Here is a 71,085-nt window from a genome sequence, read left to right as displayed (position 1 = left end):
CTCTCTGTATCCTTTTAACAGGGCTGCCTTTCTATTTTGTCTGCATCATAAGAAGTTTTGGCACCACCCAGTGGTCACCTAGAGAACTGTGTCTTGGTATTGCAGTATTGAGATCAACCTGGTGGCTCCTCTGTCCAGCCAAAGGGCTGCCAGACTTACAAATCCTAGTCCTAAAAGCTCATTCCTGCCTGGATAGTCACTGGAAAGGGAAATGAGCATCTTGAGAATGCTTCACAATGTACTTAATTCACGCTAGAACCTTCCATTGATGCCAAATCCCGTGCCCTGCAATGAGGAAGCAGAAAGACCACAAGGTGTGGCAGAGAATGATCTGTCTGCCAGAAATGGAGACAGGAAGCCCACAGGGCTTCCAAGTGAGGCCTGATGAACTGCGTGCTGATTTCTAAGTGCCAGGAGCTAAGCAAAGCCACGCAGGCAGAGGGCTGTGCCCTTGCCCTTACTAGCTCGGGTTGATCCAAATTCTGAATGTCAGGCTTGCAGTCTTTCCTGTCCAATGCTGTAATTATCAACAACAGCAACATTTGATGTGGCATTGGGGATTGAACTCTGGGTCTTGCCGATGCTAAGCAAGCACTTTGCCACTGAGCTATGCCCCAGCCCTTAAAAGTTCTCTGCAGTGATTGATAACCCTGTCTATGAATTCTTGTCTTCATGCAAGGCCCAAGCACCAGGGGTTGTCATAGAGTGGGCATACCACATGCCACCCAGATTCTATCTCTCCTAGTCTGTCCACCCTTTCCTCCCAAGCCTCAGGTGAACCACACAGCCCTTAGGCTTCCATGGAAATTGCAGGCTTGGAATTCAAAGCCGCTTTCTCCCCTGAAGGCTCTTCGTGCCTGTCCAGATTTGCCATGGCTTCTAGTTGCCTTTGTTTGGTAAGGATGCAGGACAGGCAGGCATTTCCACACCAAAGACAACAGCTTCTCCCTACACCCTTTCTCAAAACAGCAGGGCTGAGGACGCCCTCATTTATACAACTTAAGGGGACTCCAGCGATAATAAGGCGAATCTGTTCCAAGGTGACTTCGGGTCTCTTTTCATAGACAGGGGAGCAGCTGGCATCATTCTAAGTTTCCGCTTGAGTAGGCGCTTCCATTACCCTCCGCACCCCGACGGCTGGTTTCTGGAAGGATTGTCTCCATCAGGGAAGGAAGGGCAGGGGGGCTCCTCCTCCCCTGGAGAGCCTCAGTCTGAACCCACTATGATTTCCATTCATCACAGCCAGAGGGCGTCTCCTCCTGCAGTGCTCTGCTCCGGTGGGTGATGAACCCGATTTACTCTGCAGGCATCTGTTAGCTCAGGGGAGCCTCGCTGGAACCACCCAAAGGACTCTGTGCACGTGGAACACAGTGACATAACAGCATCAAATGGTTTGTGTGTTCCTAAGTCCTGCGGGGAGGGAAGAACAGAGCTCTCGTGTAGGATGAGGGAGGGAGACTTTGTACTATCTTAAAAAGAAGGAAATGAAGAAAGAATCATCTTTGCCCATGGCAAAATGAGGGCAAAAGTGAACTATGTTTTTGCTGCCCTTCCTGTATCTATGCCCTTAGCATTGTGACCGTGCAGCAACTCCTAGAACATTCCACGTGGATCCGAGTCAGCCTTGGGACTTAGTGTGGTCAACAGAATGGAGCAGAAGTAAAACAGTGCAGGCCTCGAAAGACTGCATGCTGTCTTTTTCTTGGGTCTCTGGACTGGACTAGTAGGGTAAGAGGACACCTGGCACCAAGAGAGTCAGCCCAGTTGTCCTAGCTGAGCCTTCAGATATCCGAGAACCTACTCAGCCATCCCACGTGACTGCCAGACACTGCACACCGTTGATACCTGAGACTTAACAGAGCCCAGCTAAACATAATCACCTGACACTCAGAAGAGACGCTACATGGTGGATACTAACTGCTTGGTGGCTAACCAGCATAACCCCCTCCTCCATGGTTACCAAAGACTGAACTTGTTCGAGTTCATCCATCTGGAGAGTGGTGTCTCTGGCTGTCTGCTTGCTGTCTTCTAGAGCCAGGCATTAGAAAGTTCTCTGCTGCCGAGGAGTCTCTGTGGACCTGGAGAGTTAACACAGGATGTATTCAGCTCCGGGGATGCACCAAACCAGGGAGGGGCTGCTGGGAAAATGGTCAGAAGTTGGGGTTCTGTTTCTGTGACTTCTACTTGGCTGTTATCTAAGGACCTCCGTTCACAGTCCCAGGTCATACCCTCGGTGTCCCTCAGTTTCTTCCCTCCTCCAGGAAAAGCTTGTCATTTTGCTGATGAACAGCTTCAACAGACTTCCTGGGTCAAGTTGAGTCCTGTATCTGAGGATATGTTGCTCCTCACATTGGCTTGTTCTGTGTGTTTATGTTTAGGATGGTTGTCTCAGGAATTTGAGGGCAATGCTCTGATTTCATCTAGCTCTCAGAAGAGAGCTACGTATGTGATGTGGGGTGCAGGTCTCTGGCTCTCACATGCTTTGGAAGGTTTTAGGAGGGTTCCACACTCCCTGATAGGCTGAAATGGCAGAGTCATCCTTGTTCCTTGGGGTATGTGCTCCACATGTATGCCTGGTGCCGTCAGAGGCCTGAAGAGGACATGGGATCCTCTGTGACTAGAGTTACAGATAGTTGTAAGCCACCATGTGGGTGCTGGAACCAAACCTGGGTGTTCTGCAAGAGAGGTGCACTTAACCATGAAACCATCTCTCCAGAGCCAATGGATTTCCTTAGACAAAGACCTATGTATATATACAATAAAAGCATACACTTACTACTTTCCCAAATATTACAGTATTTACAAATGCATACAAATGAATTTTTATAGCATTACTTCAAATATGAGTCTTTCTTGAGTTTTATTAATCACTTATTTTTTGCACCCTATTCTTGTTTTGTTCTTTATTATTTTCTAAAGATTGAAGATATAATTCATGTATCTCATAGCTCATGGCCTTACAGTGTACAATTAAGTAGATTTCTGTATATTCACTGAGTTTTGCACCTCAGGAAAACCAATTCTCAAGTACCTTTATTACACATTTAAAAAAAAACAAACAAACCACGCAACTCAAAGCTATTGTGTGAATCTCCAGTTCCCCCCATCCTGTGACTCCCCTTTCTGCTGGCCTCAGGCAACCCCCATCTGCATGTGCATAGAGTATTCTTGGCTCTATGGTCTGATTTTAATATATTTCTTTTCAACTAATTAAGAATTTACAAGGGATAAGAGGGGATTAATTAGGCCATATCCATCCTAAGAGGCATATACAGAAGGAAAGGACACGTAAGTAGGAAGGGAAAAGAATGGTGTTACAGTTTGGAGCTTAAGTGTGCCTCAAAGGCCAGTGCTTGGAAGCTTGTTACTCAGCCTATACACTAATAAGAGGTGGAGGAGCCTTTAGGAGGTAGGGCGTGGTGGGAAGAAGTTAAGTCATTGGAAGCATCTCTATGGAAAGGGTATCAGGACCCTTAACACTTACATTTGGGGAAAATGTTGCATTATTTGCTTTTTGCATAGCTGTGGTCATGTGCCTAACAAAAGCAACTTAAGGAAAGGCTTCCTTAGACTCCAGTTTGAGGGTGTAATTGCCATGGTTGGGAGGCACCACGGCAGGAGTGGGAAGCGGCAGGGCACATTGCGTCCACACTCAGGAAGCAGAAGGCATAAGCGCTGGTGCTCAGCTCACTTTCTCTTTTCTGTTCAGTCCAGGACCCCAGCCCTCAAATGGCAATGCCCACAGTTGAGGTGGGTCTGCCCACCTCAGCCTAACCTAGAAGATCCCTCATAGAGATGCCCAGAGGGTAGTCTCCAAGTTGACTCTAGGTCCCATCAGGCTGAGAACATTCGCCATCACAGTTATAGCCCTGCATCTCCTACAGCTTAAAGGCTTGTAAGGATACCTGGAACAAAGCTTGTCACGTGGACAATGGTTTTTGTTTGTCCAGAGCTGGGATGACCGTTGTCTCACAGTGGCATTTGTCCTTGACAATTTCATGCACTGTATGAGACTGCTGAGAAAAAAACTGGTGAACACACGTGCTATTGTCAAGCGGGTAGGTATTCGTGTTATAAACGGGAACAAGCTATGAATGAATTAAATGCAACTTGAGAAATAGGGAAAAATACGAAATGATTATGAGGAACAAAGAAACTAGAAAGTCAAAGAAGAAACTCATGGTTTTGAAAGAAAGTCACGTGGATTTCATCGGTGAAGGGGAAACTGACAAGCAGAGAACTCTGGTAGAAATAGCTCAGCAGGTAGTATTGGTTCTGGTGACTGTAACTGTGACGAAATACTTGAAGCTATCGGCTTAAAGGAGGAAATGTTTATTTTGGCTCAGTTTCTGAGGCTTGGGTCTGGTTGCTTGGCCCTTGTGCTGAGGACCTGTGGTGAAGCAGAACCACAGGAGGGAAATGCAAGATAGAGCAAAGATGCTCGCCTTACGGCAGCCAGGAAGAAACTGGTGTGTGTGTGTGTGTGGGGGGTGGCGGCTGGAAGAGGTGAGGAGAGAGGAAGGGAGGGTAAAGGAGTCTGGGGACCAGATACACCTTTAAAAGGCACATCCTCAGTGACCCAACCCCTCCATCCAGGTCCCACTTCTTAAGACCTCATTCATCTACGAACTCATGAATGAATTGAGTCACTGAAAAGGTTGGTATCCTTGTATTCCAGTCACCTCCCACCCATCATCACCAGCCCCTGGGGGACAAGCCTTTAATCCATGAGCAATCTGAGGAGATGCTTTATATACAAACTACAACAGAGAGTAGAGACAAGGCAGAAGTAACAAGAAGAGTGGGGCCATCCCTTTCGTTCTGGCACCTTCCTTCCTCACTTTCCCTAAACTCTAACCCCATCCAGCCCACAGGGCCACTGTCTTTTCGATGCCTTACTGCTTTGCTTTAGGTTCCAGGTTGCTTCTTGGAGAATGTACAACAGGTCACAGGCCTCTGCCTTCTGGCCCCGCCTACTCCCTCAGTGCCGCCCAGTTTTGGATCTCCCAGTGTGCCCAGCTACTCTGCCTCTGCTTGACTTGTGTGATGGCATCTTGGAATTCAGGGCCATCCTTCAGTGTGGCAGCACAGCTCCCACACACCCTCTCTGTGAAGCTGCCTCTCCAGCCATGCCCCTCGGCTTGAACCTCTCTCTGTAGGACTCCAGAAAGCAGGTGCTCTCCACTAAGCCTGTGCCCTAATATGACCCTAGCTGGTCAGCATTGTCTGTGAAGCAAAGACATGACATGGGTCACACAGGCCCCGGACAGGGGTGAGGGTGTGGAGCAGCTCCTAAACATCTGCTCTGTGTGCCACATGCCTGATTTGTTCTAGATAAGCAAAATAAAGACGGAAAAGGATTTGAGATCCTACCTGTCATATGAGGAGGGGAGAGTAGCATGAACCACAGGGCCGATGGCATGGGCCCTTTGCTGCTTGACAAAATTCCAGCATTTCAACTTCGCGGATCACAATTCTCCAGCACCCTTTATCTTCATTTTTAATGATTCTCACTAGCTGGGAGTTCCTTTATACCTTTTCCTTTGGGAAATTTTGTGCAGGCTTTGAAGAATGAAGCCATCCCAATTCATCCTCAGATCATGGCAGTCTCCTCCTTCCCTTCACCAACTCCACACCTTCTCTTTGGGTCCAGAGCCCCCGTCCCCACGGGAGTTGGACTCCAGCAGGAGCAGAAGTGAAATCACTCGGCTTCAGAACTATACACTGCTGATTTACGACCCCGGTAAACCACTCAATAAACTTCACAGCTCCCCCTCCCCTATGAGCCAGGCACTGTGCTAGACTCTAGGGCTAGAGCTGGGAGCTCAAAGGTGATGAAGCCCCTCCCTCATGGAGCTCATATGGTAAAGGGGATGGGGCAGACAGTGAAGAGTAACCACTGAGCCAACATGGTGGAGCACGGATGTAGTCCAGTGCTTGGGAGGTGGAGACAGGAGGATCTGGCGGTCAAGCTCATTTTTGGCTACCTAGTAATTTCAAGTCCAGCCTAGGCTGCTGTATTAGTCACGATTCTCTGAAGGAACAGAACTTCCAGAATGAAGATAGTCAGACAGATTAGTGATATATTGGATGGGGATGCATTGAAGTGGCTATCTGGCTTTGGTCTGAGTAGCTGTCAACAGTGGCTATCTCCTGACACAAAGGCCAATAATCCGTTACTTGTTCAGCCCATGATGCTGGATGTCTCAGTGGTCCCAATCTGGTGTGGAGTCCTAGAAGATTCCTAGAGAGGTGGTTATCTTTAGTCTGCCTGTGAATTTCAAAGAAGTGAGTTCTAAAAGCGGCAAAGGAATGCCTCAGCAGCGGGACAGATGGGCTCACCTGCCAGCGTGAGGGCAAGCAGGTAAAAAGCAAGCAGTCTTTCTTCTGTGTTCTTTCATCTGGGCTGCCACCGGAAGGTGTGGCCCAGATTTAGAGTGGATCTTCTTCTTCAAATACTCTGACGAAAATCCCTCGCAGAGTGCCCAGCAGCTTGGGTGGTAGTTGATCCCAGATGTAGTTAAGCTGACAGCGAATATTTACCATGACGGCTGGGTAAGAGCTCATCTCAAAACCAAGAACAACAACCAAACAAAACAAAACAACCCAAGACAGTAATAGGAGCATTACCATCAACTACCTGGGTGTCTAACATTCTCTCCAGACAGACAGCATAAATAGGCAAGGAGAAGCTCTCTCTACGCGGTGTTGCAGAACATGGTTAGGCAGTGGGAGCGGCAATAGGTGGAGCCCTTGGTGTTCCATTCCTCCTGCAGGCCACCAAACAGGGACACTTAGCATTGCAAGCACCCAGAGCTTGTGTGGCCTGGGGTGCTGGTGCCAGGATTCCTCAGCCTTTGGCAGAGGCCTCTGTTACAGCTTTGGTGATGGTCTGGAGGGCAGTTGAGCCTCTCTGATCTTCAACACTGGCCACTGTTAGAGCTCAGTTAGGAGCCCTATGGGTGACTAGGGCTGAAGGTTATGGTCTGGATCCTTGCTGCCTTCTATCCTTCAGTCTCAGCAATCTGCCTTCTTTTGTTGCCTCTCTTCTTCCCTCACTGTCGTGGTTTGGATGTGAAATGTCCCCAGAGGCTTGTGTATTTGAACATCTGGTCCCCAGCTCTTGGCACAGTCTAGAGACATGTTGCATAGCTGGCTGACACAGGGTTGTGGGGGGCTACAGCTTGTGGCTATAAGCTGACCTGAGTTCCATCTGGAGTCTCTCTGTGTCCTGGTTGACCTAGATGTGAGCAAGCCGCGTGGTAAAAGCCACCTACCTCTCCTGCTTTGAGCCTGTGCGCTAAAATAAAGTCTTCTTTGCTAAATTGCTGTTAGGCTTTTTGTTCCAGTGAAAAGGAAAGTAATGAATGCAACCACCCTCTGGCTTCCCTAGCCCCTCCCAGCTGCTTCCTTAGCCCCCTTCCCAGCTGCCCTCTCACCTCCCTAGGCTCCTCCCAGCTGCCCTCTTGCTTCCCTAGCCCCATCCTAGATCAGTCTGCAGACCACTCAACCCTTGCTGTCATAGCCCCTTCTGCTGTGCCACCTGCTGCTTTTTTCTACGTGTCACCTCTCAGTCCAAACTACCAAATGGGCAAAGAAAGGCCACTCTGGAGGAGCCTGGTTCTGCAATACCAGGGGAGGCAGCACAGGAAAGCATCCCCCAGGCAGCTCACCAAGTGAGCCTGAGCAGCCTGCTTATATCATGCAAGAAGGGGCATTTGGATCAATCACAGCCATTGGTTTGTGTGTGTACCAGCCTTGCCACTTAACCACAGTCCCTTGGCCCACTCCATGAGATGGAACCCATATCTGATACTGCCGAAGGGTCCAAGAACCTGAGACCATGTAGATCATGGGCCTGAGGAGAAAACCTACTACTACTATTCTGCTAAAGGAACATAGCAATAAAGTGACTCCTGATGACATGGTTACGACTGTACACATAGATCAGTGCATCTCTCGATCCTCAGCAGAGAAGCTTCTTCTTGAAGTAGATGGTAAAGAACAAGCGGTCCACGACTGGAGGATGTGCAGAGAGTGAGTTCTGAATGGGATGTCAGCATCAAACCCCTCCTTTCAGGGCTCTATGCAGAAGAGAAGGCAGAAAGCTTGTAAAAGCCACAGATGATGGATGACTCCAAGGAAACAGCATCTTCCAGGTACAACAACACCGATACATACATGAACTCAGAGACGTACAGAACACACAAGGCCCGCAACAAACTCAAACCAAACAGATACCAGGTTCTTGAGCTGTGGGTCGTGACCCCAAATGGGGCTGAATAAAAAGTGTGGGGTTTTGAAAAATTTGACAAAGTAAAAGGTTTCTGAAGGGGACTGGAAAGAAGAGGGCTCAGCAGGTAAGAGCACTTACTGTTTTTGCAGAGGACCTGGGTTTGGGTACCAGCATGCCACCTAACTGCAACTCTAGTTCCAGGGGATCTGACACCACTTCTGACCTCTGTGGGCTTTTGTATGCATGTGGTGCACATACATGCACTCTACACACACGTTTGTGCACACGTACGTACATACACATACACACACACACACACACACACACACACACTCCAAATATTAGTAAAAGTTTTTTGAAAGCCCAACAACTAATTTAAAACTGCAATATAATGATCCAAGGTGATTCTGCTAGGCAGGGCTTGCCAGGGTCATATTACCTGACTTCAGTGGGGCAGCCTTGGTTCTGAACACACAACACACACATGTATGCTGCCCTGTGCATCACCTCAAACCTACACATGGCCCAACAGTGCCAGAAACACTGCCTCGGAATAGGACTATGGAATGTTGTGAATTGCAGTGTTTTTAAATCTACAAGAAATTTTTCTGCTGCTATAAAAACTAATTATTTAATTAAAAAAACAAAGACTTTTAATATTTTCCTTCAAGCATTCCTCAGCATGTGAGGAACAAATTAGTATATATTTAGATTTGTATTGTGTTTGAATGTCTGATTTCAAAAATTGCTATTTGAGCAGCATACTTGAGTTTCATAAAAAATTGTTAAACGAATGTTGGCTTGGGATTAGGATTTCCAACCATTTCTGAGATAGCTCTAAACATTCTTTGTATTTATGCAAAGCAATATTCTTAGCATTGACAATTATAAAATTAAAATATTGATCAATTATGAAAAACACTGACGATGTTCTACCTTCTTTGGTATCAATTTTTCAGCCAAGATTTGTTTTATATAAAACTAAACAAGCCCATCCATCTCATTAGAATGCAAATTTGCTTTCATCTTTAATAAATGGAGAAATTGTATGGATATCAAAAAAATAAAATTTATTGTGACATTACCAGTAAACATTTGATTTGTGTATCTGTTTAATGTGCATCCACATTTGTGATCGTGTGAAATTATCCCAGTTAAAAGGGGTTTCAGGTGAAAATTTTTGAGCTTTGAAAGGGTCTTCCAGGATTCAGAGGCTGGTGCCAGCAAGGCTGGTACAAGTGCTTGCCACAGGCCTGGTTTGCCTGCACCTTCAGATGGGGCAAGTAGCTCTGTTTGCTGTGCAGTTTTCTCAAGTCCTCTGTGGAGTGAGTATTCCATACTACAGATGCTAAGGGTAGTCTAGCTAACTGTCTGACTAACAATGGCCAGTAATTAAAGTTAATGTGTTTGCTTATTTACATTTACAGGAAGATGGACTTCAGAAGGGATGCTTACAGTATGGGAGAGGGCTCAGTTGATAAGATCTTTGCACTGTGTTCTTATTTGACTGAAGCAAGCCAGTTAGCCTTCTGGCCTTCTTTCCAAATAGCGCCCACAGGATTTGTCTGGACAAGGGCGGTGTAGGGGTTCATTTGTTGGGGGTGGCTCCAGAATACTATGTATTACTTTCTGTTGCTGTGATAAAACAGTGACCAAAACCAACTTAGTGGAGGAAAGGGTTGATTTGGGTTCCAGTCCCTGGTCACACTGGCGAAAGCTGAAAAACTCAAGGAGGAGCAGAAGCTGAACAATGGAGGGATGCTGCTTACTGGCTTGCTCTTGATGCCTTGCTCAACCTACTTTCTTACAGCGCAGAACCACCTGCCCAAGGGTGGTGCCCCTCCACCGTGGGCTGGGTGCTGCCACCTTAATCATTAAAATGTTTCACAGTCTTGCCCACAGACTAATCTGAAGGAGTGTTTTCTCAATTGAGTTTCTGTCTTTGCAGGTAATCCTAGTTTGTGCCAAGTTGACAAAAACTAACCAGCACATTGTGTCACAGGGAATGGGCATGAGGATCAGGGGGTGGTAGTGGCCTAGAAACCTCTTATTAAAAATAAACTGCAATGGGAAAGTGATGTTTTATTCCGTTTTGGCAATGTAAACTTAAAAAAAAGGAAAGTGATGTTTTATTTCGTTTTGGCAATATAAACTTAAAAAAAAATCTGTATTTCCTAGATACGGTTTTTTTTCATGATTCCCAAAATAAAACATAGACGTCCATCCTTCCTGAAAAGCACCTATCTTGAGACTGGTGGAGAATCAGGAGAGGAAGGTACTCCAGAGAGACCTCTGGGCGGCAGAAGCTGTAGTAAAATAATAATGAAAACAGTAATTTCAAGAATAGTAGAGCATACAAGCTTGACACCGCACCTTTGAAAAGGGCAAGTGACTGCTGCTACTCGGCTGTGCTCCTGAGCAGTAGGTCGCCTAGCTCACCTAGTTCTGGGCTGTGCTTAGGGGGCGTAGCTTAGCCCTGTAAAGGCCTTGGAGGTGGGGCGAAACTGCCCCGGGGGCGTGGCCAGACAATAAGCGGGCCCTCTCCGTGGGTGCGGTCGCGAGGGCGGGGAGCGTGGCCCGCAGCTGTCCGGTGCACAGCGTTCTCAAGTTCTCAGTGGCGTTGCCGGCATCGTCCCCTAAGCAGCCGCCCGCGTCCCGGTTCCTGAGCAGGCCCGGCCTGGCCGGGAGCGACAACGAAGTCCTGGAGCACCCACCGTCCCCGCCGCCGCCTCCGCGGGCGCAGAAGTCGCCCGTGCTGGGGAAGGCGGCAGTCGTTCCCAACCGTCGCCTGGGCACGGTCCGCGGCGGGCCAATGTCGTCGCCACCCGGCCGCCGCGTCCGCGTGTCGTCCCCAGGGACTAGCCGCCAGGGCTCCGATGCCCGCGAGGAGGTGCGGCGCCGCCTGAAGGACCTCATCGAGGCCAACCGGGTGATGATCTTCAGCAAGAGCTACTGTCCACTCAGCACGAGGGTAGGCGGGGCCGGCCGGAGCGGAGCTATGGGGCGGGGCCTGATGGGTAGGGGCTAGGCAATTCCTGGTGGGAGGAGCGAAGTGGAAGTAGACGATTGGACGTGGTGGGAGGGCGAGAGGTGCGTGGGCGAAGGAGATCGGCAAGTTACGTGAGCAGATCAAGGGGGTCTGTGCACAAGCCCAGAGGGCGGGGCGAAGGCGGAGTTCCCTGGTTGACGCCCGGTGGGAGGGTCTGGCAGGGCCTGAGCACGCTCAGTGGGCGGGGCCAAGCCGATGGGGGTCTGGGTGGAGCTTAGTGGGCGGGCGGTCTCGAGTTGACCAAGGGTGGGCGGGGCCTAGAGTGGGCGGAGTAGACCTGTGGCGCTCTCTGAGGTGTGTTGCAGGTAGCTGGTTGAATTCTGGCTTCAGAGCATAGGGGCTTGTTCCCACCGGACACTGGGTCATAAGCGTTAGACACCCAGTGAAACGCTTGTCTTCAAGCCTGATATAGGCTTAAGTTTATCAAAACTTTTTTTTTAAAAGCATTCAACGTTTAAATTGTCTTACTAAAAGGGGAGAGTGAGGGATGGTGAGGTTCGCGGAAGCTGAATCCAGATCACGCTTGTTAATTAGCGTGTTTGGCTCCTTGACCAGGCGACCAGGCTTCAGAACAAGGTGGGGCCTTGACTTCCACTTTTAAGATGAAGGTAGAGGAGGTTTCAAGTCATGGCTAGTTTAAGCTCTGTTGCACACACTGTAGTGTGGGGCTAGGTGGACATTCAGCATTGTTACCATGAGTTTAAAAAACTTATTGTCTTAGAAACAAACCTTTGGAAGGAAGATGCAAGATGGACATGTTCAATATTTTGATGTTTACTTAACATTATCAGAAAGTTAAGGACCTTGCCTGTGACTTAGTGGGAGAAAGGCCCTGGGATCCATTTCCAGCACTATTTAAAAGAAAAAAAAAAGATGTTGAGGCAGGAGGATCATGCATTCTAGGCCAGCCTGGGCTACTCTGAGAGCTCCTATTACAAAAAACAGAACAAATATTGCCAGCTCTAGGACCCACATTCGATCCCCAGAACACGTAAAAATGACAAGCATAGTGGGGCACACTTTGCCCCAGTGCCTGGAAGGCAGAGCCTGGTAAATCAGATTACCTAACCTGTATGCTTCAGGCCAGTAAGAGACTTTATTTAAAAGAAAGTGGACAGACCATCTTCCTAGGAATGACACCTGAGGTTGTCCTCTGCCACCACAGATGTAAGCGCACCTGCGCGCACACACACACACACACACACACACACACACACACACAAACACGCACAGGCACATGCATACGCACGTGCGTGCTCACATACAAAGATGTATTCATTTGAAAAACTAATAAAATGGCACCAGCAGCATGGAGACTCCTGAATGCTCCCTCCCTCCCCACGGGGCAACCACATCCTTGTTTTTCTCTGAGTCATTGGATGCCCTACACATCACTAATAGTAGACTGTTCCTTTGGGCCTGCATGGGCCTTTCTGTAAGTAGAATCACATATTGTTTTACAGTTCTTCCCTCAGCAGTTTGGCTTAGACTCACACGTGTTAGTACCTGTAGCTCTTCTTTATTGCTTCTCACTGCTGTGATGTTCCCTAGGCTAGTATTGAGCTTGTGGTAATCCTCCTGCCTCAGCCTCTCAAGTGCTGGGATTACAAACATGAGCCAAACTGGCTCAATATTTTAATTTTAAAAACGATGTGGCTAGATGTCTGTCCTTGGATACATCTGGAAGCACACCCCTGGCCAACTTACCTAGGTAGTTGCGTTTGAGCCACGTTTGATCTTAGCCAAAAAGCCTAGAAGGGATAGGTGTCATTCGGCTGATTGATTCATAGAATCAATCACAGTGTTAGGGCGTTTCCAAGTCCTTACACTAATTTGGCCTGTGCTAGTGAGTGTGTCACAGTTCTTGCTCTACAGCCTTGCTGACAGCTACTGTTTTTCTTTCTTTCTTTTCTTTTTTACTTTTATAGTTCTGATAGATAATATTCTTTCTTTGTGGCTTGAATTTTTCATTTCCCTAATGAAGTTCATGTGTTTATGGCTCCCTTGAGTTTTCTCCTGTGAACCATTAAGACTATTTTATTCTTGTCTTTCTTTTGTTGTTCTGATTTGTAGGTTTTCTTTATATATTATAAATACTAATCCTTTCGCTGCATCTGGGGAAATCTCCCAGGCTCTCTTTGTTGAGTCTTTTGTTAATTGAGGTTTGTCAGTTTCACACAGTGAGACCTGTTCCTCCTCCCTTTCATTGTATTTAGGACTTATAAACACATTCTTCTGATTTGGCTCCTGCCACTTTTGTAGTATGAATTCCATGCTTGTTCTCTTTAACCCTTCTTGGTGAAGTCCAGTTTTGCTTTGTTTTGTTTGCACTTCTCAGCTTCTCCTTCTTCATATGTGCTTCTCTCTCTCTCTCTCTCTCTCTCTCTCTCTCTCTCTCTCTCTCTCTCTCTCTGTGTGTGTGTGTGTGTGTGTGTGTGATTTTTTTGTGGGGAGCAAGACACATCTTGAGGCAGGGGTCTCTTAACAGTCCAAACTGGCCTTGAACTCTCCAACCTTCCCTGCTTCTGTTTGGATAGTAGGCCTTCCAGCGAGTTCATGGGTGTTTTTTCTAGGACATACACATCCTGGAAGCCTATCTTTTGGTGACCATTCACTGGCTGATTTTGTGGTGGTGTTTTCATGGTCTTTTCATGACCCACAATCCATTGTCATTTTTGCATGTGGTCCCTGCAGCAATCAAGAAGAAGGATTTGTCCCTTTATTGAAGTGGTAATGCCATTTAACAAGTATTAGTTATTGGGTACTTAACATTGTAGAGATATGAACATGGGTCTGGTCCTCCAGGAACTCAGCATAGCTGAGCAGTCACCAACCAGCTCTCAAGTACGGAAAGAAGAGCTTATGACAAACAAGGGCTGTGGCAATGGGGCAGACAGTAGCTACTTCAGATGATCTGGACAGGCTAAGAAAAGGTGGGCTTGTCCTCCAGGGTAAGGAGGAGGTCTGCCTGTAAGGGAAGGCGTTTGACATAGGCATTTATGTAAGCAAAGACAGGAGAGGACAAAAGGAAGGAAGTGTGGCTGAATATAAGGAGTAAGAAAGGAAACCGGGGTGGGGGCTCCCTGGACGTGGCTGGGATTTAATTTCAAAGGTTTAAGTGTCTCAAGACATTTTACTGAGAAGTGTTGGTTTAGGTTTATTAAGATTATAATAAAGAAATGTTAACCCAGAGCTGAAAGTACTGACCTGGCTGTCACATAGTACCTAGCAAACTATGGAGATAGACAGACAGACTCACAGGCAAGATAACCTGGACTAAACCCAAGCAAGATACCTTGATTTTTTTAAAACACATTCGCCATATCAATAGAGTAGAGGCCAATGACATTGGGTCTGGGGACTGGAGGAAGCCCTGAGTGGCTGAAGTCCTGAGTGAATGTTTGCTGTTGACATGGGCAACAGCCATGGCAAGAACTCCAAAGTCTCAAACCTCTAGGAAAACAACAGAACCTTTCCCATGATATGCTCAGGGAAATGACAAAGCCTTTCCTACGGGTCTGAGTGCTAAAATAAGTTGTGTGTGTGTGTGTGTGTGTGTGTGTGTGTGTGTGTGTGTGTGTAAAGTGCCCATCATAGCTTCCCTTTCCTCTCTCCATGGATATTTACAGCCTTGAAGACTGAGCCTCTCCAGAGACTGTTCCTACTATCGTTAGTTAAACTTGCTTGCTTGGTTTCCCTGTCTACCAGAATCCCTGCCTCCTTGGTTCAGCCGTGTACAGTAACCCTGGCCTCCATCCCCACTTCAACTCTGTAGGATAAAATGCCTGCATAGGTGAGGGGATACTGAGGTTTCGCCTTCTGAGGACTCAGACCACTGTCTTTGTGTATCTGTGTGTTTGTCTTTTCTTCATTCCCTTGCCGCCCTGAGTCAGGTTTACGTACCTGGAGCCACGTGCGAGGACTCAGCAATTAGGCGAGTCACATTACTGGCTGTCGTCACCACGGTCCCTCTCCAGAACTTTTTAGTCCGAAATTCTAAACCCTCAACACAGTAACTAGTGTTTCCACCATCCCAGCCCTCACCAATTGTCCCACCCAAAAGTGAGTTTGACCACTCCAGGTGCCACTTATGAATGACATCATCATTCATTGGCCTTTAACATCTGGCTTGTTTTGCTTATGTAATGTCCCCAAGGTTAGCCCATCTTGCAGTGTGAGCTGGAATTTTCCTTATTCTTAGGGTGAATAATAAGCCACTGTGTGTACGTGTGCCTTTCCCATCAATCCAGGCACCAGCTGGTACTTGCCTTGCTTCTGGCTGCCGTGACTGAAGCTGCAGTGAAGACGGGTGAACCCACGAGGGTCACATGTATCTTTAACTGTCGTGTCCTGTGGAATTGTTGTCCTTTTCTATGGTGGCTACCCTCATTCACTGGCAGATTAGCCTGTCCCCCTAATGGCTGTCGCCTCCTCTTAGTTCTTGCCTGCTAGTCCATCTCCACTCTCTTTAAGGTGGAAGTTCACCACAGCCTGTTTCAAAAGGAGTCACCCAGAAGCCCTCTGCTGTTGTGGCCTGCTCCTCCCCTTGCAAAACCCTTATGTGATGTTCCTGAGCTGAAGGTGGGGATAGTGACCTAATTTTCAACGAGCGACACCCTGGCTTCATGAGCAGGGTTCCTAATGGGCCTGCAGCATCTGCTCTTCCTGGCTTTTACTTGTTCTCCTGAGACTTGACCTTACACAGGGAGTATGATCAGGACCCTAGGATTTTCTATCAGCCACCTGTATAGAGGGTTTGACTTCAGATAGGGTTGAGTGGAGGAAGGGGGGCCCTGTTTTGAAACTTCTGTGACTCAAAGTCGAGAGATGCTGGTGACCTGCCATTTGAGGACATACTGTTTTGGAGCCACCCTCACTTGAAATAGAGTTCCTCCTGCCAGGAGAGGAGAAAGGGACAGGGCCAAGCTACAGGGCCACAGACTCTGCTTTTCCTTAGGAAATTTTCTGGAATAAATGCTCATTTGCCGAATGTTCTTAGGGGATTTCCAAGACGTGAAAGCGTTACTCTTAGATAATTATCATGATTATAGATGTGTCATCAAATCCGCTTAGGCCTTGGAGCCTCCAGGGTTTGTCTCAAGGGTGGAGGTGTTGAAGGGTGGTGTCACCAAACGGCTATGGAAAGATCAGTGGTTGCCAGTGGGTTGATCTGGAGGAGACAAGGCTGGCAGCGGCAGGAACCCTTGAGGACGAGTTACTGTTGGGAACTAGAGAGTGGAGCAGTTCCACACAGAGAGCCATGACCTAGCCATTGCTGTCACTGAATGGGTGGTGGGGAGGTTAGTGTGATCTGGAAGATGGCTGGAAGGCAGGCATTCAGGAAAAGCCTAGCCAGAGCTTTGCAGTGGTTACAGTGCAGATTCAGTGCTGTGTGGCTTGTGAGCACGGGGTGATCCTGCACTGTGGTCTCCCAGGCAGACTCTGGGGCATTTGGATGTGCAGCTAGCTGGTGAATGGGCCATAGTTAAAGTGTCATCGTGCTCCTGATTTCTGTCCTAGAAGACAGAGAGTGTGTCTGGTTCATCATTGCCTCTTGTGAACTTGGAATCATGGTTGACTGGTCTTAGATGCTTGATGGATGATTTAGTTGGAGGAACTTAATGGCTGTTGAGAGGAAGCACAGAAAAAAGAAGCGATATGGTTGAAGAAGATTTGCACCGAGGCATGGCACCCGTGGAGGAGTGCCAGGAACCTGTCCTGAGCCAGAAAAGAGATTTGGGCAGAAGAGTTCATTAGGAGTCACAAGGAGACAGAGTAAAAGAATGGAGGTGGCTGACTGGGTTATTGTGGGAGTATAGAGAGGAAAGTGTGAGACTCCGTGAGCAAGAACCCATGTGTCTAAAGATTATCTGTGGTGGACATCTCTTGTCATCATATGCCACATGGACACCTCTCATAGCTCCTGAGCCTTTTGAGAGCACGAAGCTCACCAGGGTTTCTCTTGCAGGTGAAGGAGCTCTTTTCATCCTTAGGCGTGGAGTATAACATCCTGGAACTTGATCAAGTTGGTGAGTAGCTGTCGGTAATGCTGCTATTTGTAGTAAATGGCAACATGACTGTTCCACTTACTTTGTTCAACTCAGCGTGTTTTCATGTCTTTCCGTAAAATGAGCACTTGTTTGTGTTCAGCCGCACAGAAGATGAACCTTCATATGACAATCAATTTTATAAAGATTTTCCATATTTGAGGGCAGGGCATGGGAAGCTGTGGCTGCTAACTTTAAAGTGTTGGCGACATTGGCTACTTGCCTGTCAGCATTCCGTAGAATAGATGAAATGGTCACAACGAGAGGAATCCACCCTGTTTCCTGGGGAAGAGCGTGCTAAGGTTTCAGCCTGGTTTTGAATCTTTGTCCTCTATGGCCACGACAGTCACTGAACACATCACACCTGCTGTTCTTCGCAGGAATTTGGGGTGTGACAGTGACCAGAGAAAAGCCCTCAACTTTGCCTTCATGGGACCAGCTTTTCACCAAATTGTTTTAAGAAACAAGGTGCTCTTGTTTCTTACCAATGAGTGTCAAGTCTTAAGTGTCATGGCCCTGCCGTGTCTTCCAAGAAGGGGGGAGGGTGAAAAACTTTTTTTTGTTTTTGATTTTCAAGACAGGATTTCTCTGTGTAGCTTTGGAACTTGTCCTGGAACTTGCTCTGTAGACTAGGCTAGTCTCAAACTCATAGAGATCCACCTGCCTCAGCCTCCTGAGTACTGGGATCAAAGGCATGTGCCACCACCGCCTGGCCACAAAAATTTTTAAATGTAATCATAGGAAGCACTTTCTCATTAGTTATGGTAACAGGTTTCACTTGGGTTTTGCTTTCTTAAAGGATACCTGTCCCTTGCTCATGGCAGAGCAACTATATATGCAAAAGCTAACCCAGATGCTTTGTCCTAGAAGGAACCCGTAGGTAGGCTGTTGGGTTGAAGGTGTCCTCTGAAGGTGCAGAGCTTTCCCATCTTGGTCATTATTTCAGAAAGTCATGGAGCACACTGGCCTGTCATGGACGTGACCTTGTAAGCAATGAGCAGTGAGCACCATAAGACTTGAGCTCTGCGAGGGAACCCTTTATTGTGTCTTCATATGCTGTTTTATTCTTTAGAGGATGGGGCCCATGTTCATGAAGTGTTGACAGAAATCAGTAACCAGAAAACAGTGCCCAATATTTTTGTGAATAAAGTACACGTCGGCGGATGTGACCGGACTTTCCAGGTAACGATCGCCATCACTCATGGTCCTTGTCACTGTTTGTTCATATTGTAATTTAATTAACATTAAAGGGGAGTACCAGTGGAAAAGCCAGAGGTTGGTTACCAGATACCCCTGAAGACTCAAGGGAAAGGAACTTTCCACCAACTAAACCTGAGAAGTTATACAGTGCTGGCCGCCAGGCACGGGAGGGCCGTTCCTAGCCTGAAGTCAGAGCAGCTGTGACCCTCATAGCATTGTGGCCATCACCACTCCCTTGTGTGCGTCTGTGAGGAGGGAAGGAGCATCATGAGGCCCATGAGGGGCTTACAGAGGCTCGGGGAGCAGGTCATGAGGCCCCACCCCTTCCTAGAGCCAGATAAGCTGTTAACTTCCATGAAGACAGACCCTTCTTCAGTAGTGTGGCCGGCAGAAAGCCCACACTCCCAGAAGCAGCCCACTGAGCTGTACCTGGAGTCATATCTTTGTTGTGCCCTATCTGAGGTAGACAGGGATTTGTTCACATGTCCCCAGGAAGAGCAGCAGGTGGGTCCCTGGGGCTAGGACGAGTCTCTTCCTTCTGTTGGGGTAAACAAGCTGTTCTCTAACAAGAGTTGGTCAACATGTACACCGTTGTCCAGGGAGTTAGAATTCTTGTCAGGGCTGCCGATACTGGGTGCAAAGCATGGGGCTTTTAACGTCTTATTTCTCAGAGGGCAGGAAATGCATGGGGCCATTCTGGTAGTAACAGATTAAAACTGGGTGTGATGGAATGTGGCTCAGGAGTAAAGTGGCTGCCTGGCATGCGTGAAGCCCTGGGCTTGGTCTTTCCTCGCTGTTTATCAAATAAGATTCTTATCCTATAATTAATTATTTTATCTTGATTCAGTTCTGTTTTAATCCCTTGTGTAGGTATGTAAGCACTAGTAACCAGTGATTAAATACATATCTGAAATTGTAATTAAGAATAATTTTTGGCTGGGAGGATTGTCAGATTGAATGTTAATTTCTGATTCACATGATCATGCAGTAATAGCTCTGCTGTCCTGGAAGCATCCTGCCACTGTGCAGGTGGTAAGTGCTGTACTCCTCAGCACTGTCTAGACCATCCATCCTAACCTTGACGATGATGCCAGAGAACCATCTGGAGTCTGAGGAGGTAGATTTTTCTGAGTCACATAAAATAAGGAGGCCAGGGTATTTTTTCTAGAATGTTTTAGAAACTATCTCCAGCACCATTCCCCAGTGGTCACATAGCCAGCACCATTCCCCAGTGGTCACATAGCCAGCGCCATTCCCCAGTGGTCACATAGCTGGTGCCATTTCCCAGTGGTCACATAGCCAGCGCCATTCCCCAGTGGCCACATAGCCAGCGCCATTCCCCAGTGGTCACATAACCAGCGCCATTCCCCAGTGGTCACATAACCAGCGCCATTCCCCAGTGGTCGCATAGCCAGCGCCATTTCCCAGTGGTCACATAGCTGGCGCCATTCCCCAAAGATCTCATAGCTGGTGCCATCCCCCAGTGGTCACAGAGGACCTTTGAGTCCTAATGGTTTTGTACTGGGCACCTGAGCTGCTTTACAGACAGGGCTAGCCCAAGTTTGCTGCTTCCAAACAACAGGCTTTGCATGAAGACAGTTGCTGAGTCACTTAATCACTTACTGCCTCGCCCATGAACACCTTCTCACCAAGGGGTCAAAGGAGCAAGAGACCCCAGAGCCTGTTTTATGGCTGTTGGGAAAGAAACACTGAGATGTGTGTGATAAAGGAAGTCACCCAGCGCTGTGGAATGAAGTCTGAGAGATCATGAAGACAGCCGCTGGTGCAGAAAAACCAGGTTTCAAATGAAGACTAGTCCAGAGAAACAAGACCTTGAAAAGTGACACTTGACCATTTCTCCATGGAAAGTGGCCTTGTTTGACACTGATAACTATCAGAATGTTTATTCACATTGGATATATACTTAGATCTAGGTAGATTTACAATCCCAACACAAACGTTTGACCCATCATTCCTCAGAGTTTTCTTTGCTTTTCTTCTTCATTTTTGGTGCCAGGAACTAAACGTGGGACCTTGTGCTCCACCACTAAGCTAAATCCCGAGCATTGAGTATTTTTTAAATACATTTTTTTGTTTTTGAGTGTGAGTGTGTGTGTGTGTGTGTGTGTATGTGCAGGTGTGTGAGAGCACGCTCACAGATAGATGCCTGCAGGTGCCAAAGATGTCAGATCCCCGGAGCTTCAGTTTCCAGTTGTGAGCCAGCCATCCTGGTTCTTGGAACTGAACTCAGTTTCTCTGCTGGATAATATGTGCTCTTGACTGATGAATTTATTCAGCTCCAGATTTGTTAGTCAAAGAGTCCATGCTGGTCGAAAATGGAGTCATGTGCTGTTCTGTCTGCTTTGGTAATCTGTAGGCACATCACAACGGTTTACTGCAGAAGCTCCTTCAGGAAGACTTGGCTCATGATTTCGATCTCATTATCATCGGCGGGGGTTCTGGCGGTCTCTCTTGTGCAAAGGTATGGACATGAGTGAACCATCCATGACTTTTTGAAGTTAACACAATCTTGCAATCTAGGCTTTTATAGTAACTGACTCTGTTGGGATGGAGTAGTATCCAGTGAATTGAGACTGTTCACTTAAGGGAGATAAAATGGGGGTGAGAAGGTGACAAGACACCATGTGGTTGTTTTTGTAGGAAGCTGCCAACTTGGGAAAGAAGGTCATGGTGCTAGACTTTGTGGTCCCATCACCTCAGGGCTCATCCTGGGGTAAGCTGTACTTCCTGTTTATCCTCTTTAATTAATGAATTTGTTTATTTAATGTGTATTGGTGTTTTGCCTGCATATATGTCTGTGTGAGGGTGCCAGATTTCCTGGAACTGTAGGTACAGACGGTTGTGAGCTGCCATGTAGGTGCTGGGAATTGAACCTGGGTCCTTTGGAAGAACAGCCAAAGCTCCTAACTGTTGAGCCATCTCTTCAGCTCTTACCCTATGCTTTTACAGGCAGCTTCTTTCCTGTAATTTCCTATAACCCTTCCTGGTCTCAGGAGGGTGAGTCATCCAATGATGCAGACTCTGCTCATGAACGTGCAAACAGTACAGCTTTACAAAAAGAAAGACAGTTTCAGGACCAGCACCTGCACTTCTGCTGCAGATTTTGCATGCATGCACCAGTCCTTTCACATTGTTGCAGACACAGTGCAGATGCTGATTCTTATTCACTTTCTGTTTTTGCTTAGTCTCACAGCTGGGCTCGATGGCTGGAGAGTGCCTGAAGTGCACTTTGAGTTGGTCTTACAATAAAAACCAGAACCAGGTGTCAGGGTGAAAACTGAAAGATCAGAGAAGCAAAGGATCAGCCACAGTCACCTCTTACCTCTCCGAATCATGAAAAGTCCTCAGATGAAAAGGACTACTTTCCTGACTACACCCCCCCCCCCTTATTGCTTCCTTCTGTCTGTATAGATCTCTAGACCCCTATGGTTAACTAGTGGCTAGCTCCACCCTCTGATCTCCAGGCAAGCTTTATTTGTCAGAACACAAACAAAATATTACAATTAGTGACTGCTGTTGTCAGTGTCCACCATCGTTATCCTTTGATTGCATGAGAAGCACACATGGTCCTGGCCATGTACCTCTGCTGTGTGCTGCAGGGCCGCGTGCTCACCTTGCCATGTGGGGCCTTCCCCTTCTTCTCAGCAACATAGAACACACACAGATTTTGTGCAGAATGTTCATTTATGCTTCAAGTGCATTCTTTTGTCTCTGGTTTGCTCCAGTCTGGAAGCCTGACAACTGGTTGTCTCTGTTTTATTGGTTTTATTAGTTTTGGGTTGGGCTTTATTAGTTTGGAGCAGGGAACAGCGAAGGGAAGCTCGGGTCCTGACACGTTAGGCCTCATCATCTGGAAGGTTGATGCTACTGTCTGTGGATCCTGGCGCTCGCTCTGGCCCCTTCTCGTGGTCACTGCTATTGCTAGCTTTGGCTGCTGCTCTGACCTTTTCTACTCTTCTGTCCCAACCTTGTTCGCTCTCTGGATTCTTTTTGGACCCAGCCCGACTGTGCTTTCTTGTTCTTCCCAGAACCAGGATAGGTAAAGTAAGTATGGAAAAAGCAACACCCCACAAACAAAACAAAACAAAACAAAACACTGTTTGAGATTCAAGCTAATTCAAAGGCCTTAGCCTAGACCTCCCAGGGTATAGCAGCACACCTTGCTTGTTCTTTGACTTGTCTGAGTGTATACCCTTGATATTTTTCCTCCCCCTACCTCTTCCCTGTTTTCTTCCTCTCCTATCCAAAAAGATCCCGCTAATCCATGCACTGGAAGAGACTGCCCTGGAGAGAATTCCTTACATAGGTCCTGCAAAGGGGTCCACAGGCCTGGCCTGTTTTGTGTAGGTCACATTCAGAATAGGTACCACCAGGCAACTTTTGCAGGCTGACAGTTGGCTCAGGGGAGTGAGAGTTAAGGAGAGGCTAGAAGCTCCAAGGTGCAACACTTATCTCATTAGCTAAGGTGTCTCTTGTCCTTTGAGCCTCGGATACAAGTGCAGTCTTGTCTCCAGAGCTCTTCATATAGATCCACATTTCCACTCATTATTGGGTCTTCTCTGAAGATTGCAGATTGCAGAGTTGACTTTGTCATTTGTGCCTCATTTGGAAGATAAAAGTTGTCCCTGTCACTGCCAACACATCATTTTTACATGTTTTAATGACCCCACATTGATGTGAGAAGCCTCATGCAAGCACGTGGGGAATGTTGACTGTTGCTTTCTTTTCAGGCCTTGGTGGCACCTGTGTAAACGTGGGCTGTATTCCTAAGAAGCTGATGCACCAGGCAGCCCTCCTGGGGCAGGCCTTGCAGGACTCGAGGAAGTTTGGCTGGGAATATAACCAGCAGGGTGAGTGGGGGCTGGAAAACCCAGACAGGCTGAGTCCACGGCTCTGCAGCTGCTTCTGACAGTCACTCATTCCTAAGGCATGACCACTCTGCCCACCAGCTGCAGAGGCCACAACGCCGGCCACTGTCCTGGGACTTCGGCCTAGAGACAAAACTTGAGCAAGTCCAGCAGAAGGTGAAAGGCAGAGATGGCCATTTCCATTTTTTTCCCCGTATTAAAAAAATAGAATGAAAGTTTATTGTAGTGGTCGTTGGTGGTGTCGAATCTGTGTTAAGCATCTTTACTGAGTCCCATTCCCGTTTGCTGTTGGGGCTCTTCCATGCAAGGTAAGGACAGCAGATCCCACCCAGAAGCAGCAGAATCTCTGCAGATCACTTGAGGGGTACCTGCAGCATCAAAGGAGAAAATCTTTAAGGATGCAGTAACCCCTTGACCTCTGCTATGTTAACCATCCCTCCCCCCTTTTCTTTTGAGACAAGGTCTTGCTCACTATGTTCCCCAGGTGGGATTTGAACTCCTAGGCTCCAGTGATCCTCTTACCTCTACCTCCTGAGCAATTGGAATGACAAACATGCACAACTGGGTATTCAAGCTGCATCTTGAAAGTCACAGAGGAGGAGGACATTAGGACCAGAAGCAGGTTGACCAGAACTGCAGATGTGAGAAAATACAATCTGTTGGGGGGTGGGTAAGGTGAAGATGGTGGAAGGGGTGACCCTAGAGAGCTAAGCAGTTAGACTTTATCCCAGAGGTAACGAGGGTTAAGCTCAGGCAGGAGAAGCCAAGGCTGCAGTTTAGAGATCTTTCTGGAAGCACTAAGGAATTTGGGAAGAGGAGGGAGAGATGAGGCAAGAAATGCAAAGATCTGAGCAAAGATACTGGGCTAAGAGTGGGCGGTGGGTTTAGGAGGCTGGTGATACAGATGTGATGGGCTGTGGTGACCAGAAGAACACAGAGGTGGAGAGTCTTCATGGTGGCGATGTCAGGAGACCTTGTGGAGAGTTTATCTCTCTCCAGAGACCTTGATCCAGATGTGGGTAGTCCCTGTCTAGAGTATTGCAAGTGACCGACAGCCATAGACACAGCAGATTCCCTAAGATGGAGGAGAGAGGCAGGCATTAGGTTGCACACTGGGTGAGGACTGTGGCTCTCTGAGACGGACAACACGGGCAGGCTCAGTTAGTAGTGGGTTCAGTTGAGTAGTAGCAGTTAGTAGCTGGGTGTGGTAGCTGAGACTAGTCCCATCTCACCAGGCCACTCGCTGAGGGTATTATTGTAGGAGCTGGTGGTTGAGGATGGAGTCAAGTTTTTCTACTTGTGGGTTGGTGTCTGGGTGGGATTTCTGTATTTAAGAATACTCCTCCGTGAATCCTTATGTTGTTTCACATTCTACTGAAAGCATCTGCAGAACGTCCTAGAAGGTTAGCTCTCTGGGGAAGGGTTGTCTGGAGAGAGAGCTGAGCAAGAGCTGTGAAGCAGAGTCACAGCATATGGTGACAAAGTAGGGACTGGGGATGTAGATTGACAAGACTAGGAAATGGGAGGCTGGGGTATTTTAAGACTCAAGAAAAGTTGAGACTGAAGTAACTATCATGCTAAGTGAATCTAGAAACAAAAAAGTGCATCCTATGGAGGTCACCCAAGTGACAAAGAAATATGTGTCACTTCTGACGGCTCACAGTAGGTAGCAAGAGGAATCTGGGTCAGGGAAGTACAATGGCAACCCCTAGGGTTTACATGGTGACCTAAAGACATTTAATAAAATCTCACACCAACTGCGCTTTAAAAGACTCTGTCAGTAAGGCTAACATATGAAACTTCTTTTCAGGGTGAAGAGTGGAAAGCAAAGATTTATTGGAGAGCGTGATTCTGTGTTAAGTATGAGCACTGTAGTCGTACTTATACTTAACAGTGCTCTAGAGTCATGTAGTGCATGTGCACAGTGCCCTGAGCCACCTTGTGCACAGCTCTAGTGCCCGAGCCCCACCGTGCACAGCGCTTGTGCCCCAGAGTCACCCCGTGCACAGCTCTAGTGCCCCAGAGTCACCCCGTGCATGGCTGTAGTGCCCCAGAGTCACCCTGTGCACAGTGCCCTGAGCCACCTTGTGCACAGCTCTAGTGCCCGAGCCACACCGTGCACAGCGCTAGTGCCCTGAGCCACCCCGTGCACAGCGCTAGTGCCCCAGAGTCACCCCGTGCACAGCGCTAGTGCCCCAGAGTCACCCCGTGCACAGCGCTAGTGCCCTGAGCCACCCCGTGCACAGCGCTAGTGCCCCAGAGTCACCCCGTGCACAGCTCTAGTGCCCCAGAGTCACCCCGTGCACAGCTCTAGTGCCCCAGAGTCACCCCGTGCACAGCTCTAGTGCCCCAGAGTCACCCCGTGCACAGCTCTAGTGCCCCAGAGTCACCCCGTGCATGGCTCTAGTGCCCCAGAGTCACCCCGTGCACAGCTCTAGTGCCCCAGAGTCACCCCGTGCACAGCTCTAGTGCCCCAGAGTCACCCCGTGCACAGCTCTAGTGCCCCAGAGTCACCCCGTGCACAGCGCTAGTGCCCCAGAGTCACCCCGTGCACAGCGCTAGTGTCCCAGAGTCACCCCGTGCACAGCTCTAGTGCCCCAGAGTCACCCCGTGCACAGCTCTAGTGTCCCAGAGTCACCCTGTGCACGGCTCTAGTGCCCCAGAGTCACCCCGTGCACAACACTAGTGTCCCAGAGTCACCCCGTGCACAGCTCTAGTGTCCCAGAGTCACCCCGTGCATGGCTGTAGTGCCCCAGAGTCACCCCGTGCACAGCACTGGTGTCCCAGAGTCACCCCGTGCATGGCTGTAGTGCCCCTGGCCACCGCACAGGGAGGAAAGGACATACGCTTGAAAAGGGTTAATGGGGAAAAGGCCTAACTTCACGATGTGATATATCTAGGACATATAAAAGATTGAGCTTAGCAATATTAGAATTAATTAGTTCAGTTAGTGTGAAAATCACATCTCTCACTTGCCAGCCATAACAAGCTAAAAATATAGTGAAAAATGACAAAAATGATGAGATGCCTTGGAGCAAAGCTAACGGTGTACATGGGAAGACTGTTAGTGCACACCAAAAGGAACTGCGAATTAGAGGGGTTGTCTCAATATTGTGAAGAGGCCGTATCTCGAGATTAGCTCATAACTATGCAGACCCAGCACAATCTGAGAATTTATTTTCCCCCTTCAAAGCTCAAAAGTGATCATTTTAAAGTTTATATTGGAAAATAAACCTGCGAGACTATCTGAGCTTTCTCTGAACAGAGGGCGACTTTTCTCATCCAATTTAACAGTGAAAGAATAGACGCGAGGTGGAACACAGCCAGGCCCTAGATTTGGCCAGTTGGTCTTCTGAGGAGCTCGGGGGATCTGGGACTTGGCTATTCGCAGGACGTGCACAGCCATGTTTGGGGCTCCAGCTTTTTACAGTAAAGGTTGTTTGGACAGGACCACTGCAGTCAAAGTTCCTCAGAGGGCTGGAAGGAAAGGTCCTCTAGGCTGCAGTTTGCAGACACGTGCCGCCGTGGAGAACACTGCATCGTGAGGGCAGGCAGTAACGGAAGTGACCTCTCCAGGCTGCCAAACCCTAGAGGTCTTTTTACCCTGGTGTCATTGGCTGTGCTTGGGGCTAGAGAGGGGCTTTCTTAGAGAAAGAGATGGGACCACACCCCTCAGTTGCTGGTTTGTTTTCTAGACTCACCCAGTTATGACCAGATTCCCCAGACAGGCTCTTGTGTCTTGTGAATGTGGAGCCCCACAGGGGTGCGTGTGAGCCTCCAGTCCAGCACCCGTAGGCAGGAAGGAGTCCCACCTAGAAGAGGCGGGTGGAGGAATGCATCAGCTGTTGAATCCTAGTCTCATGCCAGAAAGAACTGGTCAATAGCGTGAGAGGAAAGGCAAGGCTGAGTTTCCGTCATTTATTGTAAGGAGATGTAAGGAAGGACCTGGCAGAGGACTTGCCTGGTTCCATCCCCAACCCTGAGAAAACAAACAAGACTTACTATCACAAAAGCATCTCACAGGGAGCCAACTGGGAGTGGAAGTGAGCAAGGCTGGCCAGGCGAGTGGACTGTGGTCAATGACTGCCACTGTCCCCTGGCTGGACTGCCCTGGCACCACCTAGATAGAAGTGCTGGTGTTCAGCAGGGCATGGATTCAGACAGGAGGGAGTGGCAGCAGATGGCGCCCTCTAGTGTTACAATTCTTGGGTGGTGCCAGGAACAGGGTAGGACTAGGAGGTGGGGATTCCTCAGCCCTAGGCAGGATGGGTACCCTTTGCAGCTTGCTGTGATAGCTACAGCTCACAGTTCCACAGGCAGCTCGGACTTTTCAGGAGTCATTGCTACCTCTGCCCCTTGTGAAGATCGCTGGTGGTTTTCATGGCCTTAATCTTGGCCTCTAGTTGTATGTCCCATGTAGAACTGGCTGCCAAGGCCTTGCTAGGAGCATGGCTCCCCTTTCCTGTTGGCTGGCCTTCTGACTGCTTTCCACAGCTCCACCTCTGCTGCAGCTGTTATGGCAGTGGCTGCCTCACAGTCTGTTGTCCCTGCTGCTGTTTTTGGCTCAGCCTGCTCTACTAAAAATAAGCAAAGATGACACTTGGGGATAAGTGTTTTACTTGGCCTGATATTACAACGCAGGGGATGCAGCGCAGGAGGTTTTTGCTGATAATCCTGTGTGGGGGATGTCTTCGTTGGGGTTTCTATTGCCATGAAGAGACGGCATGACTATGGCAACTCTTATAAAGGAGAACATTGGGGTGACTCACATACAGCTCAGAGGTTCAGTCCATTATCATCATGGTGGGAAGCAAGGCAGCATACAGGTAGACATGGTGCTGGAGAAGGAACCAAGAGTTCTTACATCTTGATCTGCAGGCAACAGGGAGTGGGCTGAGAAACTGGGCATAGCTTGGACATACATGAGACCTTAAAGCCCACCTCCACGGTGACACACTTCCTCCAGCAAGGCTGCATCTACTCCAACAAAACCACACCTCCTAATAGTGCCCCTCTCTATGGGGGCCATTGTCTTCCAAACAGGGGGCAGTCTTTATGTCCAAAGGAAGGGCAGTGCCTCCACAACCCTTCCTGCAAAGGAAGGTTTCTGTTTGCATTGGCCATATTCACATTATTGTTCCTTTTAATGCTATGCACAACAGTCTCTCTGCTGGGTCACCAGAGGGATTGCTCCCACCCGGGCCTGGGAAAGTGTTTGCCAAGGCTATGACAACAGAAAATCCAGTGCAAACTGAGTCAGCCTTGGACGGAAAATGGACAGAGAAGCAAAGCTTGTATTGTGAATGTCTTACACTGATTTTTAACAGTGTTGTGCAGTGCTCAACACATGCCCGTGCCATAGGGGAAGGTGGGTTTCTTTGTCCCTCTCAACCCAAGGACTTCTTCCCACCAGGTGGGATGCGGGAAGCAGGCCCCCTGGTGTAAGAAGGGTTTCTGAGAGGATCTTCCTGACAGAGGGACCCTCCCCTTGCATGGTGGCCATTGCCCTGTGGGGTATGCACCTCTCTGTGGCTTTTTCCGTTTTTTCTTCTCAGAATTCCATCTTCTCCCATACTTTGTAATGTTAAAGAGGAAGAAAAAAATCATAGCAGGCACAGGAAAGATTTAAGCTACATCATGTTCTTGTTTTTAAGCCGGTGGTGTGGCTCATGTGTGGTCACATGCAATCTGCTTGTGCATGATGATACCACATATGATTTCAGGAGACAGGAACATCACGAGTTCAAGGCCAGCCTGGGCAGCAGGGAAATACCCTGTTTCAAAAATGAAAGAAACATCAGCAACAAAATTTCACTGTGTGCCTTCCTCTTGGTTGTTTTCCAGTAAAACACAACTGGGAAGTCATGACAGAAGCGATTCAGAACCACATTAGCTCCTTGAACTGGGGCTACCGGCTGACCCTTCGGGAGAAAGGCGTGGCCTACGTCAACGCCTATGGGGAGTTTGTGGAACTGCACAAAATCAAGGTACTACCTGGATTCTCCTGGTTCCTTGTCTCCCATTCTGTATACTTGGCCTTGGGCATTCCATGTTGCACAGTAAAGATGGCAGCTGGCGTGTCACACAGCACATGGCCTCACATATGTGCTTTTCATACCACTGCATGCTGATTGCACGCACATTTTAAAGACCTCTTAATCTAAAGGTATTGTTTGCCTTTCATTTCAATGTTATTCAAAATATTTAAATAGCTTGAAGTGCACAAGACTAAAGTATTTCAGCAGTGGGGAGCTTTTGGAAATTGAAAATGTAGCCTTCAATCTGCAGTGTCCAGTAGGGGCTGCTTTACGAGGTTATGTATGTGATGTTTATATACCATGATTCTCTGTAAGGAAATGAGGTCATTTGAATGACCACCATTTAAAATTGTAATTAGGAAGGACATCAAACATTGCCCTCCGTGGATCCCTGTGCAATTAGTATCACCATTGACATCTGGATAGTTTTGTACTTTTTGCAAACACAGCATGAGATAATCTTGACAGGATCAGTTGTTAGACCAGCTGAGACAGGTGAGGGCTGGTCAGCTTGAGGTTGCTTCTTCAATCCCTCCAGATTCTGTAGCAACATGAGTTAGTTCGTTTCTCAACCTGTCCAGGGCCTGGCAGATGGTTGACTTGCCCTGCCCACCCGGCCTCCCCTGGGGCCCTCTTCTCCCGCAAGGCCAGCACAGAGCTTCTTCAGTCCCACCTACCCTCACTTGTCTGCTTCACAACTGCCCTAAGAAGCCACTGGCTTGGTGCCACCTTCCAGCTGGTCGTGACATTCACTGTTTAAACAGCATCGTCGGCATTGCAATTTCTTACCTAAAAATGCATTTTGAATTATTCGTCCAATCACAAATAACTGATAGCTCTTGCAGGCTCTCCTTAGCTGCAGATCTGTGGCGTGGTATGTAAGAGCCTTCATTTTTAGCTCCAGCCTCCCTTCCAGGCTCACACTCCCAGGTCATTCAGGGCAGGAGTGCAAGCAGGAGCAGAGGCAGGAACCACAGAAGAGAGCTGCTTACTGGCTTGCTCCCGGGCTCGTGTTCAGCTAGCTGTCATATACAGGCTGCCCACGGTGGTACTGCCTTCCCACTCAGTCATCAAATAAGCGAATGCAGCGTGGACTTAGCCACACTAATCTGACAGAGGCAGTCTTCGTGTCTCCAGGCCTTCTGTGAAGCCATCCTAAACTCTGCCACCCCAGCCCCAGAGTGGGGCTGTGATCCCTGCGCTGTGCTGACTTGAGCTGTCTGTGTGGTGCCAGTCACCCGGCACCGCTGACTTTTGCACACCTGTCACTCCTGTGGAATGAGCCTGTGCGGGTGTTTATGAGACTGCTGAAATTTATTTTCCTTCTTTTCAAGGCAACCAATAAAAAAGGACAGGAGACTTTTTACACTGCTTCGAAGTTTGTCATAGCAACAGGTGAAAGGCCACGGTACCTGGGAATCCAAGGAGATAAGGAATACTGTATTACGAGGTAAGAGTAGATAGACCCTTTCAACTTGGCTGCGTTGTGTGTGCCGATGTTCCCGTTTTACATGCTGCTTGTCTTATTTCACGGAGGATTTGAATTCATGGTAGAAGTACACATGGCACAAGAAGCCCCTGTTAACATATTAAAGCAAAGAGATGGAAGGTCAGGCAGAACCCACGCAGAAGCCATGCTGTTTCTCGGTAATTGCCGGAAGAGGCTGAAGCAAAGATGCAAAGCTGACTAGCTGTGAGGTCGCATGGCCAAGGGTAGAGATGAGTTAGCTGGTCCAGGGCAGCGCTGCTCTTCCTACACTGCAAATTCACGCCAGTGTTTCCCAGGTGTCCTTAGAGCCCGTGACCCTGCAGGGACTTCAGACTGTAAAGTAGATGTGTGTTGAGGAAATATGTTTTCATCAGGTCCACACACACCGCACATAACCATATACTCTATGCATACCTCACACACTGTACGCATCCATGCAGGCTGCACACACTGACACCATACAAATCACATATAACTCATGCACCATACATCTGCATCCATGCAGGCTGCACACACTGACACCATACAAATCACATATAACTCATGCACCATACATCTGCACACAGCACACATACCATACTTAATGCACATATCTTATACACAGTATGTACTACATATACCACGTACTATCTATATCTCATATACCTTACACATCATATACCACATGCGTGTAGTATGTGTGGTGTGTGGTACGCGTGGATGTGTACAGTGTGTGAGGTATATATATGTGTGTGTGTGGTATATGATGTGGATTTTTGAGACGGTGTTTCTCTGTATAACAGTCTTAGCTGTCCTGGAACTTGCTTTGTAGATCAGGCTGGCTTTGAACTTACAGAGAACGACCTGCCTCTGCCTTCTGAGTGCTGGGATTAAAGGCATGCACCACCACCCTAGCTCTATTTTAATTTTTTAAATTAATTTATTTTTATTTTATGTACTGAAGTTTTCCTGCATGTGTTTCTGGGCACCACATGTGTGCAGTACCCACAGAAGCCATAAGAGGGCATCAGATCTTCTGGAATGAGAGTTAGAGTTGACTGTTTGCTACCATATGGGTGCTCTGAACTGAACCCTAGTCCTTTGCAAGAATAGACAGTGCACTTAACCACTGAGCCGTCTCTTCAGGCCCTCTGTTTTGTTTTTTAAATAATTTGCTTGTGATCTTACTTGATTTTGAATGCACTGACTCATATCTTTTCCACGTCCTCTCAAGTAGACCTGACTCGAAGCTTCTAGAAGCTGTTGTGTTTTTCTAGTGTCTCCACTCAGGCACTGAATTGCCTTTCCAACCAAAGATCAACACACACTGAAACCCGTCTTGTGATTACAGCCTGCCTTGTTCGTCTTGTCTCTTTCAGTGATGACCTCTTCTCTCTGCCGTACTGCCCTGGGCGCACGCTAGTCATAGGCTCCTCCTATGTTGGTCTGGAGTGCGCGGGGTTCCTGGCTGGCTTGGGGTTAGACGTGACAGTTATGGTACGCTCTGTCCTTCTTCGTGGCTTTGATCAAGAAATGGCAGAGAAGGTGGGATCTTACATGGAACAACAAGGTGTCAAGTTCCAGAGGAAATTCACTCCTGTTTTGGCAAGTCTGAGCAGCGTGGATGCTTTTGCTGTCTTTTTAAAATCTTTTTTAAAGTTTTAGCCTCTTTCATTTCATCTAATAAACTAGTCTGCACACACTCACACAGGGCTGAAGGTGACGTGTCTACCTCAGGTCTGCACACACTCACACAGGGCTGAAGGTGACGTGTCTACCCCAGGTCTGCACACACTCACACAGGGCTGAAGGTGACGTGTCTACCCCAGGTCTGCACACACACTCACAGAGGGCTGAAGGTGACGTGTCTACCTCAGGTCTGCACACACTCACACAGGGCTGAAGGTGACGTGTCTACCTCAGGTCTGCACACACTCACACAGGGCTGAAGGTGACGTGTCTACCCCAGGTCTGCACACACACTCACAGAGGGCTGAAGGTGACGTGTCTACCCCAGGTCTGCACACACTCACACAGGGCTGAAGGTGACCTGTCCACCCCAGGTCTGCACACACTCACACAGGGCTGAAGGTGACGTGTCTACCCCAGGTCTGCAAACACTCACACAGGGCTGAAGGTGACGTGTCTACCCCAGGTCTGCACACACTCACACAGGGCTGAAGGTGACGTGTCTACCCCAGGTCTGCACACACTCACACAGGGCTGAAGGTGACCTGTCCACCCCAGGTCTGCACACACTCACACAGGGCTGAAGGTGACGTGTCTACCCCAGGTCTGCAAACACTCACACAGGGCTGAAGGTGACGTGTCTACCCCAGGTCTGCACACACTCACACAGGGCTGAAGGTGACATGTCTACCCCAGGTCTGCACACACTCACACAGGGCTGAAGGTGACGTGTCTACCCCAGGTCTGCAAACACTCACACAGGGCTGAAGGTGACATGTCTACCCCAGGTCTGCTAACACTCACACAGGGCTGAAGGTGTCGTGTCTACTCCAGGTCGGCACACACTCACACAGGGCTGAAGGTGACGTGTCTACCCCAGGTCTGCACACACTCACACAGTGCTGAAGGTAACATGTCTACCCCAGGTCTGCACACACTCACACAGGGCTGAAGGTAACATGTCTACCCCAGGTCTGCAAACATACCCACCCCAGCTCTCCCTTCTTTCCCTGTGATCTTCTCAAGGCTGTGACATCATCAGTCTTCTGTCCTCTCAGTCAGCTTTCGTCCTTAAAGTGGCTCTGCGTGCCTCCTGACTGAGTCCCCATCGTTCCTTTCCTTTACAAACATCCTCTGCGCAACAACTGATTTGTTGCCTGTTTCACACCCATTTTTTGCTCCTTTTAAAGCTGCTTTTCAGGAATCCCAGTGGTCATATCTGTGCCCACACATGACAGGCCTCTCTGCTGCACACAGCGTCATGTCTCCTCTGCCAAGTGCTCGCTGTTCTGGCTGATGAGGCCCCAGCCTGTGCCTCCCCATCCAGTCTGCTCAGCCAGCAGATTCTGGTGCCCATTTGTTTTTGTCTGCATCTTTCTTCACCGCCCTGTACGTTTCATGAATGATTTCTGTGGCCGGTAGCTGTAAGTTTTGTGTGAGTGCACAGGGCACTCATATTAACAGCTTCCGTTAGGTGTCGCTCCTGAGCCCCACGCTCATTCAGAAAGGCCATAGGCAGCACTGCACTTCAGATGTGACAAGTGACATCCAAGTACTGTGCTTCCCACTTAGACCCCTGCTAATCTTCCTGACTCACCCAGTGGAACCACTTAGTAAGTCAACACCTGGAAGCCTCCCTCTCTCTGTTCCTTTTTTTTTTTTTTTTTGGTGAGGGCTCCAGTCTCAGTGAATTCTCGATTTTGTTCTAACTGCAAAATGTAGAACATGGATATTTTCTTTCCCTGCTTAGTCCAGAGATCTCTGTTGTGCTCAAACACACATGTGATCATCACCCTGTAAGCACACCCATACATGCGTATCCTTTGGTTAGTGTGTTCTCTGTCATGTTAGAGCCAGTACCTCGTGTGTTCTTACTAGGTTCAACAAATGGAAAAAGGCTCACCTGGAGTATTGAAAGTCGTGGCTAAGTCTACAGAAGGACCGGAAACAGTTGAAGGGACATACAACACGGTGAGTGTGTGTGGTGAGTGCTCTTGCAAAGGGTGGAGGAAGGTGCTGGGAAATGACACTGGGTTTATTGTTTCCAGTTCTTTGTAAGAGGAGACAGCTATCATCAGGGGGCTGCCATGACACTCATGTTCAGTGACGTGTAAAGAATTCTCTGGTGAAATGTACACATGCGTGACTGTCCACAGAGCTCTGGAAGTCAACATCCAAACTTCACTTGTCTCTTATTCTGGAAAATAAGATATTTCATATATAAATTTACTTGGAAATTTTTCTGGTAAAGATCAAGTGTATTTTATAAACAAATAAAGCAAGCTTTCTCTTTCAAAGACAAAGAGTTCCCAATTCTTGAACCAGTGTGAATGACCCGAGAGACTGAGGTGCCAGAAGGTCTCTCAGTTACAGTCTTAATAGAAACTGTACAACTGCTATGTAATCTTTCCTTGTGTGAATTATATAAATATTGAAAAATTAAACATGAGTGTAGGGAGGAACAAGCAAATTAAGAGTGCATGCCCAAGCCAGAAGACACTCACCAACTAAGGCTTTGCTTAGTGTCACATGGTGTGTACAGATGGTGGCTATTGATGTGTTTAGTGGTCCAGGAACATGGTACGTCAGTCTTGGAGCTGAGATCTTAGTGTCTCCAGCAGAGGTCGCCTAGGCTTCTAGAAAATGTCTTTGTTCCTAGGTGTTGTGTATTATATGGTCACAAGTAGTTTCTTTGTGTTGTGTGTGTTTGTGTGTGTTTGTGTGTATGTATGTGTGTGTGTAAAATTGTCATTGTATACATTTTTCCAGTTTGTAATTGATTAGTATTTTCCCAGCCTGATGACATTTTCTGCTCCCTCCCTCCTCTCCTCCCAGTCCCTCCCCCAACCTTTTTTTTTTTCTCCTTCTATTACTCCGTCTTTCTCTTCAGAAAAGGGCAGGCCTCCTTTGGATATCAACCAGTCATGATATATCAAGTTGCAGTAAGACTAGGCACCTCCTCTCCTATTGAGGCTGGATGAGGCAACCAGTAGGAAGAAAGGGTCCCCAAAGCAGGTAACAGAGTCAGAGACAGCCCCTGCTCCCTCTGTTAGGAGTTTCATGAGACCAAGGTACACAACCTAACATGAGCAGAGAGCCTGCCCTGGAACTAGCTCTTGTAGGCCAAGCTGGCCCTAAACTCACAGAGATCTGCCTCCTAAGTGCTGGGATTAAAGGTGTGCGCCACCAGTGCCCAGCTGAGGTGCATTTCTTATATGCAGCAGAAGGATGGATCCTGTTTTTCTATCCATTCTGTTAGCCTGTGTCTTTTTATTAGGGAATTGAGTCTATTGATATTGAGAGATATTAGTGACTGATGATGTTCCTGTTATGCTGTTGTTGTTGGTTGTGGTATGTGTGTTTCTCCCTCTTTGGCATTTGCCTATGTTTGACTTATTATTGCCTTATGTTTTTGTAGGTGTAGTTAACCCCTTGGGTTGGAGTTTTCCCTCTAATTCCTTCTGTAGGGCTAGATTTGTGGATAGATATTGTTTAAATTTATCTTTGTCACGAAATATCTTGTTTTCTCTATGTATGGTGTTTAAAAGTTTTGCTTGGTGTAGTAGTCTGGGCTGACATTCATGGTCTCTTAAAGACATCTCTCCAGGCCCTTCTAGATTTTAGAGTCTCCACTGAGAAGTCAGGAGTAATTCTAGTAGGTCTGCCTTTATATGTGATTTGGTCTTTTCTGCTTGCAACTCTTAATATTCTTTCTTTGTTCTGTGTGTTTAGTGTTCTGATTTTTATGTGGTACGGGGACTTTCTTTTCTAATCCAACCTAATTGGTGTTCTGTTAGCTTCTTGTATGTTTATAGACATGTCCTTCCTTAGGTTGGGAAATTTTTATCCTTTAATTTTGTTGAATATATTTTTCTGGGCCTTGCGCTGGAATTCTTCCCTTCTTCTATTCCTATTGTCTGAGATTTGGTCTTTTCACAGTGTCCCAGATTTCTTGGATGTTTTGTGTTAGGATTTTTTTTAGACTTACCATTTTCTTTTTTTTTTTAATTTTTTAAGACTTATTTATTAATTATGTTTACAGGGTTCTTCCTGTATGTATGCCTTCAGACCAGAAGAGGGCACCAGATCTCATTACTGATGGTTGTGAGCCACCCTGTGGTTGCTGGGAATCGAACTCAGGACCTCTGGAAGAGCAGTCAGTACTCCTAACCTCTGAGCCATCTCTCCAGCCCGACTTCTCATTTTCTTTGACTGATGAATCTCTCTCTTTATTTTCCTTCAGTGCCTGAGAGTCTCTCTTCCATCTCCTACTTTCTTTTGGTGATGCATCTGTAGTTTCTGTTCACTTACCCAGATTTTCCATTTCTAGAATATCCTCAATTTGTGTTTTCTTTATTGCTTCTATTTTATTTTCAGATCTTGAACAGTTTCCTTTGCCTGTTTATTTATTTTTCTTGATTTTCTTGGCATTCTTTAAGGGATTTATTGATTTCCTCCATTCTTTGTCTTTTCCTCGATTTCTTTAATGAATTGTCTTCATTTTCTCTCTAAGGACCTCTGTCATCTTTATAAAGTTGTTATAAGGTTGTTTTCTTCAGTTGTGTACTTCATCTGTGCTGGAATGTTCAGGTCTTGCTGTCATAGGACAGCTGGACGCTGGTGGTGCCATATTGCCCTTTCTGTTGTCGACTGCACTGGCATTTAGGCTCTGGGTTTGGGGTGATTATATGTCCAGATGTTGATCCCTGAGTTTCTCTTTATTAGATGGGTATTTCTTTCCTTAGTTTCTGTATCCTGTCTGGTTTTCTGGTCTAATTGTTCAAGAGTTCTGGTGGCTGGCAAGTTTTCAGGTTCAATAGTGTCTCCGCTGATGTTTTTACACTCTGGAAAACCCCTGGGTTTTTGGTGCCAACTTTGCCTCTGTGGTTCCAAGTAGCTATGTGGCCTCTGGAGTTACGGGTACCTGCCTAGTCTCTGGGCTCCCTAGTAGGGCATGGCCTTTAGTACAGCAGAAGCTTTCTGCTGAGGTAGTGGGCCGGAATATGGAGTCCAGAGAAGGGGGAACAGTCTGGGGTTGTGGGCCAGTTTTAGGGAGTGTGAGCTGGTTGTACATAGTGTCTTGCCTGGGGTCTCTAGGACCAGCCTGGCCTCTGGTAAGGAAGCTGGAGTTGTGAGCTATAGATTTCTTTTTGTCTTTTTTACTGTGCCTGCTATATAAAAATGCTAATTTTGTGAGGTTTTTAAATTATTTGTGTAATTCTTTCCTGAACCCTTTCCTTACATTGCTTTGGATTTTCTGTGTGTACAGTCATATTCTCTGGCAAGAAGAGCAGTTTTGTCTCCTATCAGCTGTAAGCGATGGTTAGTTTTGTCAACTTGACTCAGACTAGAGACATCCAGGAAGAAGGGACCTCAACAGAGGAATGGAGGACTCTTCTCTATTAGGCTGGTGTGTGGTCCTGTCCTTGGTTGTTTTCCTGATTGAAGTGGAAGGGCCACCTTCCACACACACTGTGCTGCCCCAGACAGGAAGAAACATGAAAGCAGACTGAACAGGGACCAGGGAGCAGCTTCCTCTGGTTTCTGCCTCTGCTCCTGTTTGAATTCCTGCCCCGACTTCCCAGAATGGTGAACTATGACCTGGAAGTGTAAGTAGGAATTAACGCTTTCCTCCCAAGTTGGTTGGCAAGTGTTTATCAAAGCCACAGAAGGCCGCCTAGAACAACATACTAGCCAGGACCCCAGTGCAAGATTTATGTGCAGGGTGCCAGCTTGTGGCTTGCCTTGTTCTCTGTAGCAAAAGGTGGGTTTGAAAGAGTGAAACTCCCCACGATGCGCTGTGGGCAATCAAGGCCATTCTGTTTTTTGTTTGCTAAGTGTTTCTTCCTTTCGCTCACCTTGTTTTGTTTCTTTATTTTAAAATTAAGCACAGATGTTCGATTGTAACTATTTCTGCAGCTATTGGGAAGCACTGGTTTCTTTTAAACCTGTCAAGGTGTTGAGTGACTTCCTAATCATCAGCTAACTTTGGATTCTATTGACTCAGTTCAATGATTTCAAATTAATTGTTTAGAATTTAAATATCTATAGTTATAAGTCATGTTGGTGTATAGCACACGTGTGGTATATGAGGGTGTGTGTACACGTGGGTGTTTGTGTGTATATGCATTTGTGTGTCTGTTTGGGTCAGTCTCTCACTAAACAGACAAGGCTGTCTTTAAACTCATTATGTAGTTCAGGTTGGCCTTAAACTCAGTGGTCATCCTGCATTGGTCTCCTAAGTGCTGGGATAACTGTGTGTGTCGTCACACCAGGCTTTGGCTTATAATTGTCTTTTACATCTTAAACATTTTAGGCTTAACTGTCAAGATTATTCTGCTTCATGAAAGACATTGATAGTGTGTCCCCCACATCTTACATAATATTAGGATTGGATTTTTGTGCTTATGGAATTTACTGATAGAATGAACCATCTAAATTTAAATTGTCTAGGGGAATGTGTGAACACATTTTTAAAAAAGAAATAGTTCCTTTTGATTTATTAGTTCTTTTAGGAATTAGTCCATTTCAGCTAAGATTTCCAACACACTGCTATACAGTTGCTCATATATAGCTTACAGTTAGATGATCAGTCCTGATGTATCACTGATCATTTTTGGCACATGCATGTGCTGAAACAGGTACACTCTTTAGAGCAGTGGGACATGTCCTTCCTGGTCCCCAGTCACCCTGCTTGGTTCTGTCACCACAGACTTCATATCGCACTATCAAACTGTGGCATTTGCTCCTCAGTGCCTAGCATGGTATGTCTAGGTGGCATTTCTAGGGCCACTGGTGCTGTGTGTATCTATAATTGGGCTAGACATTGCATGGCTGTTGATACAGTTCCCTGTGTGTGCTTTGGGTTTAAGGCAAGGCATGGCATATGAGTGAAAGGAGCATGAGACAGGGCCGAGGTCCCACAATCCCCTGAGAAGGCCTGCTCCTAGTGACCTCACTTCCTCTCCATAGACTCCACTTCTCAATGGCTCCCCAGCTCCCGGGGGCACCACAGGCTGGGATCAACTCTTTAACACAAGAGCCTTTAGAAAGCATTTGTCTAAGCATAGTAAGGACTCAGGACCTCATTTTTCTTTAGTTATCACCAAATCCTTCCCTGTCTCCAAATCCTGTCACAGACTGAGATACTCTGGGCTAGTACAGAAACGTGTAGGCTTGGAGAGGTCACAACTCACAAGCTTATGTGGGCTTCCTGTGTGGAATTGGTGTTATGGTTAAGGCTAGACGGACTCCAGAATTACCCAGGAGATGGATCTCCGGCCATGCTTGGGGGATTATCTTGACTGTGTTAATTGAGATGGAAAGACTTGTTCACTGTGGACTGTGCCATTCCATGGCTGGCACCTTGCCCTGTATAAATCACGAAAGAGAGCTGAGCAGCCTCTGCGTCCATCACTGTTCCTGATTGTGGATGTGCTGTGACCAGTTGCTGCGAGCCTGAAGCCTTGACTTCCCCACTGTGAACTGTGGCTCCTTTAAGAGGCCTTTGCTGGGCTATTTTATCACAGGCACCGAGAAGAAACAGAGGCTGTTGCTAAGCCATGTCTTTCAAGGATTCCATCAAATTCACGGGTACAGGCTGCTTATAATATTTCATCATTATCCTTTTAATGCCTCCAGCATCTGTAGGGGTGTATCCCTTGTCATTCTCATGGGGATAATTTATGCCTCTGGTCTCTTCTCTAAATGCAGGTTTTGTTAGCAATTGGTCGTGACTCCTGTACAAGGAAAATAGGGCTGGAGAAGATCGGGGTCAAAATCAATGAGAAGTAAGTGTAGGGTCGTGGCTCTATTCCTGCACAAAACCCCATAAGACTCTGTAACTTGCTAAGATAGAGCATTCTGATGCCTCAAATTTCTCACCAACTGATGATGCCAACTGGTATTAATTTCTGGATCAGCCAGTAGGGACTCCTAGCACATTAAAGAACTCATGTAATCAGTGGCAATCCAGAAACATATTCATAGAAATATGTTCTCCCACTGTCTGTAATTTAGAGTGTAATTTGATGTCTTTCATGAGTCAAAGAGAACTTCTGGAGCCCTGAAGGTTGTGGGGAAAGTGAAAGCTTCAGACCTGCAGGAAGCACGGGCTGAGCTGATGTCTTCTAGGTCACTGGACACCTCGGTGCCCAGGCTGTGGAAGCTTCCGTGTTGCTGATCTTCATGGTACCAGTCAGAAGTCCAGATATTCAGTGTGCTTTTCTCTTCACTCTACCAGGAATGGCAAAATACCAGTAAATGATGTGGAACAGACCAACGTTCCTCATGTATATGCTATTGGGGACATACTGGAGGGCAAACCAGAGCTCACGCCTGTTGCCATACAGGCAGGCAAGCTGTTAGCCAGAAGACTCTTTGGGGCCTCTTTGGAAAAGGTAAGCTTTTTTCTACGATTGACCTGTGTGTTTCTATCGATGTGTGTCTGGGTATATGTCTCTGTGTCTCTTTATGTGTCTGTTCTTCTTGTGTCTGTGCTTATGCCTTTGTATATGTGTGTGTATGTGTCTCTCTATATGTGTTTGTATGCTTATTATGTGTATATGCATGTTTCTCTGTGTGTGTATCTCTCTCCATCCTTCTTCCTCCTTTCCTGCTTTGTGTGAATGTGTATATATCTTCTGTGTAAGGGTGAGTGTTTATGTGTGTCTATTTTTGTGCATGTCTGCATGTGTGTATTTATATGTGTATGTGTGTATATCTGTGTGTGTGTGTTTGAAGCTGAAGTCTGGGTCTCATGAATGCTAAGTAAGTGTTTTACCACTGAGCTTCATCCCCAGCCCTGAGATAGTATCTTGATCAAAATTAGGATTTCACAATTAGTACAAATAACTCTCATTGACTCATTTTCTAAATAAGAGTTCTTAGGGATAATTTGCAGTTAAGTTACTAGCGATTAAAGAGTTGATAAAACTTGTGTTATTTACATCCTTGGGCTGTCCTGTGATAGTGAAAGTTTACTGTGGGTCCAGCTCCAGGACTTCCCAGATGGGTGGATTCAGATAGCCCATAGATGACAGCCCACAGATGTGGTTAGTGTCAGGGCGCTGTGAGCCAGTTGCCCTAGGGCAGGGACAGATGCCTGAATTATCTGATTAACTGGAAACAGGTTTCATAAGTGGCCTGCTGCCGCTGACAACAGAGAGTGTCCCCTCCTGAGCAGGGGGCTAGCCTTTTACACTGCCTGCTTGGTAAGTCCCATTCACTTGTGATTTCAATTTCATCTTTTACAAGATGAAAACTGCTACTCTTGACAGTGTGGTTTCTTGTCTTGGTATTCCTTAATGAGATATTTGGGATCTGGGTAATTCCACAGAGGAGGCAATGAGCTTTTCTAGTAGGTGTATCATCAGATAATGACTAACTCAGGGTTTGTGTCCTCATGGGGTCTCTCCCTTGGTTGGGAAGCTCTGCTCTGTCAATAGTACTGGATACCGTGGCTGGGCTAGCAGGTGACGGGTGTGACTCTACTTTTGTGAGTTTGCATGTCCTCTCGGTGTACTTGGGATATGCCATGGGGAAGATAGAAGGCCATATGTCCCGCAGCTCCATTTACAAAGACACCAGACAGCAAATGTACTGAGGTAGCTCCTGCATGAACCTCTCACCTAGGTGCTCAGGTCTCTTGAATTGTTCTGCTCAGCCCATTCTCCCCTTGAAATAACTCTAGCTAGTAGGCTTTTCTGTTCTCTGAATCTTTTTGAAGGGGTAGACATCAGTCTAATTTGTCTCTAGCTGTTGGTGCTTGTGTCACCAAGTACCATATCGACCCTTCTGGCTTCAGTTCGGAGGCTGTCTTGAGAACTCAACAGAATTTCAGCAAAGTGGGGAGGTGGGACAGTGGTTAAATACTTGCCACCAAGTGTAAGGACCACAGCTGGGACCCCTCAAAACCTTTGTGTGGTGGCTCACTTGTAATTCCAGCCTTGGAAAGTGGGGATGGGATCCCTAGAGCAAGCTGGCTAATAAGACTAGCTGTATAGCCAGCTCTGGGTTTGACTAAGAGACCCTGCTTCATTAGATAAGGTGGAAGAGTTATGGAAGACGATTCCTGGCATCAACCTCGGGCCTCTACACACACACACACACACACACACACACACACACACACACACGCAGAGGCATGCATGCACACATACATATACATGTATGCATGCATGTACACACCTATCCACATATTTATATACATAAAAACATGCATAGACAAGGGATGGGGAGTGGGCTCAGTGGTTAAGAGCACATATAGCTCTTGAAGAGTACCCAGGTTTAATTCCTAGCACCCACATGGTAACTCACAACTGTTTGCAACTCCAGTTCCAGGGGATCCAATGCTCTCATCTGGCCTTTGTAGGCATCTGACACACATGTGGTTTACAACCATACTTTCAAGAAACTATCCACACAGAGAATGAAATAATAAGTATATTTTGGGCACACTCACTTACACACTCAACAGCACATTTCGACTCCTCCAGTCTTCCATCGGTTGGCTCTTGTAACCAGTTTTGATCTGACAGCCCACTGCCTTTTATGAACCCTTGCTGTAGAAACTTGCTGGGAAACAAGTCATAGGAGTGTTGCATGTTTCTCTTCCAGTGTGACTATGTTAACATCCCAACCACGGTGTTCACACCTCTGGAATATGGCTGCTGTGGGCTGTCTGAAGAGAAAGCCATCGAAGTGTATAAAAAAGAGAATCTGGAAGTAAGAATCCTTTATGATCAACCATCTTTCCTTGAAGCCACTTTTTATGTTGTAGCTTTGCAAGTCCATTTCATGCCAATGTTAGAGAAATCATCCTCCTATTTGGGAGAATTTGAAGTGAATCTAAACTCTGTCTCCCTTACTTTTGTGTGATCAAAAGGACAGAGCTTTGGTGAGAGGACAGTAGGGGTGTGAATTAAAACTGTGGAGATACAGGTAGGAAAGGCCCTCACCCTGTGTGCAGTCACTCAGAGGAGACGCCAGAGACCTGGCTGTCTGAGCAGGGTGGGGTGCTCTTCTGGGCTCAGTAGCCCAGGTGTTGTGCTTTGTCTTGGAAGGCAGAATGGTTCTGTGTCTTCTGATCTTCTAAGTTTGGGGCAAACACACCACTCAATGGGGTCTCATTGTCCACTTCTCAGCCCATATGGCAACTGGTGTGGTACCTTGGGCCAACAGCATTCTAAATGCTTGAAAATGGACTTTTGCTAACAGGAGGCAGTTTCTCTTTCTGACTAATGGCTGCACAAAGCAAAAGTGACTTTTTTCTGGCGTTTCGGGAACCTGGTTCCAATGCGGCTATCAACGGGCCAGGTGCGGTCTCAGGCTTCAGGTGCTGCAGGATGTTGTTGTCCCCACCTTAGGGGACTAAAGAGCATATCCAGGAGTGGGTTCCATGCATGCTAATGTCAGCCTCTCCCTTTGGTCTAGGTGTACCACACCTTGTTCTGGCCTCTGGAGTGGACAGTCGCTGGCAGAGACAACAATACCTGTTATGCAAAGATAATCTGCAACAAATTCGACAATGTATGTAGATGCCTGGATGCTGTGGTTTCTGCTCTTCTCTGTTCGACTCCATTTTCCCTGGGCGTCATTTGAGTGAAGCACATCCTCTACCTGGACTGGTCCCCAAGCCATATACACTCTAGCCAGGCTGCTCCCCAAACCTCACACTCTTTACCCCAGGTTGCTTCCCAGGCCTCACCCACTGTGGTTTTAAAATGTAGCTTGGATTCTTGCAGTTGGGTTTTTATGACATCGTTAAAGATGGAACTGGGACAGGAATGCTCTCTCAGCTGTTTGCAGAGGCTGAGGCAGGAGCTGATTCCCAGCTTAACTGTGTCTGTCAGGCAGTGAGAAGCTGGCCACCCAGAGCCGACAGTTTAACCCTGATGGTTTAAAACTGTGAATGTTAACACCGTGGCCACCATCCAATGCTGTGCATGGTGTACAGTTGTGTGGCGGTATGGCATGTGTGGAGTGCCGAGGAGAGGCGTTCACAGAGGGCAACAGGCAGGTGCTGATGGAGCTGAGATATCTCCTGTGACTGGCTCTGTCATCTGCCTACACACTCCCTTCATCTGTCCTCATGGAGGCCAGAATCCGATGACCAGTCTTGTAGTGGACAGCCTGTGGCTCACTGTAGACTGGACACCCACCACCGTGCTGGCAGCCTCTACTGGCCGTTCCCAAGCTCTGCCTAGTGTCAGGAGCAGGCAGCTGGTCACTGGGCCCTCAAACCCTTCTCTAGTACGATCTGATGCCTTGGGTACTCTAGTGCAGGCCTTTAGTTTATATGTGCAGGGTTTGTGTGGCCCCGTCTCAGCGTTATCCAGAAGTCACATCCTACCCACAAACTTGGGTGTGGTAGTAAGTTAGTGTGTGAGTTAGTTCTAACCACACTTTACCACCTCCATGGACAAGACCTTTGAGGGGCTGTTCTCTGCTAGTTCCTTTCCTGTGGGAGACCCTGTATGTCTTAGCTGTGAATAGCAGGGAGTGGATTTACGTTCTGACCCTAGGCTTATGGGAATTCTCTGTTCTGCCCTGTGTTAAAGGAGCGTGTGGTGGGATTTCACCTTCTGGGGCCAAATGCTGGTGAAATAACACAGGGATTTGCAGCTGCAATGAAATGTGGGCTTACGAAGCAGCTACTGAATAATACCATTGGAATCCATCCCACATGTGGTGAGGTAAGGAACAGGAGGGTGTGTGTGTGTTCATGAGTGTCTGTGTGTGTGTGCACACGTGTATGTGTGTGAGAGAGAGCATGCGTGCATGTGTGTGTGTGTGTGTGTGTGTGTGTGAGTGTACATGCGCGCATTTGTGGGACAGTACCATACCTTAGGTACTGTTCACCTCTTTTGGAGACAGGGTGTCACACTAGCCTGAAGCTTGCCAATAGGCTAGGATGGCTGGCCAGCAAGACCTGGGATATACCTATCTCTGCCTCCATGGCACAGAGATTTTATTTTTGTTGTTGTTGTTTACTGAGACAGGGTTTCTCTGTGGTTTTGGAGTCTGTCCTGGAACTAGCTCTTGTAGACCAGGCTGGTCTCGAACTCACAGAGATCCGCCTGCCTCTGCCTCCCAAGTTCTGGGATTAAAGGCGTGCGCCACCACTGCCCGGCCCAAGCACAGAGATTTTACAAGCATGTGCCAGCACTAGGCTGGCCGGCCGGTAAGACCCAGAATGCAACTATTTCTCCCTCCATCATGGGGAGATTTTACAAGCTTATGCCAGCACACTCAATGTGGGGATTGGGACTTGAACGTGGATCCTCACACTTGCATGGGTAACTTTATCAACCAAGCATCTTTCTAACCCTGTACCCACCGAGAGTCTCTCCAAATTCCAGTGAGGTGCTTTCAATGGGCTTCAAGTAGGCTAGCTTTACAAACAATTATGAAACACATTGTCAGAGTTTTAAAATTCTAATATATCTTATATTAGCAACCTGTTTTAATTTTTCACTCAGCGCAGCTGGTGCATATCCTTTTAGAGCAGGGACATTGCCGTGTGTTGTCCTCTTCCTTGCAGGTGTTTACAACGCTGGAGATCACGAAGTCCTCAGGGCTGGAGATTACTCAGAAAGGCTGCTGAGGCTAGCACTGCTGTTGTTGGGTTTCCTTGTCACACTCTCACTCTGTGCCCATGTTCCAGGATTTCTCCTGGCACAGAGATGAGAAGGTGGCGGAGGACCAGCAACAGCAGCATCTGTAGTCTTTGCTGACGGCATGCAGCAGCCAGGCTGCATCCTTGACGCCTTGGTTCGGAACCCATGGAGGTGAGCTAAGGCCGACTCGTGCCAGTCAGACTTGACTTCCCCCCACGAGGCCTTGAACAGCACAGTGAGCCCACCCCTTTTTTCCCCCACGAGGCCTAGGATGGCACAGTGAGCCCATCCCTTTTCCCAGTCGCCAGTGTTTGACTCTCGCTTTGTTTCCATGATGATATTGTATTTTTCAGTGTGGACTTGTGAAGTGTTTATCTTATTATTCTATATCAATAAAAATTGGGAGTCAGATATCGGGGTAAGAACCTGAATGTTCAGAGAAGCTACAGAGAAGCCTCCAGTGACCTCCTCTCTTCTGTTCCTCAACCTGAAAGGGCTGAGATCCCCTCTCATCCCTGCCTTACTACTTCCTCAGCTCTCCAAGACCTCTATGGTTAATTTTAGTTAGCTAGTGACTACCTCCACCCTCTGACTTAATGTAAACTGTATTGTCAGAATGAGATCAAAATATCACACAACATTTCCCCCTTTTTGTCTAAATAAAAGAGAAGGTTTAACTAACATAACAAAACTATGTAGAATAAGTACAATAATTATATACAAATATATATAGGTAAGAATTACATTAACAATATCTAGTCCCTTTGTATTTGGCAAATTCAAAGAAAATACTCCATTATCTATCCTCTCTTAGTGAGTCCAAAGTTTTGCACCTAACTCACTTTCTATCCTAACCTGCATTAACAACCTATCTCTCAACCTTATACCTTACATCTTTTTTGTGAATTTCTTTTCTGAATTTGGTAACAAGGAAAACTGTAAAAAATTAACTATCTAGTCTTCACCTCCCATCAGAGACCTGAGGAGGATATAATATTATCTGAGTAAACAAGAAGTGCAGAGCAAACAACTTCCAAAACTAAGTAATGACAGAAACAGTTGGCTTGTCTGGACAGTCACCCAAGGTTCCTCTGTATCATTGGGACATCCATCTTTGCTCTACAGGCCTATAATACCTGGCAGAATTTTCTGTGAAGCAGGAATCTTGAAGGACTTCCCACCTTGTCTTAGCAAAGCTCAGCAGTCATTTTATTTTGTGTCCTGCTTGTTAAATTTTGGACAGCATACTGCCAGCAGTTGAGGCAAGGACAGTTTCTTGTCCAGTGACTAACTTTTGCCAGAAAGAAATCAAACTCCATATGGAGTTTCTTCCATGCCCATTATCATCTCTGAAGTAGTTTGTTACTTCCAGGAGCAGATGTCTCATTATCATAAAAAGCCTTATAATATCAAAACATCTTAAATTCCATATTCTGTAGATCTCTGAAGTGTTTGAAGGCCACTTGTCTATCAAAATATATCTGTTTGACCTTAAAAACATACCTAATATAACTACAAGTTTGATTGTAATAGGTGTCTGACTACTAACCTGCATTTCTCTATTATCCTTAATAGTTTGTAATGACTAGAAATTTAAATTATATTGTTAAATGAGCTGCATAGGTACAATATCTTAAACAAGAGTAGAAATGTAGGTACATTATTTTATAACAAAATAACCTTAAATTTGCATCATATATAAAAATATCTTAAACAAGAGTAGAAAATATATGCAGTATAAGAAAAATAACCTCAAATTTATGTCAATATACAGAAATTAATACCAATGTGAACTATTTAAGACTAGTAGTTGTTCTTTTGGTTTAAAGTAGATTCAGTAATCTACACTTTTATCCTATCATTGCTATACCCCCCATTTCTTTTCAGAACAAGATCCCTGAATCTTATCTTCTTTGTTCAGCTTTTTTTCTGACCATTCATTACCAATAACAACTTGTAACCAGCCCCCCTAAATGGTGGCAAATATCCATAACGCACTGAATGACCCAAAACCACTCACATCACCCCTTGGAGTGGTGGGAATCATAGTCTTAAAATTACTTTCTGTTTGGGGGTAACAGGCTCTTTAGAGGACCCTGAGAAAATTGGGATAATTGTCAAGTGCTGGGAGAGGTAGCTGTATCATTTATTGTCCAATTTCTGTGTAATGGGAAAGTACAGGGCTTATCCCAGGTCCTGGCTAGAGTAAGTTTGTGAGACTAGACTTTCTCAGCCAACCATCTTGAAATTGTCCTGAACAGTTTGTAGGTCAAAGCCGATCTTTGAGTGGTGTTTGTCAGCATAATGGTATTACCACAATCCAGGTGGAATAGTCACTGTAGGGTTCCATCCTCCTTTTAGAGACTTCAGAAATCACTGTTAGTAATGGTCATGGTTCACTGCAGAAAGCTTAAACATTTTAAATGGCATATGCAGTGGATCTCGAAGAGATTAGAGGACCACAACTTTTAAAGTATATCTAGAGTACAAAAGCTTAATTCCTAGTTACCTGATAAAGACTCAAAACCGAAATCATATACAGGAAACTAGTTTAAGGCTTTTTCTAGAATTAGTTAGTACTCTATATGAGCATTAATATATGACAGAAAGTTTAATTATATATATATATATAAATTTTATAAAATTTGAAATAATATTTATATCTTAAGAAAAGTTGTATAGAGCCAAAATCAAAACAAGGAATTGAGATTAGTAGCAGTAGAATAGTTTTTTATTTTGGTTTTTCTTCTATCCCATATCAGGTGGCTCTTCTGATATGAGACAGAGATTTTGCATTTTCCTTTAACAATCATGGTTGGAATTAGAGGAGAGAACCATGCTCCAACCCCAAAGGCAACTTTAATTTTTAATTGAGTTGGGACTACAAAAAGATTATTTTAATCGTATGTCTGTAGAGAATAGCAGAAACAAACGTTTGGAAATATTTATGAAATTTTATTCTATTGGAAATGTGGTATACCATCAGGCCAATTTATTCCTTTTCTTGGGACGTTTTCTCTGGATGATTTGTCTTTTTTCTTCAGATGTCTCATTTGTCCAATGGTCTTCGAACTCCTTAGTTGATGCCTTCATTCTCCTGAAAAGACAGAAACAAAACCCTGCCCTATCCCTAACTTTGCGGAGTTTCCTTTTTGGCAGATTATACCTGATTAAATGAAAGGCCTTTGTTAGTCTTATATGTTATTTTAGATTGAAATGTCATGCTGTTTGATGAACTATCACCTCTTCTCAAGAGGTCTCTCCTGTTCAAATCTAATCTTTATCAATTTTGATGGTATCCATAGCTTTTCTTCTCCTGTGGAAACACAAATAAAACTTTCTCCAGCATAACACATTTCGTGGTTTCCATTCTGAGGTCAACACATCTTTGAAATACACAGGCTGATTTAATTCAGTTGTTTTTTCTCTTATTCAATGTCTCTCTGCAGCTGTCATTCCTTTATCATTAGCATCTTAAAAATTTAAAGTTAATAAAGCCCTGTGTAGTCTATCTCAGGGTGTCTTTATTATCCTTTTTGTTTATTAAGTGTATCTTTTAGAGTGTGATTAGATATTTCTATAAGTGTATGGTATTTAGGATTGTGTGGTATACCTGTAATATGCTTTATGTTGTAATATGCAAAAAAAACTGTTTAATTTTATTAGAGACATATCCTGGACCACTGTCAGTTTTAATTTGTACAGGTAGCCCCATGGAGGCCATAACTTCTAATAAATGTGTAATTATAGAATCAGCCTTTTTAGAACTCAAAGCAGTTGCCCCTTGAAATCATGAATTTGTATCTACAGTGTGGTGTGCATATTTTTAAACTTTGAAAACACATCCATTTGCCAAATTTCATTTCTTTGTGTACCTCTTGGGTTACTTCCTGAAAGTAGTGGAGTTTGGTTATACAAAGAACAAGTTGGGCATGTCCTTATAATTTTCTTGGATTGTTGCCAAGTGATGGAAAAATTTTTTTTTTCAAACTCTTGCTATTAACATGATTTTTCTTTTGAAATTCTGAGGCTTCTACCACATTTCCTACCGACAGCTGAACAATTTCATCATTGCCTTGTGTTAGAGGGTCTGGTAGACCTGTATGGGATTTGATGTGTGATATATACCAAGGGATGATTTCTACTTCTGATTATTTCTTGTAATTGAATAAATAACAAAGTTAATTCTGAATATGTGGTTGTTGAAGATTCTTTACCATTCCGTAGGCTGCCATTTTATCTTGTGGATGGTGTCTTTTGCTTTACAGAAGTTTTTCAGTTTTAGGAGGACCCCATTTATTAATTGTTGATTTCACTGTCTGTGCTGCTGGTATTCAGGAAGTGGTCTTCTGTGCCAATGCATTTAAGGCTGCTTCCCACTTTCTCTTCTATGAGGTTCAGTGTTGCTGGATTTATGTTGAGGTCTTTGATCCATTTGGACTTGAGTTTTGTGCATGAGGAATGATATCAATATATTTATGTTCTTTTGCATGTTGACATCCAGTTATGCCAGCACCATTTGTTGAATGTGCTTTGTAACATGAGGGGGGCCAGCTTGTTGTGGTTTTTCTGTCCTGCCCGGTACCCCACAACTGTTTAGCCCCAAAGAAAATAGGTCTCCATAAATTATAAGCTGATTAGCCCATTAACTCTAGCCTCTCACTGGCTAACTCTCACATCTTGATTAACCCATTTTTCTGATCTGTTAGCCATGTGGCTCAGTACCTTTTTCAGTGGGGCAGATCACATCCTGCTGCTTTGGTGGTCTAGGCAGGAGAGGGGGGAATAAACTTTATCCTTCCGAGAATTCTCCTGTTCTCATTACATCATTTCTACTTCCTGTCTGGTTTTCCTGCCTATATTTCCTGCCTGGCCAATCAGTGTTTATTTATAACATGATTGACAGAATACAGACAATTCTCCTGCACCAGTGCTTTCTTTTTTTCTATTGTATAATTTTAGCTTCTCAGGGTCTTCAATTTTATCCCATTGCTCCACCTGTCTGTTTTTGTGCCAATACCAAGCTGTTTTCAATACTGTAGCTCTATAGTAGAGTTTAAAGTCAGGGATGGTGATACCTCCAGAAGTTCATTTATTGTAGAAGATAATTTTGGCTATTCTGGGCTTTTTGTTTTTCCATATAAAGTAGAGTATTGTTCTTTCAAGGTTTGTATGAAGAATTGTGCTGGGATATTGATGGGGATTCCACTGAATCTGTAGATTGCTTTTGGTAGGACTGCCATTTTTTCTATGTTGATCCTACCTATCTAAGAGTATGGGAGATCTTTCCATTTTTGATATCTTCTTTAATTTTTTTCTTCAAAGACTTAAAGTTCTTGTCATATAGGTCTTTCACTTCTTTGGTTAGAGTTACCCCACAATATTTTATGTTGTTTGTGGCTATTGTGAAGGGTGATGTTTTTCTGATTTCTTTCTCAACCTGTTTATCATTTGTATGTAGGAGAGCTACTGATGATTTTTGAGTAAATCTTGTATCCTGCCAAGTTACTGAAGATGTTTACATTACTGAAGGTGTTTATCAGCTATAGGAGTTCCCTGGTAGAGTTTTGAGGGTCACTTATATATACTATCATATCATCTCTGAAAAGTGAGAGTTTGATTTCTTCCTTTCCAATTTGTATCCCCTTAATCCCCTTTTGTTGTCTTATTGCTCTAGCAAGAACTTTGAGTTCTATATTGAATAGGTATGGGGAGAGTGGACAGCCTTCCTTCTAGTACTTTCTGTAGGGCTGAATTTGTGGATAGGTATTGTTTAAATCTGGTTTTCTCTGGTTTTTCAATCATTGTCTATGGTGATTGATAGCTTTGTTGGATATAGTAGTCTGGGCTGGCATCTGTGGCCTCTTAGTGTCTGCAGAATGTCTACCCAGGAACTTCTGGCTCTCATTGTTTCCATTGAGAAGTCAGATGTAATTCTGATAGGTCTGACTTTATATGTTACTTGACCTTTTTTCCCCCTTTGCAGATATTAGTAGTCTTTCTTTATTCTGTATGTATAGTGTTTTGATTACATTATGTACTAAGCGAGCATTCTTCTTCTTCTTCTTCTTCTTCTTCTTCTTCTTCTTCTTCTTCTTCTTCTTCTTCTTCTTCTTCTTCTTCTTCTTCTTCTTCTTCCTCCTCCTCCTCCTCCTCCTCCTCCTCCTCCTCCTCCTCCTCCTCCTCCTCCTCCTCCTCCTCCTCCTCCTCCTCTTCTTCTTCTTCTTCTTCTTCTTCTTCTTCTTCTTCTTCTTCTTCTTCTTCTTCTTCTTCTGTCTATGTGGTATTCTGTAAGCTTCTTGTACCTTCATAGGCATGTCCTTCTTTTGGTTGAGAAAGATTTCTTCTATGATTTTGTTGAATATATTTTATGTGCCTTTGAGCTGGATTTCTTTTTCTTCTATTCCTATTATTCTTAGGTTTGTTCTTTTCATGGTGTCCCAGATTTCCTGGATATTTTATGTTAAGAATTTTTTGGATTTAACATTTTCTTTGACCAATGAATCTATTTTCTCTATCATATCTTCAACACCGGAGACTCTCTCTTCCATCTCTTGTTTTCTGTTGGTTATGTGCTTGCATCTGTAGTTCCTGATCATTTATCCATTTTTCCATTTCTAGAATTCCCAACTCCTGGGATCACCGTTGTGTGAGCTCTGTGTCTCTTTTAGACAGCCTCAATCTTGTGTAGCCCAGGGTGGCCTTGAACTCACAGAGATCCATCTGTCTCTGTCTCCTAATTCCTAGGATTAATGGTGTGTGCTACTACTCCCTGGCCTGTATGACTGACTAGTATGGTTGCTTTGCCCTCAGATATTCAGGCAAGCTTTATTTATTAAAACACAAATAATATACCACTAAATTTCTATTGTTAAAAAGATTTTATTACATTCTGTGTGATCTAATTTCAACTTGTTACACATGGTTTTGTCATGTTGTGTCTAATGATAGGGTAGTAAATGAACAGGTAACCTTGAGAATTTCACTTGAATTATATGGCAGCATCGAGGCTAGGACGGGGCTGTGTCTCGAAGAACATAAATAAAACAGAGCACTTATACCTAGAAATTCTGACCACAGAACCATACTAAATGGCTCAAAATGTCTAGTGACAGTCAACTAGACATTTGAGCATTTGTATGGTTCTGTGGTCAGAATTTCTAGGTATAAGTGCTCTGTTTTATTTATGTTTTTGAGACAAGGTCTGCTGTGTAGCTCAGGCTGTCCTTGAACTTCTGATCTTCTTTCCTTAGCCTGAATGCTGAGGTTACAATTGTCCAGCAGGAGTGAAGTAAGGATGAGAGCCCACAGAAACTAACACAAGGTCCATTAACCAGTTGCTTTTTATTGGAGAGAAAAAACTCCTAAGGAAGGAGAACAGCAGGGAGTTGGCCTCTCTGTGAGTGGTGGCAGTACCTTGGGAAGTGGAGATACTGTGTCTCCTACTGGACATTGTGGGGCAGGGAACTGAACCAACTTTAAGGGAAGTAGTGATATTTGGGTGGAGAGAAGAGAAGGAAAGGATTTCTAGACTAAGAGGCAGTATGATCTCACCATTTTGGGGTAGACAGAGATTCCTTTTCTACAGAAATCATGATCCATTAAAAAATATTTTACTAAAATTTTAAAAGCATCTATTTTGTTTTGTTTTTGAGGCAGGGTCTGGGAACTCAAAATCCTCCTGCCTTAGCCTCCCAAATGCTGGGATTGCAGGCATGCACCACCAGGAAGGCACTCCTTACTCTTTACAAGTTCACCATCTCAGGCATTGTGAACTGACTAACAGCACATTTTGCTGTAAGCCAATCATACTTTAGAGTGGAATTTTAACCAATATTCCAAATACTGGACTGAACCACTGACTACATGACAGGCCTGACCAGGTAAGAAGATGTGTGTAGCTAGGAGGGAAGTCTGTTCCAGCTGCTGTGTCTGAGAACTGGCCAGATGGGAGGGAGGAAAGAAGGGCAGGTGTGTGGGAGGAGGGGGCAAGGTGTGATGCTCAGGTCTGTACTGAGGGGTCTGACTGTCCTGACTCAAAACTCCTGCTTACCAGTGTCATGTACTGGCGGTCTTTGTGTGTCTTTGTCTTGCATCTAGAAGGGCCCATGTGGGAATTAGATGCTGGGTCTGTTGGCTGTTCTCTCGCTTATTGGAAGCACCTGCTGTTGGCTCCTATGGGTTATGCCAGGTCACTCATACCCAAGGCCACCAGGATCATTTCTCCTAATTCAAAGGTGGTACATGGTTGTTGCCCTTTGGGACGATGAGTTCAGAATGCTTACCGAATGTGGGCAGTGTTAACTTTATTGTTGCTTTCTCCAGAGGAGATTTAATCTGGGAGCATGCACTGACGTTTCTACAGCTGCTTGCTAGGTGATGTATGTCTCCGTCCAGTCACTCCGACCAGTCAGGGAGACCATGCAGCCAGGGGTGTGAGAGTGAAGGTACTGGGTGAGGTAAACACACTGACCAGTGCCCAGATGGTTGTCTTTTTGATCTGCGTCATGTGTATGGGTATCTTGCTTCACATATCCTGTGTACTGCATGCATGCCTGGCACCTGCAGAGGCCAGAAGAGGGCGTTACAGATGATTGGGAGCCACCATGGAGCTACTGTGAACAGACTCTGCTCTGCAAGAGCAGCCAGTGCTCTTAATCACGGAACCATCTCTCCATCTCCCAATTGTCTTCTTAAAGTGTGACTCTTTCTTCAGCATGTCTGCTTTGAGTGGCTAGTGACCAAGAATGACGAAATCAAAACTTTCTGGACGGGGCGCCAGCCTCCGCCCAGCTGCAAACGGCACTCCGTGGAGGCCCAGACCCCTCTGCTCCCCATGGGCAGCTGCCAGGCAGGACACAACCTGCATCTCTGTCTGGCTCATCACCCACCTTTGGTCTGTGCCACTTTGATCCTGCTGCTCCTTGGCCTCTCTGGTCTGGGCCTTGGTGGCTTCCTCCTCACCCATACATCTGGTCTGCGTAGCCCTGACATTCCCCAGGATTGGGTTTCCTTCTTGAGGTCTTTTGGCCAGCTGAGCCTGTGCCCTGTGAATGGGACAGTCACAGGGAAGTGGCGAGGGCCTCACGTCGTCGGCTTATGTATTACTTTGAACTTCAGAGATGGTCCAGATAGAAACAAAACCCAAACATTCCAAGCCAAGATCCATGGTAGTCAGGATTGAAAGGGTCCTTTGCAGGAGAGTCTATCCTCGTCACAGCCAGAGTGGCCTCAGGAAGAACTCCAGAGGCCTGCTTCTATTTCAGTGCTATTCCAGAGATCCTGCCCTCTGGCCGACCACCTATATCCTGCTCAGAGGAGGGAGCTGGAAATGCTGCCCTGAGCCCAGTGGAGGGTGAATAGTGGCAGGGTCTGGAGCCACGAACGCCTCCCGCTCACCAAGCTCCTTTCTGTGGCACCAGACTGCTGGTATAGAAATAGGAGTGGAGGGCCGCTTCCCGCCACCTGGCTAGCTTTACCCGAAATAACAACACACAAATTGTATTCTTTTAAACACTGCTTTGCCCGTTAGCTCTAGCCTCTTACTGGCTAACTCTCACATCTTGATTAACCCATTTCTAATGAGTGTATCACCACGAGGTGGTGTCTTACCGGGAATATTCTTAACCTGCATCATCTCGGAGAGGAGAGCTATGGCGACTGCCCTCACTGCCTTCTTCCCAGCATCCTGTTCTGTTTACTCCGCCTACCTAATTTTCTGTCCTATTAAAGGGCCAAGGCAGTTTCTTTATTTAACCAATGAAATCAACACAAAACAGAAGACTCTCCCATATCATTCTGGTCCAGGGCTTGGTCCTGCTTCTCTTCTGTGGTTTGCTCTGCTGTGTTGCTGCTATGTGCTTCCATCTGCGCCCAGACTTCCACTGGTCTCGAACATGGCTTTGAGGGCACCGGCCTGCCCCTCCCTCTGTTCTCAGGTAAAGATCAAATTCTTGGGCCTACTTCTGAGCTTAGGAGACCTATTACAAAAAAAAGAAGATCTGGAATGTGGGAAAATAAATGGCTTTTTGACCAAAAAAAAAAAAACCCAAAAAGCCCCAAAACAAAAAAACCAAATAACTTTCTGGAGGTGGCCTTTCCACCATGTAAAAGACTTCTTTGTAGTTGAACTTGGCTCATCTCTTCAGAAGCAAAAGCAGTTGAAGCCAATGATGACTTTAAAAGATGGTGATCAAGGGACTAATTAAACTCCACAGCTGAGCTGGACAGGTAGTAGTGATGTCAGCTACCTTTTCTTGCAATGGTCACCATGCTCGCTTCTCCCAGGAGCCTCATCCCCATTGCTCTGGCTGCCCTCATCTCTCCTAGAACTAGGTGAAGGCCTTGCACCTCTTTATACAGCTTTCTGGGACCCGTGTTTTCCTGTATGACTTCCATTGCCCATTTGTAGAGTAAGTGAAAAGAGCAATCAGCCAGTTTATCTGGAGCTCCACCCATCTCTTCTGGGTGGACCTATTGCCTTGGCTGTTACCATTCTGCAGAGGTCTGTGTTCACCTTCATTTCTGAAGGATAGGGACTCCAGCTTATGCTTCCTGTCAGCACTGTAAGGATCAAGTTCTCTGGTCATCTTATCCATCACTATGTGGCTGTATTATGCCACCTTGTTGATTTTCTCCTGTGTTTGCCTTTCTCCATTGCTTTTTATCTACCCTTGAGACAGTTTGGGCTGTTACAGTTGGGCTCCCTCTTGCCTGGAAGGGAAGGGCCTTGTCCCAGGGTCCCCAGTGGCTACCTGAATCCAGAGATGGGACCAGATTTTGTCCCGTGCACACACAGATGCCCTTTCCATCTTATGCAAGCTTCTACTTTACCACGGCTGAGCAGTTGGTGTGATCACAAGCCTCTCCAACTTCTGCTCCTCCTCCACAGTTCTGCAGAGTGAGGATTCTCACAGGACACCACAGCAATCCCGGCATATGACACTTTTCTTCCCTTATTGATAACTTCTACATCTCTCTGGAAAATGCCGCTCTGAGGCAAGTGTGACTCTCCAGGGTCACTGCTTCTGGACAATAGTAAGACAGGGTCGTTTGAGAACAGGCACGGTGACCCCTCAGCAGCGCATCTGATGAATGGGAAGGTAGAATCTACTGGGGATATCCTGTGGGAAGGGAGGAGCCACATCACAGGTGGGAAGGAGCAGGGTAGTGGGAGTTGCCCTTACACAGCCGCTGGGAGCGTGATTTGAACCAATGAACTGTGTATCTCTGGTCTTCTAGTTAATATTTTCAGACTGCAGTTGGGGAGTAACTGAAACCCGGGCAACTCAACACGGGAATCATGGTGGATGTTTCTTTGTTCTCCTCCTTCCTGCACTTTACTGGGCTTCTTGGATCAGTCTCACACCAGTTTGGGAAAATTCGCAGTCATTACTTTCTCAAATATTTCTTCATATGATTTCTCCTTGTAGACTTTCAGCCTTAGATGCCTTGAACTTACTGTTCCACGTATCCCATTTACTTCTGTTTCCACATCTCACCCCAGGGAGCCCTGTCTCTTTCCCCTGCCATATCCCACCTGCACCTAAACCCCTTGCATAGATTTCTGTGTTGTATCTGTGGCTTTGGGTTTTCACTGGTAGAACTGCCGTGGTTCTTTTTTTATATTTCCATCTTTCTGCTCAGGTTCCCCATCTATTCTCATATAGCATCCACCCTTTCTCTCAGGCCATCTGGCGTGTTTATAATTTAAAGGCCTCCATCTATTTCCCAGAGCTGGGCTGTCCCCGCCTGACTTTTATTGAATTTTACTCTCAATGAGTTACATTTTCTTGTGTCTTTGTACACTTCCTAAGTCCGTGTGCAGGTGTGATGCTTGGCTGTGTTCAGAAGACAATGCTCATATTCTCCTGTCTGCACACAAATGTGTGGGTGGCTCAGTCCATCCTGATACAGTCAGGCAGAGATGTGCCCACTGAGTTTCTGGTTAGAGCCACCATTCCTGCCCTCCATATTTTGTGGGTACAATAGAACTTAGGGTCTGGGGAACCCTAGTGACCTCTGTGCTGCCAGCTGAACCCTGCTTTCCGATGACAGAGCTCTCCATGCCTCGTGGTGATTACTGAATTGGTTTTCCTCCCCAGTCCTGCCTCTGATATTGTAGGGCCTGGTAGCCTTTTCCCCCCAGCTACATGGCCTGAGCCATCATTGGGTCACTCCAGGGCATTTTGCAAAAGCCCAGGGCGCCTTGGGAGGATGTCACTCACCTCTGCCCCCGCCCTTTCATAGCCTTTCTGTGCCAGAATGGATACGAGTGCTCCATGCCCCTACAGCCAAGGCCTGGCCTCCAGCTGGTAGATGCAGCCATCAGGGTGGGATTGCATTCTGAGGGTTCCTAGTGAATAGATGATTAATCCACAGATGGATCGAGAATTGATGGCATCACTGAGAGATGGTGGAGCCAGGAAGGTCGTTGTGTGCTTTGGAAGGACGCATCTTGTCCCTGCTTCCTCTCCTTTTTTCCTCTCCCCGCTTCCACCTCTTTTTCCTGTCCACATCTCCACTGTCTGCCATTGTATAAGTTGTTTTGTTCTGCCACATGCTCCCGGACATGGAGTTCTGTCTCAGTCATATTGATCCAGAGGCAGTAGAGCCCAGTGAAGAGGAGCTGAGAGACCCTCGGAGCCAATTAAATTCTAAAATACACCTTCCCCTGCGAAGTTGCTTTTCTCTGATGGAAAGTTGGCTACACTCCACCCTACCCCAGAGCTCTGGATAGTGTGACTGGCCTCTCCCTCTTACCTTTGGTGGCTCTGCTGCCTTCCACCACTTTGCCTGCATGAAAGCAGCTTTTGGGTCTCTTCTAGAAGGTTCCTCACTTTGCAGAATGCATTTGAGTTAGGTTTGCCCTTGATAGTGACCTTGGCTCTCTCAAACACTCACTCCTGGAGCATAAGTAGAGTTCCTGCCTCTGGAGTAGAATTGGTGACCTCTCCAGACTTTTTCTGTTTGACAAACATTCCACAGAATGTGTCCTGATTTACATAAACTACTTACTGTGTGGGACAGCAAAGCCTTGGAGCTGTAACTTGCCAACTGCCTGTCAATAGCACTTTACTTCTCTGGGGCCCATGTCCCTTTCTAAGGAGTAACCAGAGGACACCCTTTGTAACACCTGATTCTGTGTTACCCCCTGGGTACAGTTCGCACCCCACTGTACCATATGTGAGCCGGGCAAGGGCCTGGAGATGGAAAGAACAGACAAAGAGACCTGGGTCATCTGAAAGGAGGTCAGCCGAATGCCGTTTATTCAACCTTGGGGAAATCCTTATACCTCGCTGCTGCATAAGGATTTCCACTCAGGCAGGTGGGAAATTGCCATACCCAAGATGGAGTCAACAATGCCCTACAGCTAATCACCAGCCGGGGCAGAGGGAGCACAAAAACAAACATAATGTTTTAGCTGGCTGACCAGAAACTGTCCTCAAGATGAACCCCAGGAGCAGGGGTAGACCTGGGCCCTACAACCCTTGGCGATCGTTTCTGGACCCAAGCTATCTCACCCAGTAAAGGGGTGTGGAATTTATATTTTCATGGTAAAAGAAAGAGTAGGCCACACTAGTCTATAGTTAAATTTTAATTGGATTTATTTTTTGTGTGTTCTAATTGCATTTGTTTATTTATTGTGGGAGCCAGTTATACCCTTCCACTGTGTGGATTCTGGGGATTGAACTCTGGTTCCATGTGACCCTCCAGCTCCACCCTCTGCCCTCCTGCTGCTCTGTGCCCAAGGAGATAATCTCTAGAGCGTCACTGTCGAGACCTGGCTTCGGCTTCCCATGACAACCAGGAACTCCTTGGTATTGGAATGGCTTGTGATAAACAATGAAAGTCAGGAGAAAATCTCCATGAATGATGAAGGACAAGGGGAGGCTCTGGGAAGTGCCATGAAGCAGGGCTTTCTACTGTCCCAACTGACATCTGAAGATAACCAGACCCCAATGGCTAAGGAGGGAGTGTGTCTGGGTCTTACGCAGCTGATGAGGCCATGAGCAGAGTCTGCCTCCATCTTCCTGCTCCCAAGGCCTTGTGTGGGCTGGTCCCCTCTCACTAGGCACTCACCCTCATGGGCCATTCATCTTTCCTAGATAGGAAGATGTCAGCTTTGTAAGCTCAGGTCTCTGGCCTCCATCTTTGGAGGCCTTGCTCCTGTGCCCACCAAACCTTAACCCCTCCCCTGAGAAGTGTCAAGGCAGCCCGCCAAACCTTGACCCCTCAGTCTATTTAATCTCCCCCAGAGAGTCTCTTCATGCCCCCCCCCCTGTGGTCGCATTGGTGGCTTCCCGGTCTCCCCCCCCCCAAGGGGGGCCACCCGAGTGCACAGGAATCCCATTAAACCTGGATATCCTTTAATCCGGCTTGTTGTGATTTGGCTTGATTGGGAGTTTTGCATCGGCAGAGAGCTCGCATTAGGAAATATTTCAGCATACTTATTTTAAAGACTAGATGTTTTAAAAATGAACAGTTGTCATAGTGAACCAGTTCCTCCATCTTCCAGCAGCACAGTCAGGCAACACGTGTGAGTTTCCTCTTAACACACCCACAGGCCCATGATTACATTTTTAAAGTCCTTGGGTGCCTCAAGGGACACTCCCTACCTTTCCTGTAGCCTTGGATATGGTGGAAGGGGGCGATAATTATCCCAGATATCTAGGCAGAGCCCCAATTCACAGCCAGTTTAGAAGACTGTAAAGTTAAAGACTGGGCAGGACGAACAGCGTTCTGCTGTGCATGCTCATGAAGGATGCAGACCCACTGTGTCAGAAGCTCCTGCCTCTGTGCCAGGAGGAACATGCCAGAGAAGTGAGGGCAAGCCTGCTTACCCAGACACCACTCCAGCACAGAAGAACCTAGGGGAGTTCAGGACCTAGGACTTTTCGGCTGCCCCATTGTCTGATGGTAAGGATGTCAAGCGGCTGACAGCCACCCAAAATGATGTCTTGACGGAGGAGCTTGGACACCTGAGTTTATCCACACCTCCTGTTGTTCCTGCTTTGTACCACATGGTGGCACCAGAGATCAGGGTATGCGCTGTAGGAAACCTAGGGTCTGCAAGAGGCTTGGGGAATGTGGCTTCCAAAATAGACGTAGTAAATCTTCATGGAGTTTTTACAGTCTCTAGACTTAGCTCATGTCCTCCTCAAGGAGGCCTGGACTCACTGTGCCTCACTTCCTGTGATTTTCCCGACACTGCCCTTGGGGGAGGTGTGTCTCCCTCATTCATTCATTTGCCCAGCCCAGGATTTCCAGCAGCTCCAGGTACTTCAGTAAATTTTTTTCTCCTGTAATCTGTGTTTTTCTAAAGATCATGCACACAACCAAACACAAGTGGGAAGTACAGCCTATGCTGGCGACCTGACAAGTACAGCCTTGAACACGATTTTCTAGGTCAGTGGTCGCACAGCGAGGCAGCTGTGGATCCCATAACCTCCCTCTTCAGATGCCTCACTGTGGCAGCCTAAGGAGGATAGAATCATGTTATTCCAGTTTACGAATGAGCAGGAAGAGAGAGGCGAGTCACTTTGTCAAGACTACAGAGATAATTAATGCCCAAATTTGAGGCATTAGTGCCGAGTTCACAGAGTGGGTGGAGTCTTAGAGGCGTGGTCAGCTGCTGCCCGCTTAGCACCCCTTAGTAGCAACTACTACTACAATGACTTAGTAGTTATTTATTAGTTATTTAATAGTTAGCTAGTGTTGCCTTGGGATTGAGGCGATCTTTCTTTCTGTCTCCAGCAGGTGGCGACAAAGCATAGAGCTATGCGTGCTCCTGCCCTTGTGTAATGTTTGGTTTGCCTTAAGATGTAACAGGCACTTTTGTCGCGGGAGATGCCCCTTTCCTGGACCCAAATAGAAGTTGCAAATGGGAGAGAGTGCTAGCGCGTATCTGCCAAAAAAGAACCTCTTCAGTCAGTTCCGGAACAGCTGATCACATATCAGTGGCTCTGGATATTAGGGTGGATCAGACGCAGTTACTTCCCCAGCCTCTGAGGGAAGAAGTGACTTGAAGAAAGTTACTAGTTGCAGCGCCCAACAAGTTTGCGCACGCACACATGTGTTTCCAGTAGCTGGTGCTGGAATAAGCTCATTTGATTGACTGGCCTGGGCAGAGGATCCAGGCAGAGTACAGTAACCGTCAGCAGTCGCCCCATCCCAACTCTTTTTTTTTTTCAAATTTATTAAGCTATATATTTTTCTCTGCTTTCCTCCATTCCTTCCCCCTTTCCCTTTTACCCTCTTGTGATATCCATGCTCCCAATTTACTCAGGAGATCTTGTCTTTTTCTACTTCCCATGTATATTAGATCTATGTATGGCTCTCATTGTTGTCTAGGTTCTCTGGGATTGTGAATTGTAGGCTGGTTTTTCTTTGCTTTATGTCTAAAAGCCACTTCTGAGTGAGTACATATTATATTTATCTTTCTGGGTCTGATGTTTTCTAGATCCGTCTGTTTGGCCACACATTTCAAGATGTCATTATTTTTTCCATTGTGTAGTACTCCATTGTGTAAATGTACCACTTCTTATTTATTCATTTTTTTTTGGTTGAGGGGCATTTAGGTTGTTTTCAGGTTCTGGCTATGACAAATAATGCTGCTATGAACATAGTTGAGCACATGTTCTTGTGGTATGATTGAGCATCCTTTAGGTATATACCCAAAAGTGGTATTGCTGGGTCTTGAGGAAGTATGTTTCCTAATTTTCTGAGAAATCGCAGTACTGATATCCAAAGAGACTGTACCAGTTTGCACTCCCACCAGCAATAGAGGAGTGTAAGATGGAATATCAGAGTTGTTTTTATTTGCATTTCTCTGAAGGCTAAGGATGTTGAACATTTCCTTAAGTGTCTTCCAGTCATTTGAGATTCCTCTGTTAAGAGTTCTCTGTTTAGGTATGACCCTATTATTTTTGTTGTTGTTGTTGGATTATTTGTTCTTTTGATGAGCAATTTCTTGAGTTCTTTGTATATTTTGGAGATCTGCCCTCTGTCCGATGTAGGGTTGGTGAAGATCTTTTCCCATTCTGTACATTCCTGGACTCTTTTATGGATTTACAAAAACCCAACGCCAGAAGGCAGAGCTTACAGTAAGAACTTAACCATAACAGTGTTTTTAACAACTCAAAGTCCAGTGCCACAGAGAGAGGGGCCTGCCTCTCTCACCCACCCCAGTTCACTCGTTCACCCCAACCTGAGAGTTTGTCTCCTATGCGGAGTGAGGGGGACACTCACCCAGACCCCACGCTGCTCCAGAGCCCCACGGAGGGAGCCCCACATTATTAGACTGGGGTGGAGAGCTGGGGGGGGTGCTCTTCGCAGGACAGCGGTGGCTGCAGTGGGTTTGCATACTGCCCGTGCCTCTATGCAGAGGCTACCACTACAGCGAATCCCTGGCACCCATCGCACCGATGGATGGTCTTGGGGCGCCTAATGCTACTCCCAGAGGGACTCCACTCAGCGGGGACCAGTGAGGACCAGCTTAGCCACATGCTCAGCTTGGGTGGGTCCACCTCCGGATTTGGTGAGATCTTGCGCACCGCCAGGTTGGAGGAGGCTAAGCTGGGGATGATGTCAGCTTCTCCCAGGGAAGCCGAAGGCCATAAGCACAGTAGGTTCAGCAGGATCACCAACCCAGGAACACAGCCGCCCCCCAGAGAGCTCAGCTCCTGGCAGAAACTCTGCGGCCGGCGTGAGGAGACAGCCCCTTTGCACACATGACTCTTCGCCACCGAAGCAGGGATATTCCATGACAAAAGTATAACCCACCTTAGAGCCTGGCACGGCTCCCTTCCAGCAAACCTCTCAGACCCTCTTCTCAACCCAGGAGGACAGTGCTCTTAATAATCAGAACCAAATCGGAAGACCAGAGATAGACAATGGATGTTCAGAGCCACCTGGAAGAGATGCTGTCTAGCCACCACCAACGAGAAGCAAGACAGTCCGACTTTGGGGTCGCTGGGGTGGAAGCGGAGAACCCCCGGGTCTTCACCTGGCGTTTTAGGAGTGGGTCAGGCAGCATCCTTACTAGAAAGTGGAAGGCTCGGGATGCTGCTCATGCTGCATTGTGCAGTGTCTCCCCTTGTACTTAGAAGGTGACTTGTGTGCAGCACGGTTTGGGGAACCTGGGGGCCTTTAGCCGTGGACAGAGGTGCTTGTGCCAATAGGCCCTGGCCAGGACTGACACTTTTACATTGCTCCTCCCTCCATAAGCCTATTGCTGCTTCAGAGAGAACCAGACCTCAGGAGTGAGGTGAGGGTGTGTGAGAGACAAGAAGGTCTGTGGAGACGATAGGAGATTCCAGCCTGGAATGGACATGCAACGTCCATTATATATGCCGTCCATTCTATATGCTGTCCATAATATATGTCATCCACCATATATGTCATCCACCATATATGTCATCCACCATATATGCTGTCCACTATATATGTTGTCCGTTATATGTATATATATATATACCATCCATTACATATATTGTGCATTATATATATCATCTTTTACTTTCTTGATAATGACCTCTGGAGCACAAAAGTTATTTTTTTGTTTTATTGTACAAGTTTGTGTTTGTGTGTGTGCTTCAGACCTAAGAATCCTTTGTCAAGGTGAATGTCATGAGTGTTCACTAGTGAGTTTTCTTTTAAGAGATTTATGTGTGCTGGATGGTGGTGGCACATGTCTTTAATCCCAGCACATGGAAGTCAGAGGCAGGTGAATCTCTGAGTTCAAGGCTAATCTGGTCTACAAGAGCTAGTTCCAGGACAGGCTCCAAAGCTACAGGGAAATCCTCTCCCAATTTTTTTTTATTAAGTGGTTGATCAATTTAATCCTGTGTGTGACATTAAGCCAGAGTTAAACAATTCTTTGCCTTTCAGATACAGGTGACCCAGCATCATTGTGGGTTTTTGTTTGTTTCTAAAGTTTTTAATTTAATTTTTAAATCTTATGTGTATGACTGCTTTACCTGCAAGTATGTCTGTGTGCCACCTGTGTGCAGTGTCTTTAGAGGCCAGAAGAGGTTGCTGTATCACCCTGGAACTGGAGTTACAGACGTTGTGACTGCTACGTAGATGTTGGGTCCTCTGCAAGAACAGCCATTGCTCTTAAGGGCCAAGTTATCCCTCAGCTCCATTTTTTTTACTTTCGAAAGAGAGTAATCTTTTCTTTAATTTGTATTTTTTTAGTGCATTTGCTCTCCATTTTGCTTATTTCAACTTTGAGTCCTGGCTGTTTATCTTTCCTTCCTTCCTTTCTACTTTTCCCATTCCCCCAGTTGCAGAGCTAGTTGCTAAGAGTCTTTCTCTCTTTCCTCTCTGTCTCTCTCACACATTTATGAGCTTCCTCATTAGTACTGATCTCTTCATATTCCTGTGTTTTGGTATTTTGTTTTCATTTTCACTTTTCTCTTGGAATTTTAGCTTCTCTTTTGATTCTTTCTTGACTCTGGTTCTTCCTTTGGGTTCACTAGTCCTTTCTTTTGTCTCTAGGTCCAATGCAGGGCAGCACACTGCACTCCAGTGTTTTCTGTCCTATAGCAGCATCTCAACCTTCCCTTATTTTTTTAGTATCTTGACAGTAGTGGGTGGGGTGTGTGTGTGTGTACTATTAGATGTCTTCAAAGAACAAGCAGAAGTGAAGTCATAACAAGGATCATGCAACATCCACATGTCATTTCTGTGACCATCTTCCATCATTTGGTCAAGGTTGTCTTTGCCTGGTTCATTCTCCACGGTTTCATTTTCTCCCTCTTCCTGCTTTATTCTTTGGCAGTAAATCACTGTGCCTGCCCACCATTAAAAACGGAAGGTACAAGCTTCCAAGCATCACCTCCCTGAAGGTGTGCCTTATGCACAGCAATTGAATTCTTTCTGGGGAATATTCTTCTCCCTCTCACTGACTGTGTGCAGTCATTCAGCCTGTCCACATGGAGTGACGTGTTCAGTTTGCACCTCCCTGTCCAGCCTGCTGCTGAGCCTAACTTGTTATAGAGTCAGTTTCCAGGGTTGGCTCTTCAGCGATCTCTCTTCTTCACTCCAAGTCCTTTGTTGAGCATCTGTGTTGTTGGGGGAGGGCACTCCTTTTCTGGTAAAAGACAGCCAAGTTCCTTTCTTTCTATCCCGTCATGTCCTTGAATCGACCAGTTCTGCAAGGAACCAGGATCCTTTCACTAGCATTTAAATTTTGTTTGTGTGTGTATATGAATTCTGTGTACTTACATGCTTGTATGAATGTACATATGCTTTTACATACATGGGTAAGTGCGTACAGGTACATGTAGAAGCTGGAAATGGACATTAACTGTCTTCCTCTATCACCCCTACCTTATTTAGTCAAGCATTTATTCTCTCTCTCTCTCTCTCTCTCTCTCTCTCTCTCTCTCTCTCTCTCTCTCTGTGTGTGTGTGTCTGTGTGTGTGTATGTGTGTGTGCGTGTGTGCGTGTGTATGTGAGGGCATGTCTGTGGAGGTCAGAGGTTAAGCTCAGGTGTCAATTCTTACCTTTTACCGTCTGTGAGACAGATCTCTTTGCTTTTCTCTGCTGTGCACTTCAGGCTACTTGGTCCGAGAGACTCTCAGGATTCTCCTTTCTCGGCTTCTCCCCTTGCCAAGGAGCACGCAGAACAGGTTCTACTGTGCCTGGCACTCAAGCTCAGGGCCTCATGCCTGCCCCGCAGGTGCTTTACCCACCAAACCATCTTCCCAGCCTACTCTCAGAGGAAAAGCCCACACCGAACCTGGGCCTCATCAATTTGGTTAGGCTGGATGGTCAGTGAGTCTAGGGTCCTACCTGTCTCTGCCCCTTGGGTGCTGGGATTACAAGAACTCACATCCTGCTTGGCTTTTACATAGTCATTGAAGATCAAATTCTGTCCTCATGCCTGTGTGGCAAGTGCTCTCATCCCCTCCCCCCACACCTCCCCACCACTTCTGCCTTTTATATGGTTTCAGATGCCTAGTGTTTTTTGCTTTTAAATGGTCATTCTATACCAATTAAGAATCCCTGGCTTTGCGCTTTCTCAGCCCCTGGCAAACACCACTGCATTTTTCTGTCTTGAGACATTACAGGACTCTCAGTTCTACCCTCTACGTGCAGATTTACAGAACGCTTGTCATTTTGTGGCTGACACTTCACCTGACGTTGGTCAGGTGCTGTTACTATGAACAAACAAGTATCTGAGACTCTGAATCAATTACTTTGTATAATTATTAGAACTTTTCATGGATAATATGCTAGTTTATGGCAATGTTTACATATTTAATTAAGCAAAATTCAAAGTGTTGAGGTGATTGACTTATTAAAAAGTGCTATATACTTTAGCTTATTGATAAGTGCACAGGTTACCCTAAGCTGCTAAAGTCTCGCAGGTTTCCCTATTGACATCAAGCAGAAATGCTCAGAAAGAATTTTACTAAAATATCTAGAGGTGTTGGTCATCCACATTTCAAAGGAAGCTGCTTTAACAAAGTGTGAGTCATATGTTAATTTATCCGGAAACACATGAGCACTAGGCCAGGATTTACCATCCACCCGGCAGCTATCATGTTGGCTCCTTAAGTGAACCCACTTTTGCCTCAATAATTAAACATTTACTATTCCCCCGTACAAAGGATTTCAAAAAGGTAGTAATTCGGTTTTCAGTACAAATTAACAGCAAAGGACTGATGGTGGCGTAGCTATTGGAGACCAGCATCCGAACACTGTGGTGGATCGGGGGGCTGCTGTGCATCAGTCTGGAGGCAGACATGATGCAGTCCAAACAGTACAGCAGCACAAAGAAGCTCAGGAGCAGCAGAATGGTCCGGGTGGCCCTTAGCTCTGGAGATGCTTTTGGAGAGAGACTGGTGCTGTGGAGATGCCGAGACAGCTTCTTGTGCTTGCACAGGAGAGTCAGCATGTACCCGCTGGAGAGGGCCATGAGACCTATAAAGGACACGTCCCGAAATATCCTCATCACGGTAAACAGGTGCCTGCTGATATGGCTCATGGGTAAAATAACGCAGGATTCGGTGACAAATAAGAGCCCATGTGAGGTGTTGTTGTAGTCGGCAACAGAGGAGAACCAGAAGTGAGCACTCCAGGACATGTAGAAGACCCACAGCACGACAAGGAGACTCAGCTTGTGCTGTGGGGATTTATGTTTGAACTTCGCCAAACAGGAGCTTCTGGGGCTGAGGGTGACAGCTTGAAGGATGCTTAGCAGGCAGGTAGCACAAAGAGAGAGGCCCCTCAAAAACCTGTGCAAGTGGACAAGAGATCGACACGTGATGTCATTCCATGTATTCTGAGGTGCGAAAGTGTCCGCAGCTGTGAATCCCATGATTGTTAGCATCCCAAGGTGAATGAGGGCCAAGAGACCAATGAAAAGGTCAGTGGTCCGGGGCCTGTGTTCAAGAAGAAACTCGAGAATATGGAAGAGAAGGAGGATGCTGTTGAATGAAATCCCAAAGCCTAATTCAGAGAAAAAGTGTGTTTTGTATGTTAACAACTCCATGGTGTGTGTTGATTCTTCTCATTGTATGGGACATGGAGCTAGAGTAAGTATCTGAGGAAGAAACCAAGAGAAAGTTTTCATCACAAACGATAGCAGCATCATTGGTACCCAACACTATTGCCATTAAGAAAACCGATAAACCCAGCCCAGTACCCCCCCTCAGTACTCAAGTCTCCCTGCAGCCCAATGCTTCATCATTTTCAGTCATGGCTGGAGTATGGGCACATTGATGGGCTCCCTTCTTGCCTAAAGTTCCTTGACATTAAAACAATCACATATTATAGAAATGCTTCTTACTATTGCCTTGTTTAGAGATTTTCAGGGACATTGTGATCCATGATTTTGGTCTTTGTCATCCTGCCAGGTATACTTTTACTAAAAGTATACTTCTTAGTAAAAGTAAAAGCTTTTACAGAAGCATCATGGAACGTTTTCTTGTTTAGTTTCTGTTGCTGAGATTTAATACCCTATCCAAAACAGCATAGGGGAGGAAAGGGTTCATTTGGCTTATATTTTCAGGTTAGAGTCCATCATTAAGGAGAAGTGAAGTTAGGAACCCAAAATAGCTAGTAAGGTCACATCTGCAGTCAAAGGCGGGGAGATGGGGCTGGAGAGATGATTCAGAGGTTAAGAGCACTTGCTGCTCTTGCAGTGCAGTTCAGTTCCCAGCCCCTAAGTCCAGTAGCTCACAACCATCTGAAGCTCCATCTCCAGGAAGTCTGATGCCCTTTTCTGGCCTCTGTGGTACCTGCACTCATGTGCATATAATGCCTACACCTATATACTTTAAAAATTAAAGTAAGCAAATTTTAATTTATATCAGAAATTTTGATGAAGATGTTTGATGAAATATTTCCTATAAAATACATGTTGGGGCTGGAAAGATGGCCCCGTGGCTAAGAGCCCTGGCTGTTTTTGCAGAAGACTGGGTTTTGCAGAGACAATTGTCTGTAACTCAGTCCCAGGGAATCTGATGCCCCCTCTGGCTTCTATGGGCACTGCATGCATGTAGCACACAGAGATAAAAGCCAGTAAACCGTTCAAAATAAGTTTAAAAAAATTTTTAAAAACAAGTTTATATGCCCTCTTCTGCCCTTGGTGGGTACTTCATACACAGGTTCCACTGACATACACGCAGGCAAAGCACCCACACACTTAAAATAAATAAATTCAAAACAATTCAAGATACATGTTTATGTTCTTATAACAGATTTTTTTTTTGGTTTTATTGAGACAAGGTTTCTCTGTAGCTTTTGGAGCCTGTCCTGGAATTAGCTCTTGTAGACCAGGCTAGCCTCAAACTCACAGAGATTCACCTGCCTCTGCCTCCCGAGTGCTGGGATTAAAGGCATGCACCACCACTGCTCAGCTAACAGAATTATTATAATAGAATCATGAAACATTTTCAGCAGGAAGAGCATGTTGCTGTAATTTTCCCAGTCACATATAGAGAAGGAATGTATCATAAAGTTAAGGTTTGTATGGCTGCTGTCCCATAGCTCATGCTATGCCCTTGTACTTAGAGACCCATAAATCCCTCAGAGAAGAGGGATGTGTTTACTACACATGAACATGTTACATGTTTCAGAACTGGGTGGATGCGTGGTGAAAACCTTGAACTGTGTCTTTTGAGCCCATTGTTATTAGCATTGACTGATACTTAGAAGCGGGGTGCAGTTGTATCATAGTTCAACACATCTCTGCATCCTGTTTTGACTACAGTCAGGACAGTGTCCACCTTCCCAAATACTGTCACTGCTCTCTGTGTGTAACCTCAGTTTATGGGGAACCTCCTTCAGCCAATGGCCTTTGAGATGCTGGACCAGGCTGAGGCAAGGCTTTGGGGTATCAAAAAGCCACGGTCCCGCCCACTCACCCCTCTCTTCCCGTGCTCCACACATGGATATTGGACCCCATTCCTGTTCCATGAATTTTCCCTTTTAATAAAGAAAAACCTTAATAGACCCTATTTGGAGCTAGTGTGGGATTATGTGATTCGCGTTTCCCCCATTTGACACATTCAGTCCTTCAGACTCCTTTAAAATGGTCAAGCAGTTGTGGGCTACAGTCATGCTGCGGTGCTACAAGGCACGAATGTCATGACCCTGTGCCAATGTGCCTTCTGTTCTGCATCTAACTTCTGTCCAGCCCCACATTCTTTCTGGCCTTGACTGACCACCATTCTTCTCGCTACTGTTGTGTAATCAACTTCATTTCCCACACTGACTGAGAACAGACAGTATTTGTCTGAAAGTGACAATGTGCATCTCAGTGAAGAAAAGCTTATCTTTCCACAGTAATAGCATCAGCAACAGGACACTGTCTTCTCCAGCCACTGGCTCA

At 46.2% G+C, this 71,085-nt stretch overlaps 2 protein-coding genes and 1 pseudogene across 2 annotated transcripts; 2 read left to right on the top strand and 1 right to left on the bottom strand.

Annotated features, from left to right (window-relative positions):
• Window positions 1-10,806: 10,806 nt before the first annotated feature.
• Txnrd3 (thioredoxin reductase 3) lies at window positions 10,807-50,295 on the top strand. The gene is made up of 16 exons (XM_075983528.1): window positions 10,807-11,207; window positions 17,254-17,314; window positions 18,405-18,514; window positions 20,910-21,014; window positions 21,194-21,266; window positions 23,284-23,403; window positions 29,266-29,408; window positions 30,794-30,909; window positions 32,307-32,532; window positions 34,495-34,587; window positions 40,330-40,406; window positions 40,859-41,015; window positions 43,234-43,341; window positions 44,050-44,145; window positions 45,177-45,311; window positions 46,160-50,295. The coding sequence occupies exons 1-16, from the start codon at window positions 11,049-11,051 to the stop codon at window positions 46,220-46,222; spliced, it is 1,842 nt and encodes a 613-aa protein (XP_075839643.1). The 5' UTR covers window positions 10,807-11,048; the 3' UTR covers window positions 46,223-50,295.
• A 4,716-nt stretch (window positions 50,296-55,011) lies between these two features.
• Window positions 55,012-56,229, top strand: LOC142855535 (insulin-like growth factor-binding protein 3 receptor; annotated as a pseudogene).
• Window positions 56,230-63,613: 7,384 nt separating this feature from the next.
• LOC142855334 (vomeronasal type-1 receptor 90-like) lies at window positions 63,614-68,764 on the bottom strand. Its single transcript, XM_075981866.1, is given in 3 exon segments — window positions 63,614-63,931; window positions 67,855-68,721; window positions 68,723-68,764. Coding segments are annotated over 3 exon segments (1,227 nt in total).
• Between the last annotated feature and the right edge of the window lie 2,321 nt (window positions 68,765-71,085).

This window comes from Microtus pennsylvanicus, chromosome 8, assembly GCF_037038515.1.
Source record: "Microtus pennsylvanicus isolate mMicPen1 chromosome 8, mMicPen1.hap1, whole genome shotgun sequence".
In the NCBI taxonomy this organism is placed as follows: domain Eukaryota; kingdom Metazoa; phylum Chordata; class Mammalia; order Rodentia; family Cricetidae; genus Microtus; species Microtus pennsylvanicus.
The sequence above is the reverse complement of the archived record's forward strand: the minus strand, read 5'-3'. Positions and strand labels throughout refer to the sequence as shown.

What these genes read in the sequence shown, in the direction of transcription:
- Txnrd3 (XM_075983528.1), top strand. Translation starts at nt 11,049, where the DNA reads ATGTCGTCGCCACCCGGCCGCCGCGTCCGCGTGTCGTCCCCAGGGACT. An exon ending in GGGGTCAAAATCAATGAGAA is followed by an intron (nt 40,407 to 40,858) that starts GTAAGTGTAGGG and finishes TCACTCTACCAG; the next exon opens with GAATGGCAAAATACCAGTAA. An exon ending in TCTGCAACAAATTCGACAAT is followed by an intron (nt 44,146 to 45,176) that starts GTATGTAGATGC and finishes CCTGTGTTAAAG; the next exon opens with GAGCGTGTGGTGGGATTTCA.